The sequence below is a fragment of the Myzus persicae genome, unplaced genomic scaffold (genome assembly GCF_001856785.1).
Source record: "Myzus persicae strain clone G006 unplaced genomic scaffold, MPER_G0061.0, whole genome shotgun sequence".
NCBI classification, from domain to species: Eukaryota; Metazoa; Arthropoda; class Insecta; order Hemiptera; family Aphididae; genus Myzus; species Myzus persicae.
In genome coordinates, this window is record NW_019104111.1 from 387,670 (window position 1) to 459,758 (window position 72,089).

General features: G+C 30.7%; 2 protein-coding genes across 2 annotated transcripts; one reads left to right on the top strand and one right to left on the bottom strand.

Moving 5' to 3' along the window:
- Nucleotides 1–24,509: 24,509 nt before the first annotated feature.
- On the bottom strand, nt 24,510–44,377 carry LOC111038848 (peroxisome biogenesis factor 1). Its single transcript, XM_022322108.1, has 19 exons — nt 44,071–44,377; nt 43,776–44,006; nt 42,521–42,635; nt 41,846–42,453; nt 41,454–41,785; nt 40,673–40,782; nt 40,506–40,613; nt 40,282–40,438; nt 39,957–40,122; nt 39,711–39,870; nt 39,474–39,649; nt 39,275–39,409; nt 39,136–39,200; nt 38,308–38,367; nt 38,023–38,209; nt 37,575–37,737; nt 33,090–33,115; nt 24,827–24,933; nt 24,510–24,712 (listed from the first exon to the last, which is right to left on the bottom strand). Exons 1-19 carry the CDS (start codon nt 44,179–44,181, stop codon nt 24,619–24,621), a joined length of 3,111 nt encoding a protein of 1,036 aa, XP_022177800.1. The 5' UTR covers nt 44,182–44,377; the 3' UTR covers nt 24,510–24,618.
- A 7,289-nt stretch (nt 44,378–51,666) lies between these two features.
- Nucleotides 51,667–55,759, top strand: LOC111038856. Its single transcript, XM_022322116.1, has 2 exons — nt 51,667–52,513; nt 55,216–55,759. Exons 1-2 carry the CDS (start codon nt 52,391–52,393, stop codon nt 55,495–55,497), a joined length of 405 nt encoding a protein of 134 aa, XP_022177808.1. The 5' UTR covers nt 51,667–52,390; the 3' UTR covers nt 55,498–55,759.
- The last annotated feature ends 16,330 nt before the right edge of the window (nt 55,760–72,089 follow it).

Consider the following 72,089-nt stretch of genomic DNA (forward strand, 5'->3'; position numbering starts at 1 on the left):
TGTACTTACCACAATTTTTTTATATATGACAATGGATTCTTATACTAAAATGTTTTTTAATTATCTTGTGTTTCACTTGTTATTATACCCTCGTAAGACGTCTGGATACTACTTTAATCGCTGTCTAAAGAATTCTAGTGTTTTGAGCAAATTAAAAAAAAACATTTAAATGAGCGATTGTCTGTATAAAATTAAAATATGATAAAATAACTTCAAAATTTAAATAAAGTAAGAATTATACTAATAAATGTGAAGTGCATAAATACGAAGTGTTAAATACTTAAATATGATGGATGCGGCTTTTGTGTGTTGAATATCTACAGATTATATAAAAACTATAAAAAAAATTGTCGTTGAATAATTTGTTTATAAAAATATTTGTTTGTGTAAATAAATTGTTCATCATCAATGATAATTGATAACAATTAAACATTTCTTGGACTCTAAAAATGCTAACAAACGTACAATGATCGATCGACTCTTCGATAAAAAAGAAATCTGAACTCGCGATCATAGGTCGTTCATTTCAAACACCGTCGAAAAGCTATTGTATAGCTCATATATTATTATTATGTAAGTATACACTAAGATTGACTAATGACAACAAATTGCAGCCATTGTTATTATTTATTATAATAACGGTACTATATATAGTAGTACCAAGTACCAACAATTCAACAGACTTTAAATACTCATTTTATACAACGTCTCTACTTAATCTAACTTTTAGTAAAATTATCTTTATTTTTAATTACAATTTTTATTGATTTTAGTGAAGAAATTGTACTTGATAACAAATTGAAAACTGTGTAAATAATTAACTGAAATAGTTATGATAGATAAGTTTTAGATGTTTGTTGAAATTGATTTACAGGGTACTGAAATTCAGATGAAAATATTGTTTTCAAAACCGAATATGATGTTTGTATAAGTACAACGTGTTGAATGCATTATAGATCTTTCGGTGTACAAAAAACTTCTCGTTTTAAATTGACGTTTGACAAAACTTCCTCACAAAAGTTTGCCCCCATTCAAGTGTAGTCTACTCAAGTCAAATTTACAAAAAAATCAACTTTCCCCCTTGCACTTTCACGCTCAGAGTTTTGTTTCATGAAAAGAGGTTCTTGTAACAATAAAAAAAATAAACGACAGAATTTAAATAAGATTTATTTGAGACGTCGGTGAAGTGGTATATTGCAGTAATATTCTCCGAGCCCGCATGACAATACAGAATTATTCTGAATAGGTGCACATAAAAAGATTTGATCTTTATGCGAAATGGTACAAGTATACAATGTACACAACGAAACTAAAGATGTGAGCTGAGTTAAATATTAAGTGAAGCACTGACACACAATGTCGAATATGGTATCAATTTATGTATGATGTATTCAGGGGTGTCATTTCAGGTGTGGTTTTTTTTCGGGTGTGCATAGTTTCAAGCGGGCCATTTTTTAATTTCACCAGGCCGTATAAAAATAGATATACATATTATGTGCTGCATTTTATCCTGCTTTTAAATTACCCCATAGATCATCGCATAGACCGCATAAACATAAATAGCAGAAAGTAATTAAAACAGTGGCGTCAGTTTTTGTTGGGGTGGGGGCAACAACAGTTTTAAATGGTCCATAATAAAACTGAAAATCTACCCTCTTCGTTGAATACTCGGAGCCTATAATTTAATATACACACTGGACAACTTGTATTTTTTTTTATTCTTTTGTGTATTCTTCTACAACAATTGAACTATTTTTCTTAAATTTTAGACTGTATTATATTTCTTTACTTATTTATTTTTTACTGGCGCAGGTCAGGTTCGCCAATTTACTGTCGATGTTATTTAAATATGTGTTGATTATGCATTGATATACTTAATTTTGAAAATGTTTGATGCTGACTGCCGAGTTGTACTATCGTATGTAACAGAATATGGCCTCTCAATAATTGTCGAATACTTTATTTTATAAAATTTATTGCGCCACAATATCGCAAAACCTGTGTGATCGTTGTTAACCCAACTGGACTCCTCCGTCCTGAACTCGAGCTCACCGTGTAGATATATTTTTGCGCTCTAGGTATACATCATCGAATTGAAACAGGTACCGCGGTCACGGTTAGCGCAGTACCACGTGCGTCGTACGTATAAGTTAGTTAAGCGGTGACGGCGGTGGATAAAATAAAGCACGCTGTTCGGGCCGGGGCGGCCGTAGCAACGCCGTTGACAGGGTTGGCGGGTCGTGGAAGGAGGTAGGAAGACGATAGAAACATAAGAAGCAACGGTGAAATAATAATAATATAACCCCGCGACGGGTGTTGGAAGAGGACGGGCGGAGGGGTGCAAAATGGCGGAAATGAAAAAAAAGAAAAGAAAAAAGATAGCGTCGCGGTATGGTGGTGGGTTGGCTTATTATTATTATTATTATTATTATTATTATTATTATTATTACTATTATTATTATAACACCCTCCGCCGACGCTGTGCGTAATAGCGCGCCGGCGGTATAAAACCTTATACCACACCGCATCTTTATATACATGCGCTATTATATTGCGTACTGCTTCTTGTGTTTCTTATCTGTGCGTTTCCACACCCTTTTAAAAACCGTCGCCCCCTCCCCCTCCCTGGTCCACTCACGAATGCGGTGGCGACCGCGACGACGAGACGACCCTTCGCGTACACACTTCCTCCCAGCGCCGCGGAGGCTTTTGTGTGCGTGTGCGTGTGTGTGTGCGTGTGTGTGCGTTTGTGTGTGTGTGTGTGTGTGTGTGTGTGTGTGTGTGTACTGTATATATATATTATTATATCATATTATATAGTTTCTCGCGCGCGCGTAATGTACGCCACTTAACCTAAACTGCGTCTCCTCCTCCTCCTGCTTGCGAATCGTCGTAAGCTATTTTATTTTTAAAGCCACTGCAGGCAGACGCGTGTGCGCAGAGAATATTATTCATATATATATATATATTACAGTATAAACACACATAATATATATATATATATATAATAATACCACGCGACAGGCTCACACTCTCATTCTTTCCGCATTCTGCCCCCCCCCACCATCGCCTCTATGCGTGTATTATATCTATCCATCTGATTTATATGGCCCGCCCGACGACGAGTACAAATCGTGAATCGTCTTTATCTCGGCCGCCGTATTATTGTTCGCGCGCCACGCGAAACAAATGCGCCCCGGCGGCGGCTAATACTCCCCTAGACTTTTTCGTGTTCCCTTCCCCTCGTCCCTACCCTCGATCGACCCCCGTCGACCCCACCGTCTCTCGCCATTTTCCGCGGTACGGTGTTTTCTTCTCGTTTATAGCGATTGTTTTTATCGCCGGAGCACGCGACACCGCCCCCCCCCCCTCGCCCACTCCGAACGACCGAGCTATATAGGCCCATCGAAGGTTTTGTTATATCGTTATTACATTGTCTTCTCGTTTGCAATAATAATATAATGTATGACAATATATTATATTATTATGCTACGTTCCAGCCGTTCTTGCAGGTGATTTTTTTCATCGAATAACCCTCGTATTATTTCAAAAACCATTATCGTTTTTGGTAATATTTTTTAAAAACAATTGTATGTACCTAGTTACAAAACAATACATTTTCGTTAACAATTTTAAAGATTTCCGTTAATTTTTAACTGTGGAGTTTGAGCTATTTGAATTTCATATTCCGAAGTAAAATATTATTCGTAGTATGTCGATACCTATATATGAATTAAATGTTGGACGAATATTTATAATAATAGTAAAAAGTATTTTAAGTTATAACTCATAAAATTGGTACCCGTTCAAAATTCCATTTTTGTCTATCAAAGTACTCCGAATAATATTTTGTCTAGGAAAATGAAATAAAAAATTTTTGTCTTCAAACTTGATAACGAAGAAAAACAGTAAAAAATATCTTATGATTTTCAAAAATCTTGCTTAAACAAATGTTTTCAAAAACATAAACGTTAATAGTATTTGAAATAATGAGTGTTCTTCGATAAAATAATCACTCTGTATGCACTGCTGATATATAATATATATTATAACGGCTCCCTTCCAGCCATCAAGTTTATATGTCTTAGGATTGTATTTTAATTTATTTATGATATAATGTATTACTAAGAATCGCTATTGATACCACTTCGTTTAATTGGGTATACTTTATAGAGTCTTAAAATTAATTAATTCAATTTATAATGAAAATATGTTGCTATCATACGCGCTTTGGAGGTAGTGTCGGCTGGGACATTTGGCCTTCCCTTAGCTTTTCTGGTTTTTTTTTAAATTGGATGTTTTGAATAGAAGCCACCATTATAAAAACATTATATTAGATTATTTTCAGTTGATTGATCAATTTATTTTTAGATCAGGCTCAAATCCTAACATTGCCCAATGATATTCTTAAAATGTTGGTTGGATGTGTTATCTGTATTGTCCCGACGACTCTGCAAAGCACTTTTTAATACCATTACATCTGTAGAGCTTTCGACAAATCGTGTTGTCTACTTTGTAAAGCAACACTTAGTTGTAATGTATAAGCAAGGCAAACCACCGCAACTCCAACAGATACAAGAAATTGAATTGGAATATAACAATGCTTTCTTTGACGTTTCACCGTTCATATCAAGTTAAAGTTCTTCAAGTGCATTTACTATAAATATATATAACTCTTTAACTTAACCATTGGTTAACGACCCTTTAGATGAATCTTTCGAGTTTCTATACATTGGATATAGGTACCTTCGATTATTCAGCAGGTCGTCCAGCAGAATACTGTATTTTTTTCTTTAGAATTAGGCACGCCGAGTATAGAATGTAAAAGTTGAAAAGTAAATGTACTTAAATGTTGATTTCTGAAGTAGGTACCGAAATATTATTATTATTATTATAATAAGTTACGTAATAGTAAGTACATAATATAGTAGGTAATTACTAGGTATACATAATGAAAATAAATTTGATACACGTATACGGTATACCTGACAAATAATAATGTATCGAAATTTGAGACATTTCAATAGTATAACACTCTATTTTCATGACGTATTATTGATGATTAGTTTATAAAATAGTGTACTCTATTAGTTTCGCATATACCTATAGAATTATATTAAATACAAATATAATATATATAATATAATCATTAATCGTGCAAATCGCGCTTCAATTAATTGTTTAAAATGTTATTAAAAAAAATGAATATTGATAATATTGTACCTAGTATTGCATGCAATTAATAATATATTATAAACATAAATAATATATAATATTATATATATCGTCATGTGCAATGTGCATTTGAAACTATTAAATCATAAATATTTATTTTGTTTACATATATAATTTACTGTCATCCGTATCCGTGGTAACGGCGTTCTCCTCATACATATACCAACTTGCTGTACCGTGATATATTTTCCATCAAGGACAATAATCAACACAATTTCATACATAATAATACGGTTACATACTTTGTAATCGAATATTTATACGCCTCAGCTATATTATAAACATGTATATATTGTAAGTGTTCAAATTGGATTTGGAACAGAAGTAGAAAATCGTTTTCGCTATTATCGCGACTGTTTTTGTGTGTGTTTAATTCGTCACGGTTCGCCGGTTAGGTCACGGTGGTTTAAACGCACGTGCGGACGCGTAACAAGAGTATATCGAGGGGTCGGCAAATCACTGCAGGATATATAGTTTAATTCAAAGTTGAAGGGTGTAGAAATCAAGTGAAATTTCCTAGGAATTATCAAATATAACTATAGGAGTACTGTAATGATGTTTTGTCGGAAGAACAATAAGTGAACAGATCGACTGGCGTTACAACAAAAGACCATTATCGGGGAGACCAAAACCACATTGTCTGTATGGTCGGCCAGTCTCGTACACGGTACTGGTGTGGATAACTTACAGATTGCACGATGTGTAAAAAAGGTGGAAAATGATCAAATGTAAATATATATAAATTGATAAATGTTCGAAAGTAAATGGTTAAGAGGAAAAGTTATTTTGATCATACTTCGGTGCCTCGGAATACTACAAGAATGAGATAAAGGGGACGTCATATTATAAGTGTAATCAGAGGTAGGGATACTGTAGAGCCCCCCTGCGTCCCACCACTTTAATTCCCCAGTACTAACCTAAAAATATATGGGATTTACGCTTATTTCCCTTATATTAAGTCACAAATATGTAAACCAAAAGCAAAACCATTTTTATACAAGCGTCTTCAATATAACACTCAGAGTTGGGACGCTTCTGCAAATACTGACATAATACTGCAGTCATCCTTGTGAAACATTAAGTACCTACTAATAAAATATGCAATACATAAAAGATAAAAGAAATAATATTTACAGTCTACTGCTGTATTTAATTTCGGATCAACGATCATAAATCATAAAATTATCTTATTGATGTTCATAATATTATAAATGTCATAGAAATAGTGTTGTGAGTGTATGACTTTTATTTCGGATCAATGAATGCATCATTGCATAATGTACCTAAATAGCCTACACACAACGCCGTGTAATTATATACAATCAAATATTGATGATTAAATGCATTGAAAATAAAACTTAAAAGGCTACTGTCGTAAATTTTAGCTCAAAAGACCTTTAGTTTTGACAAAATTTAAGTTAATTTACATTGGCCGGTTTTTATTCTGAAAAAATTGGAACTCTGCAGAAAATTGTCTATATATCGTAAGGAACATTTATAGTAAAAATTAAATCTCATGTTATTGTAAACTGTAATTGAAAACTTTAAAATATGAACTTTTGTGTTGTGTGGAGGCTATTTAGGTACACTGCGCTATTTAATTACCTATATCATTACATTTAATATATACGCATTATCAATGTGTATAAATGAATAATGTGGATATTTTTGCTATCTATTATTAAAAGCAATTAATATTTCTAGAAAAAATTGTTCTGAACAACAAACTAATGAATTGTTGTACTTGAAAACATTGCACGGAACTCTCAAAATAAAATATGAATCACTGTGTCTCTTGTAAAGTTGTGCCACTTTAACCCTTGGACTATAGTACTCATATCATTTTCCACTTTTTTAACACCTCGTGCAATCTGCAAGTTATCACACCAATACCGTGTACGAGAGTGTCCGACCGAGCAGACTGCATCGGCAGACTGCATCGAATTTCACTCACACTAATAATCATTTCCAACCAGGACCTATGATTTTATTTCATAATTATAAATATATATTATATTATTAAAAAAAATAGGTATGCAAATTATTATTTTTCTTATGTATTGTGATTTGATGGAGATTTCTCCAAAGCTTATTTTTGGATATTCTCTCAAATCTATTTTTCTACGAACAATTACTTGGATACAAGATAACGACAGCCTGCAGCCAGGTTAGGTTAATATGTTTATTTTACTTTATACTTTACTTTATACATATTTGATTATTGTTCTGAAACATATAATAGTTATTAATATTTAACGTTGAACGTGCGTCGAATTACTATATATTGCGTCCTTCAGTCCGATCTATTTTATCAAAAAAAAAAAAAAAAATACTAAATAAGTTTCTAATAATTCAGAAACATAAAAAAAACTTCGGAAGGATATAAACTTCCAAAATAATGATTTCTGTTATATTTTTGTACCATCGATCATAACTCATTTAAAACATGTATCAAAACAAATCTGGAAATCTGGAATAACTAAATTTGTTTCTTTATGTAAAATACAAGTTATTATTTAATTTAAATATTGTTATTTTATAGAACACATGTGCCAACGACCATACCACGTTGAATACACCAGTTCTCGTCCGATCACTGAAGTTAAGCAACGTCGGGCGTAGTTAGTACTTGGATGGGTGACCGCTTGGGAACACTACGTGCCGTTGGCAATATATATTGCTTTTTTTGATAAAACATTTTTATAATTTTATATAGGTATTTATAATTTTTATTTTCAACACCGGAGATCCACCCATAAGTCATAAAGGCTAATTTTTTTTAATTTTTTTAACTATCATTATTCTTGTTAAGACGATCCAGTAATAAAAAAAACATTTTAAATTCAAAAAATATAAACTTTTTTTGACATTAATGATAATTTTTTTATAGATATTTGTTAAAATATTTTTTTAATAAATGCATTAAAAAATAAACAATATGTATTGTTAATATGAGTTTTTCAAAAAAAATGTTGACATTTTAAAAAATAAACCACTTAACTAAATGTTTTTACAGTTGAAGTTTTCTAAAAGTCAGAATTACAAATTTGGTATTTTGTAATTTTGAAATAAAATTTAAATAAAATTTTTTATTTTGTATATTCAATAATAAAAAAGTTATACCTTATGTGTAACGCAAGAGTATGTTAATGATATAAACAAATATTGATTAGAACAAAAGTTAGTTTATTTGTCTGATCTCCCTGTTACACCAATTCTTTTATAAGTTTTCATTATTTACAACCACACAAATAAACCTACAAAAAAAAAATGACGTTTTTCTTTATTGGGTAAGCTGTCTTCCAATTTAATAATGATATACATATAGGATTTATTTCCACAAATTGTTAGTCATTCCACTTTTGGCTCCTATCACGGGCGCCCATTGGAGGGGAGGGGGAAGACGAGGCACTCCCCCCCGGAAAAATAATAATTCGAACTTGTAATTATAAATGTAGTGACCTTGTAATTGTTGAGCCCGTGGTTCCTATATACTCTAATGGTAATCACGTACATTTTTTAAGAAAAATGAAAAATGTAAATATCGTGGACGGATCACCTCGGACGGAACAGTGTTTTTCCAAATCATAATAACTTAACATTTTCAATTAGTGTTTTTATAAGTCCACCGTGTTTATATTTTTCATATTAATGTGTGTAAATGAACAATATTGTGTACTGCAGCACTTGAGCCACAACGGGCGTTTAAAATTTGAATGCACGAACAACCAAATAAACGGTTTACAGTGTAATATATGCATATAACTGACGGACGATATAGCTATATTCACACGGAGATCAATCCCGCGGGGACTCTCCGCAGAGACGCCTCCCTCGATTTACACATCTTATATAGACTTGTGCTATACGGCTGATAATAATACGGACATCTCCGGGCCGTTTAAACCGCGTAAGAGCGTGGACTGCCCCGCGGGGAGGTTCTATACGTGTATGCGGCACGCGGCGGGCACATAGCACCGCAATAATAATAATAATAATAATAATAATAATAATAATAATATACGCGACGCGATGCGCATAAACTCACGAGATACTACACCCCGTAATGCGCGTGAAAAAATATTATATTCGTGCTCGGACGGATGCGTAATATATAATAATAATAATGTATACTTACTTATATATACAGAAAAGCGCGCCAGGGGCTGATCGGTGAATTTATCGTACGGCACTGACCACGATCCGTTGCCCGGGCCGAAGATTAAACGGGGGGGGGGGGGNCGCTCCGCAGTCTCCGCAGAGACGGTCCGTCCTGCTATACGTGGCCATATCCTACGACGATAATTCACTCGCAGATACCGAATGCACCTATATATATATATACGTAGGTTATATAGCACATAATCTATATATTATAATAACGTTATTATATATACACACATATATATATATATATAATGCCGCGGTCACTAAAGGCGAATATTTACAACGCGAGCGTGAATATTCGTAATATTTATGTATATCGTACGGTGTATATGATATACATATATAATATATATGCGCGACGCGACTTATCTGAGATTTCTTTTCTGCGTTCAATATATATACATATATATATATATATATATATTATCGCCTTTGACGGGAATAAGGGGAAAATATAAAACTTTTTACGCGCGTCACCTCCGCGCCCCGCTATCGCTATTTATTGCTGTCGATAATATATTATATGATGTAATAATATTATTACTATATACGGTACGCATATAACGCCCCGCCATCGCGTTTGCGTGTCGCGTGTTACACGTTATTATTATTATTATTATTATTATTATTATTATTATTACTTATATATATATATTATATTTTTTCTTCGTTCGGTGCGTATGCACAAACCGGACGGTGTGGCCGATAGAAATCGTAATTTCCTTTTTTTGACCAACGCCCACCGACGCCGTTTATCCATAATATACTCTTTCCTCTTTTCTTCCGCTATACATATACATATATATATATACTTACATACCGCCGCTGCGTGCGATATATTTTACACGCGGCTCTATTTATTATCTCGTTGTTATCAACAGCGCGAATGTGTATAAGAGTGACCTTTTTACACGTAATATATTATATAATACCTTAACCCTCATGTCGATACAATATCAGTAGGTATGCGTATCATAAATAGAGATAGATGTACTTACTACTTATACGGACCGTATGTATATATTTATGGTGTGTATCATTTACGCGCCCTCGGTGAGGAGGGGGGGGGGCTTCGTCCGTATTATCGTATACGCGTCACAATCGCGGCCCACACACCGATTCCATGTTATATCGGGTCCGAATGCGCATCCCAATATATACACATGTATAAATATTATGTGTGAGTGTTGGTATTTAATATATATATATATATATACATGAAGGTATATGGCAGTATGGGTGTACATCGAAAACATCTTAAAACGACATAATATTACTGGTTTACGTGTGCGCACAGATAATGTAATAATGATAGTAAGAATATATTATTTGTCACTGAGACGTGATTTTTAAAAAAGGCTATCAAAACTATGTATAATGTACTGAGAGCCAAACTTAAATCTGTAGGTCTAAAACTCTTCCAAATACTAGGTATGCTTATAAATACATCATGCCCACATATAAATTTGGTATACGCAAAAAAGTATCATGCCAGCTAGTGTGTGAATAATATCAAAAATAATATTTTATAAGAAACTATTTTGTGTATCTAACAACTAATGTTGGTAAGCTATTATTAATCTTATTGTTTTCATACATTGAATAAACTAAAAACGTTATGAAGATGTGTCACAATGCTGGATAGATTAATTGACAGAAAGCTAAATTCACCTAAGTACTAAAAAACGCCATTCAGGAAAAACTAGCTCTTCGTATCGACACAATACAAAATACCGACATTAATAATTGAGAATCGTAAATAGTGCCTTTTTCTCGAGTAGATTTATATCCGGTGCTACCTATAAAGTTCCAAGTTGCATCAGCTGCAAGCATGCATGAAGTGTATGCAGTTCAGCAGTTGTGAGGTAAGTTTAGTACCTCAATTCACAAACTATTTTTGTATAAAAATTTTGATGAAAAAAATATGTAAAATTTTCTATTTTCTAATTAAATGTTTTAAAAAAACTAAAATATGGCCATACTTAGTATTGTATAGGCTTATCAGCCACGATTTTTCGTGTTATGCGCTTAAACTTATGAGTTGAGACCGTACAATATAACACAATATATGTAGACATTAACAATATATTACGTAAGCAGGTCACTGCAGTGGATGCAGTCGATGGTGGATTCTTTATCATATGCTCAATGTATACAAATAATATTTATAAGGCTGATTTTGAGCTGTATGCAGTTATAGCGATATCTTATGTACATTTTTAGACAAGAGAGCGAACAAGCCATCGGGAAATGTGCGTATATTTAAAAAAAAATATCTAATATTATCGATAAACCCAAATAATGTTTGACAAGGAAACGAGTAAATTAACTTTTATCAAAGCATGTGATATATTTTCAGGATCGTGTAGGTTATTTATGAATATTCGTGAATCGTGTAAATTACGGATGGATTTGGAAACGTCGATAGCATAATATTTACACTATGTGAATTATTAAAAAAAAAATGTATCTCGATGGATAATTTCTTAAGGAACGGGTGACGACTATTGTTGTTTTCATTGTTTTTGTCACGTTATTATATTATCTATATTATGATGTGATGTCAGTATTAAAGCATATGCCTAAAAATATTTTGTACGTAGAATTTTCAGCACCGCGTTCCAAATCTGACCATATACGTACCACCCTCGCTCATCATCTGCAAATTGATGTATTAATAAAACAATTCGTGTAGGTACATCCTCATTTTTTTCTTTAGGTAGGTATAAGGTTTGTATAGTAAAGTCTATAAAATAGTCAAAAACGAAATATTGTTATGCGAATCAAGTACAAGTAGTTTGTACTTAAAATCATTTTTACGCCACACCTGCATCTTACTCATACTTCCCACCCATTTTCTCTCTACACATCACTCACTGTTATAAATTGTATTATTTATTAGGTGGGTACATACTGCAATATAGAATATACAGCGAATTATAAAAATGCTAAGCCATAAGGTGTCGGGTAGTTTGGTAGTTTGGTTTTTGGTTCTCAAAATATTTTTCGATTATCACCTTATATCTAGAGGGGCGCTAGTTGTGATAGAATCAGATACCTAGTACAGAAGAGTATACACCATCTGAAAATAATTGAAATCGTTGTGATGATTGAAGAATATTTCGCATACGCCACTGACCGCGGCGTAGTACCGTCCTACATTTAGTGAGCGTACGCTAAAAAGAATAAAATCTAGAAAAGTGCTAGTTTTCGCCTCGTTTTCCCCGGCACCAATGACTGCTCCTCATCTCTCCGCAGTGCACCCGCCGCTGATCTACCGCTCACCCATCGCCCGCAGCATGTGTTGGTACGCGCGGTCGTGTACGCACCCACCGACGATGCCGTCGGAAAACCCAAAGCGACAAAACTCTGGCAGCTCCAAAGGCCTCCGGTAATTAGTTGCAGCCGCATTACCGCTGGTGTTGATATCAAAACGGAACAGCGCGCAAATATCGTCGTCTCGTAATTGCCGAACTTTTGTTTTCGGTCCATGTTTCTTTTACCCTCCCGCCCGCCCGTCCGCCCGTCCGCTCAGCGGTGCGTTAATGTGTCGAGTTTTCAAACTCTTAACGCCACCGGGCCACATCCGAAGATTGAACGTTTCCGCAGCTCGGGCCCCGCAGCAGCAGACTACGGCACACTACGGCTATCGCGCTCTCCCGTTTCCTCCGTCGCATCGCAATAATAATAATGATAATAATAATAATGATAATAATAACAGTCACACAGTGATAATTGATAATAATAATAATAATAATAATAATAATAATAATAATATAATGTATAGTACACAGTGTCGTCGTCGTCGTCATAATAACTCGCGATTATCAGACTCGCGTTTATCCGGAGCCGAGATGTACTATTTTGCGATCATCGCGCCGAAGTCGGTTCCGCCGCTGCAGGTCTCCCCTCCCCTCATCACCAATCGATCGTCGAATATCCGCCACGGAAAAGTGGAAATGTCGTCGCCGTTATCTCATAATATATACCGGGGCTGCACGTGTACCGCACAAGACACCGCATATTATACTCATACGTGTACTGTTGTGTATATTGTAACAACGATATCGCATTTTCGAAATCAAAAGTTTTAATTAATAATATATTATTATTATGTCGTGTGTTCGACAACCGCGGCAGGAGCAGCTCGTGCATACCCACAAAATAATAATAATAATAACGTTGTACATTATGATTATCCTCGGTATCGGTGGTGCAGGATGTCACACGTTTATTATAATAATAATATATTGTATGATAACAGACAGTCTGGTGATTATGGCGGCGGATGTCATAATAATACGCGTATATTAGCTGTGTATAATCTCGTGTAAGACGCTAGCGGGACTTGTAGCGTTTGCAGCGTACAGTTGTACCCATAATATTAAAAGTATACACTTTTTGTTGTAATCTTGAAGAGAGGTTTGGCCGAAGAACTTCTTAGGCGCCCACTCAATTACTTTTTATGTTTCACTATATTACGTCTTATACGCAGTTTACCATTCCGCGACAAGTCTGTTTTACGACATCGAAGCGGATTTGTTGGCTAATTCACATCCATGTCCTTTGAATTGTTTACGCGCTTTTGAATCCTGTAAGTTAAATATGAATTATCAGATTAATTTGTGAAATAACCGAACAGTTAACGGAATTATTCCTATTACCAAAAATGAATCTCTTTCTGAAGTTGTAAATTCTACAACTAAAGTTTGAAGTGACGATGTCAAAGACGTAGACTATAATTATAGGGTTTTTAAACCTAACATCTACTAATAATCAACCTACTGATAAATTCGTTTTGTGCTTTCACGAAAAATCTATTAAAAGAAAATAGAATAGTGAATTTAGCAATAATTTAATATCTACCAACAATCCTATCTAACTAGTACTGCCTTCGTTTACTATAAATATAATATTTTTTAACAAAAGGGTCAACTCGTAGAAAGTAATTGTGGTTGGCTTAGTTAATATAGCTAAATAATATACATAAGAACATATTTGTATGCATTGTGGGCTAGTGAAAATGGTGTTCGTTTGAGAATAATTGAAAATAATTAAAAATATCATCTATTGAATAAGTTTAATGGGTGGTTTCATTATACAGGATTCGTTTATTAAGTGTCCTTAAAATGTAAATGGTAAAAAAATTTCAAAATATTGAAAATCATAAAAATATACTATCTGGGTAAGTTTAAAAATTAAACAAATAAAATGTCATACTTTGAATCACTGAAATATTTTTTAAAAAAGGATTGAGCATGGTTGTTGAATCACTCTCTATATATATTTTTAGATTTTTGAAGTAAAGCTTCCATTTCAATGATTATACATATTAGCCTATTCTTAATTTTGGTATATAGGTTAGCCGTAGGGTTACCGTACGTCCGGATTTCAAACATCTGTCCGGATTGGCGTCCGGATTTGAAAAATGTCCGGATTTTATAAAGGTAACCGTTTAACGTGGTTATATTGATACAAAAAGTTATGTTTGGTGACAGATTTCCGGGTTCACTCTGTATAAATTAATAATATCTAATTTCTATTTATTAGCATAAGTTAATTAATTATTATAACATGTTTAACCTAATAACTCTTATGTAGACGTTTTATTTATAGATTTAAATAAAATTGTATTAATGAAAGAACAATACTGTTTAACTTTAATTTTACTCCCCTCTCCCGGAAACGAAACTAATGTCCGGATTTGGTCTAAAAACATTATGGTAACCCTAAGGTTAGGTTAGGTTTGTGTTTAATCGTGTCGTCAATGACTTAATATTTAAAATGTGTTCTGCCTTTGCGATTGTTGATAGTATTATCAATAAGGCGTATAGGTACGACGGGGCAGCTATACTTGGAGCACTTCACAATGTTATGTGTTGCATCGTCGTTTAAGCGCTGCGGGTGACTCGCTTATTGCAGTTTTTTGGCGGTGGAGCTTGTGAGGCGTGCGTGTCTTGTTGGTAGTTGTATAATACGGCAAATATTGCCCGCAACCGCCAGGAGAGTCCTTCGGTGGTTTATAACGTTTATATAATAATATTTACAGACATAAACGAGTTAAGCCGGAAGTTTCGTTTTTCTCGATCGACGAATCGCGGTCACGGTGCGAATTGGTATACTCGGTCGAACAACCATCGGAATTCGTGCGGAGGCGCAGACAATAATACTGCTGCGCTTTATTCTCCCGCGAGGAAAATATATTATAATGAAACTTTTCCGCATTGGTCGCGAAAATTATGATAACGAAGTGCACTCGCGTTTACTCGAATCGAATTACAAAGATTCTCAGCCTCGGGTGCGCGTCTTGCGTGTGCGTAGTTATACAATGTGCCCTGTTATACATTATTATTATGCTCGATAAATAATAATATAAGCGCCGCGTATAGTACAGCCGGTGACTGCGGTGTCGTACCACCAGCACCTACATTTACCACATCACACGCATATACCTGCTCCGATAATTGGCCGCACTTATTCTCGTTATTTACATAATTTATTGTGCTAATATGTTTCTCTTATCGTTTATTTTCATTGTATATACGCCCGCTGTAATGTACTATTATTATTATTATTATTATTATTATTATTATTATGATAATAATGTTATGCACTATGACGGGGCGACTGCTGGCTGTGTACAAGTATGGGCGAAGTATATATTATTTATGTGTATAGTTGCGCGTGGGGAGGCGGTAGTGGTGGAAAAATTACGCATGCACGTACAGAAAATTACCCGACTCATTCAACGGTGCAGAGCCGCAGTGGGAGGGGGGGGCACGTCTTAAAAGCCACTGTCCGTACGGGATGGGTGCGCGGGGATCGAAGTGGAAAACCGGCGGTGAAAAACGAGAGACGGAGAGAGACGGAGAGAGAGAGAGAGAGAGAGAGAGAGAGAGAGAGAGAGGAAATACGGAAAAAAAGAAGACGAAAAATGCAAATTGACCCACGCGCGGGTAAAGAACTTATATACCGCCGCCGCGTCGCAATTGTTTGAGAAATGTTTTCGCGAATGGGAAGCGGCGCGGAGGCGGCTGTAGCGTTTGCCGTTCGCAATTAGAAGGGCTATTGTCGACCGTCCCCGCCCCGCCCCGGCTCGTACGCGGAAAAAAAGTATAAATGGAAAAAAATAAAACTCGGGCGCAAACGAAATGTAATTTGTTAACTAGTTTTCGTCGGGCTACCATACCCCGACCGAGACGACCGGCCGGGGAGGTTGTTTGAAAACATCCGAGGCGTCGTCGCCCGCTATAGTAATAATATGTATGTAATGCGCACAATAATAATATCATATAAAATATGCATAAAAGGTGCACAGACTGCGCGTATAGTATATTATTATTATGGTGATGTTGTACAATCGAGTTTGGTCAGGGCCGTGTGCATGTTGACTAATATATTAAAATAAATATCGATGATATATTTTATAAACGAGCATATGTACTGAGCCTGACTCGTTCCTTCGTCGTTGCTTAGCCGGGACCGCAGGAGCTATGACCATGGCATTTGGTCAATAGTTTCGTTTTATGACGTAAAGAGCCGTTAAGAAAATGATTTTCCAAAATTATTATTTGAAAGAGATGCTCAAATAAGGATTTGGAGATTAACGGTTCTTTGTTTAAAAATGGTTACAATATCAGTAGCCGGTAGTTACTCGGGCAGAACAGGTACAAGCATCCATCAAATCGTCGAGTTTACATTGCTTCGATTAAAGAAACTTTCCTACGAAGTAAAATATTTTGTCAACTTTTCTATTGAAATTTAACCAACAGTTAATCTTTAATTTTTGATAATAATCGTCTTAAAAAGTTAAAAACCATACCCAAAAATAATTACCTCTTAAGTTTAAAATTCTTGATTTTCCTGTTATATTCTACAGCTGTGTACAAATACGTTTTTTTTCGCGGTTGCTGTCTTTTATTGTCTTAAAGCTATGTTTTACTATTACCGATGACTGATGAAGACGAGGTGTAAGTTACTGTTCATGTGTAAGTATTCTTATGACTCATATAACTCATAAGTGACCTTTTCTACTGGAACATAGGTAATATTATATAGTAAAATAATAAAATACCTACCACAGTCCATACAACACTACCTAGTTTTAGAAATTCTATATGCCACTAGGTCTACATATTTTTGTAATTTATACACGTCTGCAGTTTAAACGCGATATTTTACATGCAGAGCACATGCAGACGCGTTGCAGTATAGTTTCTTGTTTAGGGGAATTTATACCACGCGGTTGGTTTTCAAAACGAAATAGACGTTTATATAACAGTGTAATATAGGTAGGTACTAGTTTTTGCGTACATTTACTAGAGCATAAAAATACTCCAATTGATAACATCGAAAACGGATTAGAATTTTTTATGAAGTCTTGTTTGAATATTGATCTACTCTCTAAAAAATAAATAGTTGTACTGAGCATATTATTATACATCTACTACTAAAGTTTCTGAAAACTGGTATGTAAGATTTATGTAAAAAAAAATGTAATTTTTCTATTCATAATGGTCAATTAGAATTAAAGTTATTACAACATCACCTTTGTGTATTAATATTAGCAGTTTAATTATAATCTTTGTCTGTCATTGACTAGCGACTACGTAAATTTCTTAAACTATTGTAGGCGATAATGATGTATATTAAATAATATTAAATGTATATTAAGTATTATGAATGTTTCTATGTAATTGTATAGGTATTACGTATTATAATATTCGATTAGATAGAGTCAGCAGATTGTCTCATTCCGCGGTGCGCACGTCTAAGTTTTTTAGTTTTATATAAATTCGTAAGGTACATATTTAGGAGATAACTATTAGGGAATCAGATGGGTTAGTAATGCACTCGTGCAGAGGTGAACTTACTGTGGTGGTTGTGGAGGGAAGGTCCAATACCACAAGACCACTCCCAGAAACTGATAAATATATTTTATACCTAATATATAATATACACTTTATCATACATTCTTATTTATATATCTATTTCATATAGGTATACTGAAATAGTAAAATTAAAAATTGAAAATTCGCCATTGTTCTTATAATTGTTTTTGTTACTGGTTCACAGGGATTCAAAAATGTAATGTGAGCAGGCACGCCCGGAGGGGGGGCCAGGTGGTGCAAATGCACCACCTGAGAATTTTAATAATTTGGATTTTTCAAATAAATAATAAAATATAAAAATTCCTTCTTTGTAAATTTTTAATTTATGCCCATGATTATTCCCAATATAGTAAATATTAAATACTTATTAGCTATTCTGGCATCTGGCTATTCTGAGATACCACCGTCTGCCGCATTTTAGTACTGTGTACAGTCACGTCTAACCACGCGTCTAGGTCACATTTATTTGGTCATTAATAATATTATTATGAATTTCGTTATCTGACATCTATTCTGTGGTACACTATTATTTATATATATATATATGTATGTGTGTGTTATACATCTAAAATTCTATCTAATTTTTATATTTTATAAGAAGTAATAAATAAAATGAGTTGTTTTAAATATATTTTGTTATACCCATTATTGATGATAAATAATATATGTCATGTAATAAGTGTTAGGGGGTGTGGGGGGCAAAGCCCCCCACATCATATATTGATATTAAAAATATTTTCCACCTAGTGAGCTACATCTCTGCGGGCGTGCCTGAATGTGAGGCTATTGGCTAATCAGTAATGAATTTGCTTGTCGTTCTGCTAGTTATTTAAAATATATGTTTCAAAATTCTGTACTTAATATTTTGCCATGTGGAAATAAATTTGAGTGATAATTAATGCATTTATAGATAATTGATATAATTCATAATGCCTAGTAAATATTCATATTTTATGATAATTTCCTATTTTTATTAGTAGGGCTCGGAATTTAAAAAGTACCTACTTAAGATACATGCACTTATGCTCTTAAAAGTACAAATATGATATTAAAAATTCCAATTTTTTACAAACTATTTTTGTCTACCTAGGTGTTCAAATATTACATTAAAAAATATTCTAATATTTTATAATTTTTACTAAATGTTTATTAATAAAAAAAATTGGAAATGGTAATAAGTCAACTAAGTGTTTAATAAACACAATACAATAATACCTAGTGAAAACTCTCAAAATACATGTATATTATATGTATTATATGATATGTTTATTAATTTTTCTTTTTTCAAAATGTGTAATAAACTTAACATTAATTATTAAAATATATATTTAAATATATGCTCTTAAAACTACAAAATCACTAAATATGCAAAAATGTGCAATATAAACTTTTTAAATTTTTTTTGGTTGAATCATGAAAAATGATTTCAAGCATGCTTAGTATAATAAACCGAATACCCCCCCAAAAAACATGCAAATGCTACAACTTTTACTGTTAGAGTTCATCAAAATGACTAGAAAATAATATCAATATCTACAAATTTCTATTCATTTTTAACAGTGCCTAAAATAATCATAATTGGCGGTGGTATTATTATACCTATATATATATATATATATATATAATATGTAGATACTATATATTAATCATTATTAAATCGAGTGATGTTAAGTATTTACATATTTTTTGCTGGAGGCTCGCTCAGTTTAACCGATACTGAAGTCAACGTGTTTCAGTGACTTCGTTATAAAGGTAGTTTTGTCTTTTGAGGAACGAACATGAAGTTTTTTGTTGTTATAATTGGCTCGGCAGACGCCTCCTCCGACGACTTGATTAAGTATACAAATGTTTATTGGTAAAATAAAAATGTAGACAAATTTGTATAGTTTATTAAAGAGACATCCAACTTATGGTGTCTCCGTCAGTAAAAATACAAAGTACAACACAGGAAATATTCGTTCAGCAGATAGAAATATTTTGTATTGTTTACTGCAATATTAGACTTAAATTGGCCAATTGTAAGACCTAAAGGTAAGAATTATCCTAAAAATATTTGTGTTTCATTTTTAAGCTAGTTATGAGCATTTTTAAATTATTAAATTTTACATAGGTCTTTACTCATAACTCGATAAACATTCAAATATTGTAAAAAACCCAAGTTGTGTGTTTAACCTATAAGTTTGATTTACTCTAATATTCAACTTAACAACATAGAATAGGTTTTGATAAACTCAAATTTGTCATGATATCATACGTTGGTTGTAAGACCGACACTTAAGCAACCGTGTGTGGCGTCCTCTTATGAACTTTATTTTTTAAATATGATTTATTTTTTAATTAATAAACTTAATATATTAAACAAATAGGACTGCCGATGCTATATTGGGAGTGGAAGAGAGAAATTACACTATATATTATATCCAGATTCCAGATAGTGGGGCAAAGTTATCTGTACAACTATTAACGCCGACGCACTGATTACAAACGGGAAATTATAAACCACAAACCAATTAATATTATATTATGATCGAACCACTGAGGTAGGTGGTAAATAGTTATAACGGTATTTGGTTAATAATACACGCAAATATTTCAATCGCGATAATAAGATATTAAGTTGCTTCCCGTTATGGAATTATGTATATATTTATATGTACAGCGAAGCAGTCATTGGAAAAAAGCTCACACAGGCAAACTACTGCAACAGCATTAGTGTATTCAGGGGTTAATGTGGGGGGGGGGGCGCAGGAGGACTCAGTCCTACCTATTAAAAAGCGTTCCCTTTAACAAATTAGGTTTTTATACATTATAGACATTATACATAAAATTATAGATGGAACGCTTAATGCACTTACACAACGTTGTGTTTCCTAAAAGAGCGGTGTACCTAATCTCAAAATAATTCCCATAAATATTTTATTGAAAATCTCGATATTACGACGCACTGAACCACTTTTTACGATGGTTTAAAAGATTAGTTTTGTACATAATTCGTTAATGTTAATTGTTAGGCCCCTATCTTGCTTGTTCTTGATAATTTCGTTTATCCAATCATTATAAAAGTGTATGAAAACATAACAGTATTCCATTCCAATGTTAACCAATTGCATACCATGCGTTGTGTGACTAAAAAATCCATACTGAAGTGAGTTACATATTAATGGACCTCTGTGGTTTTGTAAAAACTGAATATATAAATATATATATGAACATTACACTTACACAATATACTACCTAAAAGCGCTGTTTGATTTCAAAATAATTCCTGAAATATTTTCTTAAATATTGTATTAAAAATATCAAGAACACGATGCATCGAACCACGTTTTAACAGTGGCCTTGAAAGATTATTATAGTGTAGTTAAACATAATTTGTTCCTTTTACTGAATCTCAATTGTTATTCGGTAATAACTGAACAGCAGTGATGTGTTTTTTCAAGCAAGTCATTAAGGTAAACAAATATTTACCAAATCATTTAGTTATTTTTCATCGTAATAATAATAATAATTCCCAAATCGATCAACCAGCGTTAGTATTAAACTGTACGATTCTCTTAAACGGCACATTCCATTGCTGCACAAACAAGACCCTGACACAAACCCGCGAAACACATCGCAGACCGGCGTACTGGCTTCTAGTTTCAACTGCAACTGGTCGAAGGCTCACGAGAGGATGCAACAACCGCGGCGGGCGCCTCGACGGCTGCACGGGGACAACACGTCTTGTTTTCTTGATTTGCGAAAGTGGTCACTGTCGCTGACCGCCGCGGTTACCACCGCGGTCATATAGAAACCATCAACCTTGATCGGCCCGAACCCTTGTGAACCCAATACCGCACCGAATGCTCGACGGCGGGGGCAGAGGGAGCAAAGAGCTCTTCACGAGTCGGCGACGGCTGTCGAGCGTTAGGTTGGAGTTTTAAGGAGAAGAAAAAAAAGGTTAAAAAGGTCGTACGCCATTCGCCCCGCCATATACCGAATACCTATATAGCAATATTCGAATATATAATAATAATATTTAACCTACCATCACGCTGCAGCGTGTGTGGGGGGTGCTAATCTAGTTTGGCTTTCGCGCTGTTTGCTTTAAATACTTTTTAATAGTATATATATATATATACAGTGTATTTTTCACGGGACACCGGATCGCGATTGATAATGCGCCAAGCTCTCGGTGATTGTCGTTTCGAGTAGCAGGCGAAAACAGTGTATGCGCGCAAGCACACCCACACCCACTGTCCCGCTATATAGATTATTATTATTATTTATTATTATCGTTGCAGGGACGGGCAAAACGTTGTTATGTCGGAACGACGTGTGAAACGTTATTACGGGTGCGACGCCGCGGGTACTGTGTGTGAAACGAATTTCACGGCGTCCGTCGGACCGTGATCGGAGGCGGCGGCGGCGGCAAAATCGTATATTTTCGCAATAATTAATAGGCGGGACGCGAAAGGTCGCTATTGGTCTGAAAAAAAAAAAAATCATAATAAATAAATAAAACTACGTTAAAGACGGCGGCGGCGGTGACAACGACGGCGAGAGCGAGCCACATAGTAATAATAATAATAATAATACATAGCAATTTAAAAACGGCAAAATAGAATATGCCGAGCGGTGTTTTGTGCCCCGGCATTATGATACGATATTACGCCTCGTGCGCGCGGGGTGGCGGGATCGACGCGTCGGGTGGGGTGTAGTGGGTGGTTGTTTGCGGGGCGATTAGCGCAAAGTGGCGGAAAATTATTACGCGCGGGCGGGCGTCGGCTGTGCGCCCGCGGCTATAGTCGTCGACGAGTCTGCCGCCGCCGTTGACCCGAAAGGGCGGCGGGGAGGGGTGAAGCCTCCGAGTCGGCTAAACCGCTGCAGCGGCAACTTAATTGGACGTGAAATGCGCTGGTGATTGAACGGCTCTCTCGGTCGGCCGGTCTCCGCGGCGCGGCGAGGGGAGGCGACAAGTGGGTAGTGACGACACCTCCCGCGAAGATGCGTCGCGCCTGCTGTTTGGCGCGCACGCAGCAATACCTCCGACACTCGTAATATTATAATATCACACGCATTATATATTATAATAACGTAACCCCCCCTCCTCCCCATATTGACAGAATTAAAATTTTTTCACGCAATTAGCGTGTGCATTCGTACAACTGTTTTTGTAATTTGCTCGGTTTTAGATTACCTGTCCGTAAGACATGCGAGAGGCTGGTTCAAGTTTGAAAATCGTATTATTTTACTTTCGTGACGGGTGACTGTAGGGTGATGGGGAAATACGTGATCACGGAAAACTGATTAATAACACGAGCGGGGTATGAAGTGCACATTTTCGGATTGGTGCTAATTACTTGCTAATATACACGATATAAAAATCATTGTGTTTGTGGGACTGGAGTGTAACATTTCTCATTTTTTTTTTTCGTTTTTGGTCTAAAGGAGCCTTAAACTGCAGTCTTAGTATATATATTGTTAAAGTAAAAACCACCAAATTATTTTAATATTTTGAGATTTTAAGTCCAAAAATATTAAATATAACTCAATCTAAAGATTGTGCCCCATTGCCAAGTTTAATTTTCAAAACTAACTATTAAACTGATCACCAGTTATAAAAATCTAGAAAAACAATAAAAAATAATCATAAAAAGTTAGTTTATTTTTATTAATCGGTTAATACCAGTCGGTTCCAGTAATTTAATATTAATATTTTTATATATTATAATAAAATAAAAAATTTGAAGAAAACAATTTTTCATATTTTATATTACACAATGATTATGACAGTTGACACAAAAAAAGATTAAAACAACACAAATTTACATGGCACTGTGTAATTCAATTATATTACACGTCATAACATGTTGGGAAAGCACTAATAGAACAAACATTTCCCTACCATTAAAAAACCCATCACCCTAATTATTGAACCATACAAATATACAAACTTAGTGACATAAGCCCACTAACCAGAGTTTGTGGAAATCAATTAATGTTTCTAATACCCAACCAAGCTTCCAACATCCAATAACACAAAAGAGAGTACTTGTGTTTGATGATGCACCTCATTTTCCCATACTTGGTGTTGCTTGTAAACTGCTAACTAGTATAAAAGTTTAGCACGTCATAATCACGTTAGATTACCAGGAATATTCGAGGACTCGCTGAATTCGGATTATGAATAATGAGACTATGACAGTCTTCCAAGGGAAAATTTAACACCAATCGTCAGCGTATAAGTTAATGTTTTTTAATTTTTTTTTTTCTATAAAACAAGATCACCCCCAGGTAAGAAGATATAAAGATACATTTGATACAGTAAATAATTTAAGGACAATCAGGCGAATGTCGTTTTCTGTTGTCTTCTATTCTCGTTTTGGACTCCAGCAATACCTCCGCCATAAATTCTTTTCCCAGCAAATACTCTGTATCTGAAAATAGTTTAAAATAGATTTGTTTTTACTATAATATAAGAAAAAGAATAAACACGTATTCTTCAACTAAGGCAAATTCAAAAAATAAAATACATTTAAACAATTACTTACATCTCTGCGTAACGGTCGATATCGGATTGATGCAAAGACGGTTTAGTTGATTTTAGGGCTTCCTTAAAATTGTCGTTTGTGATCATTAGCTGACCACCGCCATAAGACTGTAAACAATTTGATAATACAATAAACCAAACGTTGAACTTATTATAGAGAACTTATTCTGCAGTCAAGTTAGAGCAGTCGTATGTATATATAATTATATTCCTCTAAAGGTAAACACTCATTTTTTAAATACAGTAGTATAAACATCATTGGAAATAATTAGGAATTTTATTTTTACCACATCGATTTCTATTTATCTCATTGAAACTGTAGACTTAAAATTTATAAGTATTTAAGACATGAAATAATTTTCAAAATATGTTGTTCGCAATATAGGGTGCAATAGATAGATATAACAAAAAATATATATACTAGTTACGCACGTTAAGCTAGTTAGTAATATGATAACAGAAATAGAATGACGAAAATTGTGAAAATCATATAAATAATAAATAATTAAAGAAATCTTCTTATGACAATAGAAATTCCCAAAATTATATTTTTTCAAAATTTATTACTCTTTGAATGAATTTACTGGCATTATTATTCTAAAAAATATTGATATTATCAACAATTCTAAAAATTGTATTTTCAGTTTCAAGAAAAAAAAATAAAAAACATATTGCTATAAATTGAGCACAAGACGTGTTACGTAGGTTACTTAATTTAAAACTATTTATAAGTATTTTTGAATTATTTTAGTTTTAAGTGTTGACATAAAATATTTAGGATTTTTTTTGGCATATCTATGGAATATAATTTCTAACTTATGTGAAAAAAATACTAAGTTATTTCACAAATCGATTTATCAAAAAAATATTATTCCTTTTTTTTAATGGGCGATTTTACTCTAAGATTAGTCAAAAACACAAACAAATTATATTGCGTGAATGCTTTTATGTGTGTATGTGATACGAGTGGGACACAGAAAAAACAATCAGTGCAATGACATATTTTGCTATACATTTTTTATTTTTGCACATTTTTATCATTTTTAAGGAATATTAGCATAATATTTCTACTTTTTTCGAACATAAAAAGTTGGATACTAACTCTTAATTTATTAATATTGCTATATTACACGATAAGTCACAGACAACAAGCATAATATAATATCTAACAGTAGGTACAATCGTAATTTGTGTTTGAATATCAGATACTCAGATGACAGATGCCACAAGCCCACAACATTGAACTGTACATAATTTGAATTAAAGAAATTAAAAAACATTCTACCTCCATGCCCCCTCCAAAAAATACACCCTTGTGGCCTTATTGTGCCATTGGGATGTAGGTACGAGTTGTAGTATGTGAAGTCATTGGTAGCACATAATACCTACAACAACGATGGTATAATTACTGAACATATTGTATTTACCCTTGCAAAAAGAGTACAGCAACTTTCTAAACAGAACGCATGGATTCTCGAAGTGATTAAAAAAAAAAAAAAAATAGAAAAAATCTTTCGGAAATGGCGACAATACAAGGCGTTTATATTGAAAAAAATTTCACCGATAAACATCGTGATAATTTGAACTCAAAAGTGATTGAATTTCGGTATTTTTAATCGATGTTTATCGAGCAAATATAAACAAAGTGGTGAAGCACACGTTGGTGACACAGCGTGGCGCTCGCGCACGCACGCACACACGCCCACACAGACGGACAAGAATAGAACGGGATTATTTAATTGCTGCGGGACATCGGAAAGCCATTGAATCGGCTTTCATCGCCGCACCACCATCGATCCTTTTGAGGATCGGCGTACCACACGGGGACAGGTTCGCGATAATGACTTCTTTACTTTCGTAAAGTATTGTTTGCGTTGGGTTTCGATTCTGAAAACACAACACAACACTACCCAACACTGCCGCCGCCGGTCGGGGCGACATAAAATATACATTTGTGTTTTTTTTTTTTTTATCATTATTATCGTTATTATTATTTATTTCTTTTTTCTTTTTATGTAAATAAAGAGGACTCCGTCGATACACTTAAAAAATAAACGGAAATAAACGGCGACGGCGGAGGATTAATAAATACGCGTTGTACTCAAAACGAAACAAACAACAATTCCAGTTCAGCGTCAAAAGCGGGAAAGCAAACCATGTATAATATAAAACCTAACACTCGATAACAGTAAATTGAAGTTTTTTTTTTAATCCACCCTGATCCGCGACCGCACGACTCGCGGACCACGGTATCCGCGCGAATACAAGTACAACTGTTTGAAAGGTAAATCTGAAAGAGAGTTTTTATATTTATACTTTGGCTGCCAATTCGAAAGCGTTATGCGTGATTTTGTATTGGTGACGGTAACTACCCATTCACCATCATTACTTCGTATGTTGGTCATTATTATTTTCGGAGATGGATTGAAGCAATGACGTACACGGATATTTTCAATGCGAGGGGTTACATAAAAAAATTATGTGTAATCAACACGTATATAACAAAAAAAATACTATGGGAGGGGGTGAGCCCCCAATCCCCCTCTTGAATACGCTACTACATTGAAGTTCGCTGCGTAAAATACCAAGCAGCTATACTCGGGGACGAACCACCCATATTCGTTATGAAAGAAAAATGTATTAACAAAAAGAAGGTTTTTTTAGTCTTCTAACTTACAATAATTTTCAAGAACACTTATTAATTATTGGAAAATAATATGAAAAATTAATAATAATATACGAGTAGGTACCGGAGTATACACACATTTTTTGTGACCGTGGCGACGATGCGATATTTATTTTTATTTATTTATGAATACATTGAAACATCCCTTAACCCCTTAACGGACACCTCTAAATGGTGGACAATAGCGGACGTTTTTGTGGTTACGTAGACATTTTCAACATTTTTATATAGGAAAATCCATAAATATCGGACACTTTTATGGTAATTTAATTTTGGTTTTGACAATTGTATATAATTGTATCTGAGGAGGCAGCAACAATAGCAGTGTTTTGGCGATGCAGTTTTGACTTTTTGAGCAGCCGGATTACCAGTTTAGCTAATTAAGTATTAGTCTGTTGATTTGATCGCTCAAAACTGCATCGCCAAAACACGCCTAATATTATGTACAATAATATTATGCCGCTAACTGCATGCTAAGGGTATTTTTTTCTTTTGTATGAGTGGGAAGCGGTGCTTAGTTTATATTATATTTGTCATTTGTGTAAAAGTGCCAAGTGGATTAAGGTTCCGTATTTCCGTATACCGTATATTATAAATGTATCTATATTAATTAAAATATTGTAACTATAAGGTTATTATTATTATTTTATTTGTTGTCATGGGTATAATAGAGTGTAAGTTCCGGAATTTTATCATCACCCATCACTCACCAGGCTACATTTTCGTTACCAGGCGTTTACAAGTTAACCTTTGCTTCAGTATTTAAAACTTGTGCCAGTTGCCCTCAACCAAATTACCCTCAGATGTATACATGACTACAATATTAACCCTTAAAATAGGCAATAGGGGAGATACGTATGTATATAATAAATAATGTGATATGCAAAAAAATACGCGCATTATAAAAATCGTATAAAATTATATAATATAAAACGTAGGTATTGTATTTAGTAATAATTACCAACAAAATAATATGAATAAAATAAAATAATAAATTTAATATTTATAAGCATTAATTAGATATAATAAACGGCATACAGTAGTTAATTCGTCAAAAATAATATAAAATTAAAGTAAAAAAAATAAACATATATAATTACAAATATCTATATTTTACTATAATTTTATATTTTTTTTGTGTGTAATAATTACACGGTAGGTGATTAAAATATTATATTAATTCTTTTATAATATGATTTTTTTTTATTTTCAATTATTTACATGTTTACATTCCCTATTGGCTATTTTACGAATAGGTATTATAAATTGTAATGGTGTGTATAATATGTGAGGGCAATGTTGGTACATTTGGTTGAGAGCAACTGATGCATTTTGCTCTAGTTTGGGGGAAATTGGTATAAAAAAAGTACTTTTGAGAGCAACTAGTACACGCTTTTTGTTACCACGATACTCGATATTGCCATTCAATTTATAATAATCTATAAAAAAACAAAAATTATACTACTTGGATACCTATATACATATTTTATTGGTACATCGATCGGATGGGCTTCAAATTTACCCAACAATAAAGTATGGATATTTTTGTATATTATATAATATATATTACCTATTTGTTTTGTATAATATTATTATAATACGCAGTCGGAAAGACTTTTGGGGAGAGATAATAGAGTTGTTATTAACCGTCAGCATACACATGCACGCCGCAAATGAATAATTCAAATAATAAAAATAATAATAAAAGAATATAAAGAAGACTCCCCCCTAGAGCACGCGCGTTCACACACACACACACACACACACACACACACACACACACCCACACACACACGTTGTGTTATCTTATTTTTATTTGCTTGCCGAATTCGAATTGGGGGAACGCTCACAAGGCGGCGGCGGCACATTTCTTTTATACACTGTTATTGTTTATTATACGCCATGTTCGCGGATAATACCCCACTTGATTGCCTCATTTGTTTACTTGGTTTTATAATATATATATATATATATATTGCACATGGTGTTATTTAAGCGACCCGCGTTCGACACCATTACGCCGATATCGCCGACTTATAATACGATTATGTGTATAATATAATAATATTATTATCTATCGAGTGGAACTGCTCCGGACCTGTTCCTATAAGCGAACACTGTGGGTGCGGGTGAAGTACTGGATAAATGCATAACCAGACCGGAAAAAAGCCCTACACACCGAAACTTGTGATGCAGCATCACAAAACGATTCTTTAGTGCGATAATTTAGTTTTTGTTCAAAACTGCTGCTGACGTAAATATAATGAAACAATAAGATAAAAAATAATTTTGGCATGTGCACCTTTATATTAATTATGTATTCGAAATGTAAAATATTAGGTATAACAAATGTGCAAGGTCTAATGGTAACACTGCAGAGGGTTATTCGAATGACTAAAAAAATTTTATAGTATAAATATATCAACTTTGAATATCAATAATTAAAAAAGCGAATAAGTGGATGTCGCTCTGCTGTACAGTATAGGTTATAAGTGAGTCAGTGTTACGGATGGTGTTAAATTTGAATTCAATGATATAAAATCATTATATACAAAAAACGGTTCTGAGCGAAAACGGTCTGTCAGCCGATAATATTACTTAGTATATTTGATAATATTACTGAGCTTGGAGTCATTTATTTTACTGTTAGGTTATAGTATGGATTAAATTCATTTTAGCCAAAAGAATGACATTTGAAAATGCATTATGTGTATAAAATATAAAAATATATACTCTAAAAGTTTCCAGCACTCACGAATAATATTTTTAAATTACAACAAAATAACTAAAATCATTATTCTTAGTTTAAATAACTATTGTGCAAATATATTGTTTTGATATTTTGGTTATAGAAGTAACTACTTACATACAACATTGTTTTAAACTGTCAATCTTTAGCTATAAAAGCTCAAATCAAAAAAATTAAAGCTACAAAATAATTTGTAAATTTTGAGTTGAATAAATGTAGTAAAAATTTGAACTTCCAAAAACGCTCATAAAAATTAAATTTGACTTTCCGGTAGGCATTTTTTTTTTTTTTTTTGATAAATAGTTATTATTACAGGAGAGTCGGTTTCATTAATTAATGATAAAAATAAAAATGTATTGATTTTTTTATGTGAAAAAAATTTATTATTCTTAAGTCAAGTTGAAAATATATACGTAGATGGTACAATTAAATATTTATCAAGGTTTTTTAATCAAATGTTCACTTTACATGGATGTAAAAAAGGACATTATATTCCGTTACTATATTTTGTTAATTCATAGATAAATAGCATCCTCTCCGTGGAACTCTCTAGATAATGCTAAATGGTTACAAGTAAGTGTTTCCCAAATTGTGTATTTTAGGAATGTGATAAAAAAGTGCTATAATATTTTTGGCCGAAAAGGGAGAGTAGTTTTAAAATATTTGGTGAAAAGCAACATGGACGAAGAGTCTCGCTAATGATTTTAGATCATTGATAATAATAATATTCGCCGAGTAGGTACCTAGTACCTATAATAATATAATACTGATTTCTAATAAACCATACCACGCAGGATATTTTGTATAAGTAGTATAAATTATAGAAGCACTTTTATGTAGGATGTAGTGTAAAAACTAAACATTGCATAGAAACTTTTAGTACATACTACTTACAGTTTATAAATATTACGTGTTGTAAGTTCAAAATATATTGCAATAGTATCTCATCCAAAGCTTTTGAGTTCAATAGCTTAATAGAAAAAGTTAACTTTTAAACATAACTGCGTATTTATTATTGACGGATAACGGTCTGTTAGAAATTGTCTTATATTTATAAATTTAGTATTATTTTCGAAAATTCATTAGGTATCTATTAGTATTATAAAATTAAAAATTGCTTAAACATGTAATACGTACTATTATATAATGATAAGAGAACGTTACATCAACATTTGTTGCTTCGGTCTCACAAGTAGGCAAGGAGCACAAAGGGTCAAGCTAAGTCTTGTGAAAACAGTTTAGTTCCAATATTTAGCAGTGCCAACATTAAATGAAGGGTGCGGAGCATGGGAATTTTACGACCAGCGATTCACGTTTTTAAAATAAAAAAGCGGGTAAGTGGATGTCGCTCTGCTGTACAGTGGGTTACAAGTGGGTCACTGTATAATGGATGGAATTAAATTTGAATTCAATGATACAATATCATTGTATAAGAAAAACGATTCTGAGAGGAGGCGGTATGTCAGTCTTGGTTTAAGACATATTAATACCAATATATCTGAGTTAAAATTCGAATTTTAAATGCTTATAAAAAAAATTGTGCCTATGTATTTTAAATATTTTACAATTGCAATTGTAAAAATAAATCAGGAGCCTTGTATTAAATTTTCAAGCTTTTTCGCCCAACAAATAAAATTTTATTAGTATTTATAGAAAAAAAAACTAAGAAAATTGAAAATTGACAATGTCCGTAAACATCTCAAAAAGAGTCAAATTATTTTCAAAATTTTATCGTGTTTAGAAAATGCTAATATCAACATTCAGTGAAATTTTCAAGTATCTACAGCCATTCGTTTTTTAATTACAACAAAAACAGAAAATCGTTACATGAGAAATCGAGTGAATATCAAATGTTGTAAAAATATGAATTTCAAACGCTCATAAAAATTTAATTTGACTTTCTTCTAAAAATTTTTTTTCTGATAAAGGTAGGCAAACTTATGAGGAATCTTGTATTAAATTTTAAAATCTTAGATTTCAAAACAAAATTTTTTATGAATTTCTAACTTAAATAATTTCCAAATTTTCGTCGTTTTTACGTATTTTGTCAATATTTGAACTTTAAATGCTTATAAAAAAAAACTGTGACCAAGGATTTTTAATTTTTTTCATCTGACTTTGAAACAATAGACTAGGAGCCTTGTATTAAATTTTCAAGTTTTTTAACCAACAAATAAAATTTTATTGATATTTATAGAAAAAAAAAATTAAAAAAATTGAAAACTGACAATGTCCGTAAACAGTTCAAAAAGAGTCAAATTATTTTCAAAATTTTACCGTGTATAGAAAATGCAAGTATAAACAACCTGTGAAAATTTCATATATCTACGGCCATTTGTTTTAGAATTACACCAAAAACTAAAATCGATTTTGCGTAAAAATTCCCGTTTTTCCTTAATTTTTCTTTTGTTTTTCACGTCGCTTTTGAAAACTACTGGGAAATTTTTACTTTTGACCCCCCAAAGTACCAACTAGATTCACTTTCCAATCAGAAAAGTTGCTGTTGAAGAAAATCGAAGCAGTTTAACTGTTCTAAAAGGTGATGACAGACACAAGAAAAAAACACACATCATTGTAAAATCAATACATTCATCGTTCCACTCAGAATCTAAAAATATCGCGGAAAACCAACGTACTAACACAGATATAAGTTAATAATCAAACGTTAAGTTGATTATAGGTAAATTCAAACTTATATTTCCACTAATAACACTAAACGTGAAATGCTGAACGTTAATTTGTTATACTATGGAGCACACTTGTAAGACAGTGAGAAAAAATTAAGATATGGCGTCCTTATCTTAATATACTCATATAATAGGTACTCACTTTCGAAGACGATGCACAGTATTGATCTGAAAAAAAAATGTTATATTGATGTCAATCGTCAATGGTTATACATTTTAAGTTATGAAATTACATATATATATTATATAGAAGTACCTGTAATGTATAAAGATTTTTTAGTAAATAATACTAATAACAATAATAAATAAAGGTTTCAAGAGGACGACAGTAAGGCACACCGGCGAGTTGTTTCTGTCTACGAATTCGCAACATAGCACATCACATTTTTTGTTCAACAGTACTAACTTAGGGCAATAAGGTTTAATATTAGAGTTAATTGATCTATTATCAAACTATAAGACCATTATTCGTATTTACATTATATTTGTATTATATGTACAATAAAAAGTTAATTAAATCAGGTCTGTTGGGGATAATAGAAATACACTAAACACGGTAATTTATGTATAACATTATAATTTATAACGAATAATAATGTACTTCGACAATAAGAAACGCGTATAGGTATTGTATATTAAGCACTTTAGATTGGAATTTGAGTATGAATGAAAAGTAACACAAACTTCTATTATTGGTCTCTATCCTCTGATAGTCCGATAAAATATCTCTGAATGTGTATTTCATGTAAATGTTTTTTTTTTTACTTGTGACAAGTCAAACATTTTCCTATTATTCGTGGAACACGAAGGATACCATTAAAATACTAAAGAAAATGACTCGTATCAGATTCCGGTGTCAAAAAAGTAAAATGACGTTTGTTAGAACCCTCTTTTATATAAAATAATAAGTTTACAAATAATATATTGAATGGAAGCTGATAAATAGTATTATGGAACTGATTTTACTGTCGTCTGTCAAACTGCATAAAGTTATAGCGATAGTAATAGTTTATTTTATTCAAATAGAATTATAAAGCATTTAATTGATTTTCTCGTAAAACTTAAACATAATAGTTCATGAGACTTACAAGTTACTATTATATGAAAGTATCAATCAGATTCAATTGAATCATAACAATGAAAACAATATTTTCTAAATAAATTATTATTATTTTGTTACTTAATTTTAAGTCCATATGGGTTGATTTGAAATATTTTTAACATAATAGTATTTTTATCTGCGTAATAATATTATAAAATAATAAATTGCTATAAATTATTACAAAGGTACTATATTTTACAATACCTACAACAATATTGATTTGGAGCTTAATTTCCTAAATGACGATCAGTTAACATAAAACCTCTCCCCAGTCCCCACAGATTGTGTGAGTATGTAATTTAATTAGATATGTTCTACGTACCAACTACTTATTTCGGATGAAAGTTATTTTTTAGTTTCATGCAGCGCTATCTGTAGAACAAAAATTGATCGACTTTTAAAAAGGATAATTTTTGGAATTTACAAAAATAAAAATACCTATCATATTAAGGTTAGAAAACAAGCTGTCTGTTTTAACGAAAATTAATTTATTATCTACTGAGAGTAAAGGAAGTTGGATATCGACCGTTTCCTATTATTTCCGGTATGGTAGAATACTAGAATGTACTATAAACGCAATTCCACCAAAAAAATACCAAAAAGTAATAATGTACCTTTGGTTTATGATAGAAAAATGTAATATCAGAACAACAATTTATACGAAACAAATCTTTAAAAATTAATTAAAATTGACTTTAATTTGTATAAAAAAAATACATACATTGCTTATTTTTGACATTTGAAATTTTATTTTTTCTTAATTTGATCATATTGTTTATTATTTATATTATAATAATACCTACTTTGGGCTACCTAGTTTGATATGATTATTATTGCTCGGAAATAGTGGGAGCTAAAATGAACGAAATATGCACAAGAAATGGAAATCTAAAATATGCAAACAACTAAAAAAATGATATTTAATTAAATATAGTTGAAAACTTGCATTATATATTTATTTTATTGCTCGACATATAATAAATGCAATAATAAAAAATAACTTGTTTACATACTTATATTTAAGTTTTCTATAGTTATTCTCTAACACTTAAAAGAGAAATAATACTTTGAAATAAGTTCGAGAGAGGTGTCCGTTTAGATCGCATGTTTCACTGTACTAAACTTTTATCTCTACGCATTTATTTTTTCCTCTACATAGCGTATAATGAAATACAAATGTATGTTCATGGCGATTGAGATAGTTTTACGCCTGGGGTTAAATCCATAGTATTCCCTTAGATCCAATCTAAATTCGAATCAATTAGTAGCCATTGATTAAATTTAAAGGTAATTTATCAAAACAATATACAAGTAAAAAAATATGGGCTTCAGCTAAAAATCATGGCTATTGATGGAAATTTGATGTGTATACAGCTGGAAAAAACTTGAGTGCACCCATGGTAAGTGGTTAACAATTTGTCTGCACCACTTCAAAATAAAAATTATTTTTTATATTTTGATAATTCTTTAACAAGCTATCTGCTTGTATAAAATTAAATGGTGAAACATACATGTAAAACTGTGAATATGAAAGGAAAGCATTTGCCAAGAAAAAAGATTATATATTGCTCAAGCGAAGAGAATTATGATTGATACATTGTTCAATTTCAACGCCAATTATCAAACACAAAGATAAGCTTATGGTAAACCTTTTATAAAATTCCCACTACTCAAAAGATACAGAAAATGTGCCAAGGCAAGATGAAGAAATAGTTTCAATTATATTATTTATAAGTTTTGAAAGGTTATTTTTTTTATGTGTGTCTGTCGTCATCTTTTGGTGCTCTTTAGATTGGTTTATGCATTTTCTTTCGATTCTCTCATTGATTTTAATTTATAATATAAGATATATATTTTATGAGTTTTGATAATTTTAAATTTAATAGTATATTTATATTATTACATTTTAAATAAAAAAAATAAAGAAAAAGATTTTCAAAATATCTGGACTAAACTTAGTACTTAGTACTTTCTAAACATTATACACACCTAATTAAGACTGAAATTCACAAATTCAATGTTTACTAAATGAAGTATCTTTACTCTATAGCGCAGCAGTTCCCGGCTCATGGGCTGCGGCCCACAAGTGGGCCGCTAGCAGCTTGGCACTGGGCCGTGAACCATATAATATTATTATACTTGCCGTATGTATATATATATGTTATAAAGTGGGCTTTAGGGATTTTTTTTAAAAAATTGGTGGTCCACACAACTAAAAGGTTGGGAACCGCTGCTATAGCATATACTCATAATACGTATACCAAATATTGAAAGAGAATAATTTTAAACACTTAATGTAACGAATGTCGATATTTTTTTTATACAAGGTTACTTGTAAAATATTTTGGTTAAGACATGTAAAACATTAAAGAACTCAAAAATGTGATGCTTGAGTTGATTGGATTTCAACATTAAAAAACAGATTTCGTTGTTGTGTCTCTTAGGTTTTATTAATGGCAATTTTCAATATTTAAACTATTGATAGAATTAAATAGCTCATAGTCAAATATCTATAATCCACACGGTTATATCGAGTATGGAAGTAAATTTTTCATTTATAAATATTTAAACAACAAATTTGTACATACAAAAATTGCCAATATGAAGTAAAACTTAGGAGTCAGAAAGACAATTTTAAATATGTTTTCAGAGTCACATTTAATTATGTGTATCCTACCAAAGCGCCATAGTTTATCGTAGTTTTTTGGCCTGTACAATATATCTATTAGATTAATATTGATTCATCGACATATAACTAGATTCAAAATTCTCAGAAATATTTGATGTACAAAATATTATCAAGTTATAAAATATTATACTAATATTGAACTGAAATATAAAAATTAAAAATTATAAATATACAATTTTGTATTACAAAAATATTCGTTTAAAATTTATATTGTTGTTGTTATTAATTACATTTCTTTGTTTTATTATTATCTGTACTTAGATTATATTATAATTTTATTTGTCATATACACTTAGATATATTATTATTTATTATCACTGATTTTATGGATAATGGTTGTATTAAATAGGACTAATTCCAAAACAAAAATACTTTAATTGTTTAAAAGAAAATTCTAAATTGAAAAAAGAATGTTTAATATTAATGTAGCAAACGCAATTTAAACAAAAAAGTAAATTTATTAAAATTTATAGAAGAAGATTCTATTATATATAATACTAGTAGATATTTTGATTTGGTGGAATCTATACTTTGTCCAAACAAGAACACACCGAAAGACTGACGAAAAACAATAAAACTCTTGTATGAATTCCCACCACAGGCAGTCTCTGTCACCGCCCATTCAGGCGGAAGTTTGATGGACAGTAACAACTTCAGCCACCTAACGGCTACCTATCACAGACGATTAGGCATAGAGGGTCCAAATGTTGTGGCGTGATTCATTTCAATACGTCAAGCGGTGAGTTCTTATATGGAATAGAGTAGAGACTTTTGTTATTGCTAATTTTTTTAGTTATGTTTTTATATAGTTATATCAATAAATATGTTATGTGTACCTTTCAGTAATTTTTTTTCAGCAATTGAAAGTGTTGTGTATAATAGTCCATTTAAATCTGCGCCAGTATAGTTGTTTGTTTCATTAGCAATAATATGTAGATCAACGTCTTCAGACAAAGGAACTTTTTCACTAAGTATTCGTAATATATCTTCTCTATCACTCTGGAAAAATTAATAGAAGCTTGTTCCGTAATAAACTCACTAATAGTTTAACTTAATATAAATAATAAAAATAACATATAATTATTAATTATTAGAGTTCATACAGAAACGCGTAAGGGCATAAGGGAGCTAACAAAAGTACATCTAGGAATGATCTGTTTCAATAACGCAGGTTTATATGTATGGTACATTGGTGCAACAACAATTTTCTATTGAAATAGAGAACTCTATAATATTATTGAACAGACCGTTTTGTATATAAACCGATTTACAAAATAATCTTACTATTGTTGGAATTGGACAATGTAATTTGACCCCAATTCGACCAGGTCTTAATAGTGCCTGATCAACAAGATCTGGGCGAGAAGTGGCTGCAATGACCCAAACACCTTCAAGTATATCAACACCATCTAACTGGGTTAAGAATTGGTTAACCACTCTGTCTGTTACTCCCGTTTGATCTGAACCTCGACTACGAATTCCATTGAATAATATTTGTAAAAAAAATAATTAATTAATTAATACATAAAATCATATATATTTTTAACAATAATAATTAACAAAACTGACTTGGGTGCAATACTTTCAAACTCATCAAAGAATATAATACATGGTTTTGCATTTTGAGCTCTGTTAACATAAATCAATATACAAAAATTATATTACATAAACACAATTAAACATAGGTAGTTAAATACCTAGATATACATTTTAATGTTTAGCCATAAATACATTTTTACCATTTAAGGGATGTTATTTAAAAAAAAAGACATTAATTGGATGAATTTAAGTTACACAGTAGAATTAATATATCTGGACATAAATAAATGTTAAAATATAGTACATATTGGTAAATATATATAATAATCATTATTATAATAATTATTTAACTTTTTAAATAACTTGTAATCGCAAATTAAATAATTCTTAAAATATATAAAATACTATATAACAAACTACAAACAAAAATCAACATTTTAATCTATCTTTAATTATTTATTTAATGTAAAATCAAATGTTTAAAATACATAAAAAAAAATACAAATTATGTTAGATTATGCAGATCAGTTACATGAATCATAATCAGTCTATTCTATGTTATATATATAAGAGTGACTAACATATACTTGGGAGCTTAACTTTATTATTTCAGCAACTACTTAGATTGCATTTTGCTAGAATTTAGGTAAAACGATTCCATAGCAAATCATTGGAAACAATAGCTAAAAACGATATACCGAGGAGTGTGGTCAGGACAAACCAGAAGAACTGACAATAGCTGCCAGAAATTACTATTATAAATTACAGAGTATAAATATATGGTACGGTGCTAACTTTTGAACTTTTAGTCCATAATTCATCATACATATCATTTTTAAAACTGTCTATATAATTTACCTTTGAAATACTTTTCTTACATTTTCTTCGCTTTCACCAACATATTTTGAAAGTAATTCAGGACCCTAAAATATAATCAATGACTTTTGTATTAATAATTAATAAACAAATAATAATCAGAAAATATTCGGAAAATTACATTGACAGAAATAAAATTTAAGTTACTCTCTCCCACAATTGCCCTTGCCAACAACGTTTTGCCTGTACCTGGTGCACCATATAATAAAACTCCTGACTGAAGTTTAAGTGGACATTTGCTAAAAATATCAGAATGCTAAAATGAAGAAAATAACCAAATTATTACAAAATTACAATAAGATAAAACAATTTGAACTTACTAAAGATGGCCAAATAATTGTTTCTATAATTGATTGTTTTGCTTCTTTTAGACCACCCACTAGTGAAAAATTGATTTTTTTTTCTTTAAATAATTTCACATTATGCAATGAAAGTGGAACAGTTTTTTCAAAAACATCAGTCAAGACAGTTTTATTCAATGTTGCATCAGATCCACCTATAAAAATAAAAATGTTTTAACAACCAAATTAGAAACTATTAATTACAATTATATTTACCCTTGAAGATTTCAAACAAAACTTTATCACAATAGTCAATAAGATCTTGGATTTCATAACTATCCATTTTTTCACATATACCCATTAAAAAGTCATCATCTACATCTTTATCAAATTTAACTTTTTTGAGGCGTTTTGAAATAATTAGTTTTCTGCTTTCCTGCCAATTTCATTAAAATATATTGTTGCATAGTTTAACAACATAGGTATCATACCATTATCATAATATAAAGGTTTATTTAATACCTTGTCAATTGATGGTAGATGTATCACAGTTTTGAACACATGTTTAAACTGTTTTGAAAATAAATTTTCATTTTCTTGATTTAATGGCTTAGCAGTACAAACAACCCTTATACAATACTGATTATTAGTGTAGTGTTCAATCATTCGCATTAACAAATGAAGAGGTCTAAAAAATAGATTTTGCATTAATATCATTGTATAACAACTTATTTCATAAAAACAAAAATAATTCAAAATCATATTAACCAAATTATTATAAATGATTGAGGTTTTCATTAAAATATCAAATATTTTAATTAAAAATATTAAAAAAATAATTGTATACCGTAGATAGATATTAGACATGTCAGCGTGCTCATTAGGTTCAGAATTTAAATGACATAAATCATCAAAATCGTCAATAACAATAATAGCAGGCTGATAATATAAACATTCTTGAAAATCGCTGTTTATGTTTTTTTGAACTGTTTCCCACAATTTACCTATATACATATTAAACAGTTTTCAATGACTTATAAATAAAAACATTGGTTTATATGTTATAAAAACCTGCTAAGAAGCGCCCATTAATCCAAATAATTTTTACAAAATACGGACACTTGGAAAGCTTATCACAAAATAATTTAGCTGCAGATGTTTTTCCAGATGCAACGGACCCTTGAATAAAAATTTGAAATTAAATTTTAGAGTCTAATAGTATTTTAATTTGTATTTACCAGTTATTAATAAGTTATCAAATGCAAAAAATGTTTGTGGTAAAGTAGTGTAACATTGTAAACCAGGTTTCAAGCATAAAGATCCAGCATGATTCATTTGTTTGAAACATCTGCAAACAAATTGTTAATATTTTATTAATTATTTACATTAAATAATAAAAACTAATAAGTATTATAAATTAACACAATACAAATTAAATCAAATTAAATTAAGTTAGGAAAGTTTACTTTGGTAGCGTGCAATATTTTAGGTTTCTAAACGTATTTCTAAATGTAATAATATAATAAATTATAATTCCATACACAATTTCTACAGCTAATAAATAAATACCTTAATATCAACAAACATAACTATATACTGGCAACTAACAGATGGACGAGTGGATACAATGGGGATGTAAGATATTTTAAACATATATACAATTATAAGATTAAATCCTCATAATTTCAAACAACAGAAAATGTTTACATAGTCTTAAAAATTGTATGTTATGGAAATTCTAAGAATTTTTAGTAAGGTTGATATTGAAATCCACAAGACATTATGTTTTTAATAAAAAACAACAAGTAACAGTTTGTATTTAATATTCTAATATAATAATAAAGAGTTGATATCAACATCTCATTATATAATTAGTTGCACAAAATTGTTTTTATTGAAATACTTTTAACTTATACTTAATTCAATAAATGTTTTTAATTGTTAGCAGTATAAAAATAGGTACTAAAATTAAAAGTAATAATATAATTAAAGTGAGTATATTTGATTTTTGAAACATACTTTAAATCATAATGTTCCGGCTTTGAAATGTTAGATAACAACCTTTCTGATATCAGCTTAGGATCAGTGTTTTTTATGGATTTCACATGATTATTGCGATAGTTTTTATCAGTTTTACTTGTAAATGAGATCATACCAAAATTAAATTCATTAAGTAACACAAAAGGAATATTTGATGGAGAAAATGTCACTAATACATCTATTGCTGATATTTTGTTGTATACCACTCGTAGTAAAGTTGAATTATTTAAAACCAAAACTTCTCGAAGTGTGATTTCATCTTTCAATCGCTTTATTGTACATTTGATAAGTGTTTCTTCCTCAACTATTTTCTAAAATCAAGAATAAAGAATAATTTTAAACTTTTTACTGTAGTAATAATCTGAACTTACCATATTGTTTGAAGGTGAAATATGAATATTCTGAACATCACAAATATCATTTTCAATTCGACTCAATGGCTCCAATATTACCTTCGAATTCATTTTTAAATCCAAAATCTTGCTTAAGACATTGGTAATATAAATAGTTGGCCAAGTAATAACTTCCATTTTTTCAATATTATTCATAAATGGGTCTAATGGACATAAACGTACAATTATAGATGGGTTTTTTATTTTTGACTCGGTTTGGGAGTTTTCTGATTTAATTCTACCAAATTCATGAACAAGTGATATTTTAACAAAACTATTCTTAGTAGAATAGGCATCATTGTTTTTATATATTATTGACATATGCGCTTTAGAAACAAGAACACAATAATCATATATATAATCAGATTCTAATAATGTTTTTTCAACCAAAATTGTGCGATAAATAAAACGATTGTGATATTTTGTAATAGGAATACAATAATTTTGATTTATTGCGTCTGTTTGAACACTATCTTCTACATTTTGGTTGATGTAAATATTTCTGTCTGAAGACATAACATTGGGTTTTACAACAATTTCAGTTGAATCTTTTAATGATCCAACTTGTAAACCATTTTCCAAATCATCTGAAAAAAGAATAGTGTCCAATATTATATAAAAACATTATGTTAATGAACTTTGAAATATTATTACCGATACAAATTTTTAAATGTACAAACTTCGAAACCCATATTGGAAAAATTAGATTTTTATGAACTATTTGGAGTTGTTGTAAAATTCTATCTTGAAGTGAAACATTATTTAGCATCTTAAAAATAAATAAAAATATTTTATTTTGACATTTCAATGTGTTATAAATATAATTTTCATATTTATATAATAAACAAAATAAATAAATAAATGTTTAAAAGGCATGTCTGAAATTAATATTCTGTAATATAACTCAAATACCTATGTGCATATTATGTTAAAATAGTCAACAAATTTAAAGATTTTTAAATTTTGAATTTCATTAATTTAATTTTGTTATAAATGGATATTAGATAATACATTTGTTCTATTTACTGATAAACGCAGTAGAATAATCGTTCCACAACGCTTAAAAAAATGGGAAATATTTTTCTTTTCATCATATAGTACACACTAAGTATTTCCTAATTTTGTTTTGAAAATTAAAAACACACATGAATTAAATTTTATGAACCTGTTGTCTACAATATGTTTTGTTGTAGCTCAAATGTGTGTGAATAATATGGTATAAATATAATGTTCATGTATACTATGAGCCTAAGAGTCGAAACTTAATATGATAAGATTCTAAAAATTTTAAATGTTTAAAAAAAACTGGATAGACTATTCTTATTTTACGAATACCATTAAAAAATGTACATTTATCCTATCAAATACTTGGCTTAAAAATTTTTTTCTAGGACCTAAATGTTGATATTATGCCATTGAATATATCAATTAAGATGATATTGTACCTGATTGTATTGTCTCCATCTTATTTACACATAACATATACAAATTTACACCAAGCAGTTCCAATTCTGTGTTGTTAGTATGCATATTAGACCTATCATCAAACTTAAAGATAACATTATCTGTGTTCCCTTATTGATTTTATTACAATATTAAAATGTTTATTGAATCATAGCACTTTTAAACATTAATATTTTACATAGGTTCTTATAACTCATTAAATAATTTAAATACGTCTATGTTATGAGTTAGTAAGACAGAAAACAGATATGGTTACAATGTCCTCACAATATCATTTTACAAAAAAAAAAAAATAATGCCAGATGGTTAAAAAATTAAACTTTGGTTTTAGTACACATAAAATTGTCATTAAAAATGCATAGGTAGGATTGGTGTATATTTACTCTTTAGGAATATCATCAGAAATATCATTATTAATCTAACACATTATCTGTTTATTACTTACTAATAGGTCCCAATCTGCGTTAGTGACCGGGGTAACAAAGACTCGTTCTAATGGATAAACTTGATCAATTAATGAAATCAACACATACTGTGATGCATTAAGTCCTATTGTTGTTGATAGTTCATAACTAATATTAAATGCATCAGGTCCGTTTGAATTGCATGGAGTTTGACAATATGATGCATAAAACTCTTGTTGCACACCATCGATGGCCGTAACTTTAAGACAAACCTATATTACAACAAAAATTTACAAAACTAGTTTCTAAGAGAAATGTGGTATATAAAAGATGTACTGTATGATTGGAGTGTCTCTGGATGTTGAGTTCACGAATCAGCTTTGAAGACAAATGAACAAAATTATCTTCTACTGGTATAATATTCACCTGCAGCATCCGTTCAATCATTTTACCAGTCGCTCAACGTTTAACAATGCATGTAAGTATAAAAAAGAATTTTGTTAATTTATGGTTTCAAGATTTAGATGCATCATGTTGAGCATGAAAAAGTAAACAATAAGCAATAAGCATTTTGAATTTCCAAACATACAATCTACTGATAACAATAAGTTGATAATGAGTGGAGGTAGATCGTAGATAATAATATTTATAATGAAGCCACGGAGGTGAATATCAACAGACAACATCGATGCACCTAATTAAAGATATTATCTTGGTATAATAACTTCATTATCTATCTACCTAGTCATGGGCGCCCATTGGGGGGGGGGGAAGACAGGGCACTTGTCACAGGGCACTTGTCAAAATTAGACAGGCCCCCCCCCCCCTGGAAAAAAATATTATGAACTTGTAGCTCAATAAATATTACCACAATATTACCTTATTACCGAAATTTTTTATTTTGACCTCCCCTAAAATGTTACTTATGGGCGCCCATGTACCTAGTACTACTTTGAAGTTTGAATATAAATATGTGGTTCCTTCTCTAGACTCTAAGTAAAAAAGAGTATAAGATTTTTTTTCTTAACCTTATCAGATAATATTCTAAAGTTCTTACAAGTAACAAATTTAATTCTAGACGAAACGACTAGACCAAAGGTCCAAAGAATACAAACGGTGTGTTATTCGAGGTGGTTCACGATTCCGCATTACACGATTCCGCATATACCTTTTCATTCACATGATTCCGCACAAAATTAATTTTCGAAGTTGCAGATTGTTTTAAAAAATTATTTTAGACATAAAAATGGTTGATATTGATTTATATAATAATATGTCATGTTATAACATTATTTTGGTTTTTCCATAAATGCTAGCTTATCCGAATAGTTTACAGTCTACGACAGTACGACGTATGTTTTATCTGGACTTATCAGTTGCCTGTTCGATACCGTTCCTACCCTATATGGTGATCGCATTATTGTGTTTTACTGTTGACTTACCTATACATTTTGTGTGAGTTTAAAATTTAAAATGAATAATTCCAAAATTCGTATTATTGTGTCAGAGAAAAATAAAAAACTAGTTGTTGTTAATGATTGAAATATTATTGAACAATTGAAATAGGTACATACTTTATTTTTAAATACTTGTTTTATTTAGTATTATTTTTTTTCCCCTTAACTGGCAACGTCGCAACAATTTTTTATGCGGAATCGTGTTAAATTCGGGTTAAATAAAAAAAAACTTTTATTACATGAAAATATGCGGAATCGGGCAGATAAAAATTTATATTGTGTGGAATCGTGTGATAGCCTTATTTTGGGCGGCACCATTTCCTGCAAAAATCGACTTTTTCGTTTAGGTTCCTCTAGTAAAGTAATATATATTTCCATTTACCACCACCACTTATTTCAGTTTTATATTTTGTCAACCCCTTTTTGTAATAATTTAAATATTATATTTAAGAAATGATTTAAAATAATTAAAGTTTAAATTAATATGTATAATAAAAAAAATACCTATGTATTATACTTAGTAAAAATACTAATTTGTGTAACTTAGTAGGGTACCTACCTAACTTCGTAGTTTAATTTAATTATATAGTCCTAATCGAATATTAAAGCTATTAACATTGAGTTTAGATAGTGTACTATACTATAGAGTATAGAGTATAGTGCACTATACTTAATGCTACCTATTACTTATTTGATTTATATAATGCATAAAATTTATTTGAATACATTTATATAAACTTCGTTATATAATTATATATATTTTATATACCTCATTTGTTTTACCTATATAATTTATATTTACTACTTGCTTACGTGATTTATTTTGATACTTAATAATAAATCATACAAGATCCTATGTATACAATAGAAGAGTATTTATTTAATTTATAAGAACCTATCACGCGAATGTGTTTAAAAAAAAAATTAATTTATAATCGATTACCTAGTTATTTTTTTTATTTCAAAAGTCATTGTCAACTATCAATAATTTCACATGTTTTCACAAATAGGTAAGGGTCCTATAGTAAAGAATCCTGAATTTTTTGGTAGTAGAGAAGGGAAATATATAATATTGTAAAGGTAGTGAACATAAAGCCATAAAGGTTGATCTTGGAGGAAGGATTACCCGTTATTTTAACCAAAATGTAGGTAGATACAAGATACTAGATACCAATCTTTGGTAGTTTGGTCAATCATACGAACGGGCCTATCAGTAGGTAGTGGCGTACACGTATTTTCAATGGGGGGGGGGGGGGATTTACATAAAAAATTATATTCACAATAATACCTATATACATCAAATAAACAAAATATTATGTTTTTTAACAGAGATTTATTTATTTTCACAGAGCAATTCAACAATATCTGATTTCTTGGGTTTTTGTCTCAACTAGTCAATGACCTCTTTAAGAGTTAAATTCCTAGAAATTTTGAAAAGTATAAATATTGCGATAGCCATATAAGATTATATCGGATAATACACAGTTCTATAAAATATATTCGTAGAGTCTGTGATTGAACACATTTTCAAATAATTTCACTAATTTATAATCAGTTATATGTCTACAATAAATTGTTATTTATAATATAATGGAAATAATTTCGAATATCTGATATCTAATATATATATTTTTAATTTTAATTTTTGTCTTTTTTTAAAATATTTTATGAAAAAAAAAATTATAAAAATGTTTCAAATTGTATTCATTTTTAGATATTACAAAATACTAATGTCTATGATACTGGGACCTACTAATGACATAAATAATTATAATTTTAAAAATTGGTTTGAATTAATTTATTGAGATCGATCAGGCCAGATTTTAAAATTTTAGTCCATAACTGCTATACGATTTTATGTTTAAAATTTTGAATGTTAAACTATTTGAAGTTATGGCATTTCAAATGTTGATAAATCGAAATTGAAATAAAAAATCTTAAAATGTGGTCTTACCGACCTATGGTTGTTGAAAGCAAACCACTTTAAGGGGTCGGATGAAGGCAATAATTTATATCTATCGTGATTGTTGAGTGATGTGTGACTTTGTGTGTAGTGACTGATCATTAGTAGCGTGGGTTCCCCGAACGCTTTATGTAATTAAATATAAACTACCAAGATTCTTGGAAAACACTACGTACGCGCAGTCACACTTCACTATAATATTTTGGGATCAAAAAAATTTCAAAAAGTTCCAAAAGGTAGAAGAAAAATCCACCCAATAGTGAAAACCCGATTTCAAGATTATTTATGAATGTATCATATATTATATCACATCGATATTATTAATAAAATACTTTCCACAATGATTGATTTTGATAAAAAAAGTGTTAATATTTCTCAATCTGTATGTGGCGGCAAGACTTCAATGATTAAAAGGAGTCCGCTATCGAGTTTAATAAATTATACTATGTATATCTGCTGTGATAGTAATACATAAAACAATGAATCTTGTATAGCCAATAGTGATAATTGTAGACATCAGTTAGTACTAATAAATTACCTATATATGTACTAGTTCTACACTAATTACTTAAGTAACTATTGGTTTTGAATATTATGTCATATCACATACGTCATATAGGTAGGGCCCACCCCATAAGAATATAAGGTAGATGAGGAGGTTTTGATATGCAACATTCAGTATATTATTTGTATAAACTCGCATGGCTAACGCCATAATTTGTATAGCGCTAGTAATTGAGTTATAAAAAAAAATTAAGTGGGTTGGCTGGTGGGATGTTAACCTCATCCACCCACTAATCAACGTATTGATAGTGGGGTTAGGTGGGGTAAAGCTCATACTGAGGGGCGGCCTGACGTATGTTTTCATATCATGAATACAAAGACTGTACATTTTTTTTTTTTTGAGATTGAATATCTTATAATAAAAATGTATTATATAATATATATAGATTTGTGTACCTGTGTATAGTGCGTGAATAATATAATATAATAATGGAAAATATTGATAATATTAACTATTGTTCTCAAACAAATTTCGATCCTTAATCATTAATTAATTAAAGTTATTTCAATTAAATTAAAAAATAAAAATAATATATCACCTTACATTCTTATTTTAACAATAACATAATATTACCTACACATTTATTCATTCAATTTGTTGAACATAATGGATGCAATTTAAAGCCAAATTAAATTACGTGATTATTAGGTTTATCATAACTCAACAAAAAATCTCCCTTAGTGAAATACTACACCAATAGCATAATATAATTATCTCTAACATGTCAATGATACAAGAATAATCTTATTAATAAAAACAAACGGGAATTCTCATAAAATATATTTAAGACAAACATACATTGAAAATTCAACAACCATTTTAGAGTTAATTAAAAAAAAGACATTTTACCTGAATATTTTCCCCCGATTTTAACAAGGTAAACTATTTTAAGAGGCTTGTAGCTAAGAGTTATTTTAAAGTCAAAAAATAATTGACTGACTGACAGTGAAATCATCGTAATTCAAAAATTTTTTTTTTGAACATCAACATAGGCAATATATACATTTTTTCGGTCTTTTATTTCATTCACGGTATGCTAATATTGATATAACTATTCAGATTTTGATCATTAATCGGCCATCTATATTTTAATTTCATAATCTTGAGTAAATAGTTGTTATACTTTTTTCTGTTTTTATTTTAATGTCAAGTTACATAAATCATTAATTAATTTAATCGTTCAATACAATATAACGTAGGTACCAATCATGACCACTATTATAGCTCACTATTCATTCATTTAATGTTTAAATGTAGTAGAAATATAGTATTTTTAATCATACACTTTAATATAAAAGTTCAACGTTCATTCACACGAGAGTGTAAAAAGTTCAAAGGTTCCACAGTTCCACCAATAACAATAAAAATGACAATTCTAAAACTATGTTTGTAGATTATAATACAATAACAAAAACTTTGCTTTAATCTCGAACTATTCTAAGTTAGAACAAAATTGAGAAATTGTAAACGTTGTTCGACACCGTAGAACAGATATTAAATGTTATTTATTTCAAAATGTCATTGTTTACTATCTTATACGAGTGTGCCACGAACAAAAGCTACTTAGGTATTTTGATTTTTGTTTCGTGTACAAATATATTTAATTATAAAAATGTTGTTCATTGTGAAGTCAATCTGTAGTTAAAATTACATTTTCGTACGTCACATCACGATGGTGAGACTTATTTCGTTTTACACCTACATAGTATAAATGAAAATCAAAAGTTTTAGATAAAAAATGAATGGCAAAAAAAAAAAATATTAAATAATGTAAAATTCTTTTTGTTAAATTAATTTACCGAAAACTTAGACATTAATGATTTATATCTACCAATTTAAGTGCAGGTTTTAATAGTATAATAATAATAATATTAACTATATGTTATAATTTATTGTTATGTATACACAGTGTTTTTAGAAAATAATCTGTAAATCATAATTGTCTTTATTGTTACGCGTATGAACACATGATTTCTATTTGTATTAACAAATAACAACGAAAAAAAAAACAACAAAAACTAATCGATCATTGTTTTTGAGAAACAGTAAAAGGTGTAGGTATATTATATATTGTAGGGAGGGAGTGAAAAATGTCAATACGCCACATATAGGTACTTATCGTAAGACGTGCGGCGCAATAAATATTCGTGCGTAATACGTCATGTAGGTACACGGGTCGGGACAACGTTTTCGGTTTGGGTTAAGCATTACGCTATCGTACGTGTATACGTTTGTAGGTAATATCGTGTATGTGTTTCGAGTTCAGACTTCGGAGGGATTTTCCGGGAAATTAAATCTATTAAAAGCGCGGGCTGAAGATCCGTCTGGATTTCTTCACGTTGGCATATGTGTGTACGCGGTGACGCCGGCATAATGCCGAAGCCCGAGGCTGTGATTGGCTGTCTATAACGGGCTGCCGGAGCGGTGGTGAAGATAATCAGCAAAAAAAGTGAAAATCCAATTCGGTAGTGGTCTATTTACCCTCCCCCTACCACTGACATACTCTCTCACACACATACGCGGTGACGCCGGCATAATGCCGAAGCCCGAGGCTGTGATTGGCTGTCTATAACGGGCTGCCGGAGCGGTGGTGAAGATAATCAGCAAAAAAAGTGAAAATCCAATTCGGTAGTGGTCTATTTACCCTCCCCCTACCACTGACATACTCTCTCACACACACACACACACACACACACACACACACACACACACACGCACATACACATTCACACATGGTGAATAGATAGTCTTAAGATTCATAATTATTATTATTTCATTCCGTGGGTAACTACCCACATTCATTATGAGGACGAGGGCAATTTAAAGAAATTAAAAAAAAATACATTCAATTACAATATAGGTGTTATTCGAAGATCCGCAGATCAACAACGTACTACTTATAAACCTATACTCTCGGAGGGTATAAATAAAAAAACAACCATTTTTCAACACGCATCTCATACAAGGCTTTTAGTACGTTAAATAGGTGATTAGTTAGATGGTGTATTTATATATATATATATAGATGGTGAAAGTTAATTTTTTTAATTCGCATTATAAGTATATGTACATGTATATTATATATATATTTAAAAATTCTTATAACATTTTGTTCAAACGAATGTATAAGAAGCCATCGATGTCTTTCATTTTCATGTATAATAGTATAAATATTCCCAATAATTTTTCTTGAATAAGTTTTAGCTGATTTACGTCAGCGCGTTAATTCACTGAAAATTGTGATACGTATGAACATTTTTGTTACAATTGCCCAATAATAAGGTTTCAATTGCACCCGTTAAAGTGAACAGGGTGCGGGCTCCAGGCGTAGTCGGCAGCTATTAATCATAAATCATAATAAAAATATGCTATGAACATGATTTTATGATTCAAATTTTGAATTTTTTTTCGATCCTGAACTATTTTTCTCAGTCATCCCCTATACTTGACCGATTATGAGGTTCCAAGTAATATTTAAGTATATATTATGTAAATACGCTTATAAGAATGTGCCATATCCACGGAAGTGCCCCTTTGTCTCCTTTTAGGCCAGAAGGCCCCCCCCACCGTCTTTAAAATGCACGTAAAAAGTCTGTAATTACGGATAAAAATAAAAATAAATTTTAATCGTACACTCCAATGCACGCACGATAGTTTCGTCAAGCGAATTTTGTCACCGTACTATACACACACACACACACACACACACACACACACACACACACACACACACACACACACACATACACACACGCGCGAACATAATATGCGCAGGATTCGCGGTGACGGTGGCGGCGCAGCGTACAACAAGCGCGCGGCGTCGGTCCAAGCTGGCCCCGCGACAAGGCCACCCGACCACCGCGGCGCAACGCGTCTATATAAACCATAGGCCGGGGCCGCCTTCGCGTACACGCGACCCGTCTCGCGCGACCGACGTAACGCTCCAGCGGCATTCGTCTGCCGAGCCCGTACGCCACTGTTGCGCGTTCTCATCTCTCTTCGAGCTTCGCACGCCGCTCCGCGCGTAATCAAAAACTTTTTATGATATAATATTCCGGCGCAACACACAATAATAATATAATACGATATTAATACCGTTAATCGCGTACCATTTTTATACCGGCGCAACCGTAGTTGTCCGACGGTCTGCCGTCCTATACGTGTAGATCCGCGGGGGAATGCCGTCGTTCGGACGCCGGAACCGCAGAGAGCGTACGCCAGCGGAACAACTGAGACACTTGTTGCAGCGCTTCCTGGACCTGTACAACCGCGCGTCGGCAGCGTATCACCGGATGCGAGCGGGGCCCGTACATCCGGAGCGGGACATCTTAGAGCGGCTGCATTACTCGTCTTGGCTGTCCCCGGTCACCCGGGAGAGGCGCATGAGAAATCGCCGGACGAAGGAATAGAAACGATCGGTCGGCCGATTCGGGCTGACCAGCGCCGCCGCCGAGAAGCAGGGGCAACGCGACAGTCGGACGCGTGACAAAACCGACGAGCGGCCGGAGACGACCACGACAGACGACAGCGAGGGCGACAGGACCGGCGACGAGACGAACGGAGCCAAAGAAAAGGACAAAAAGGACTACGACGCCGACAGCGATACCGACGACGACAGCGACGACGATAGCGACGATTACTGGGAGATACGAGTCTAAGACTACGGTCATCATGAAATTGACGTGTTTGTTGTGTCGCGTCCGCGAAATTTTAGTGGTCTACGTCAGAATTCCCAACACGTCGTTCAACTTGCTCGTCTCTATTATTCAAAGAGATCATGTTATATATGCGCTCGTGAGTATACCCACCACCAATAATAATAATGATAATAATAATAAATATTAATTACCATGATAATGATGACAATATTATTGTTATGATGTTGTGGTCTTGTGACGATCGTAATGCGCGTAAAGGCTCGGCTAAATCACAGCGAATCATATATTCTTCGAAAATATTGTTTTTCGTATTAAACCGAGAGAATTGTAGCAGTTGGAAAAAATGTAAAAAATGTAATCGTATGCCGAAGCTTGTACTTAAAAAAAATAAATTACTTTCGAGTATAACAAATTGTAATGCACGAACGCGAAAAATACGTGATCGAATAGTTTTAAAAATATTTGTAAAGAGTACCTAGGATTCTCATTTTTGATACAACTAACATAGGAATCAAAAATAAAATTTGTTCATGAAGTATAAGAACGAATAATTTTTATTTCTCATTTGACGATCAACATGATTTATAATATATAATTTTGAAATTTTAACAGTTTACTTCTAAATGTTGAAAAAATAATAATTGTTTTTTAAATAAATTAGTAATAACTATCCATGCCACGGATTTTATAGCAAAGTAAATTGTAACAAAAAATTGAAATAAATTTCAAAGAAAATATTAATTATTGAATTGAATAAAAAAATAAAATAAAATAATGTTAAGATTAGGCCTAGGATTTTTCCTTTCAAAACTTAATAAAATAACTTAACTATAATATGTTTGCCAAACCCTTTTGATGATGAAAAATGGAAAATTCACTTATTTCTATCGATAATATAGAAGGTAAATATTTCTATTACCTATAATACTAATAAAGATATAATCGTAACGTGAAGGTCTTTAAAAAAATATGCAAGTATAGTTAATGGAAAAAGTAAAAAAGCATAATCTTTATAGAGGCAATCAAAAAATAAAACAAAATTAAGTGTAAATGCCTACATCACGATCTGAATGATATGAAACGAATTTATTTAATAATATATAATTATTATCTTTTTAAAACATTCCACACTAAAAAAACATTTGTTAAAAATTCCGATCCACATTTATAAATACAATTTGTTTATCAATAATATATAATATATGATATGATATTAAATTAGTAAAATATAATTATATTTAGAATTGAATAGATTGTAGACTTGATATCAGTGTAGGAATCAAATTTCTATGATTTCTCTGAATTTTTAAAAAGAATATTTATTATAAGTAACTCGTCATTCTGAACACTTCTATATTAACTAATTATTTACACAATTATTATAGCTCGTCTGCAACACTATTTATTTGTAGGTATATGAACTTTGAACATTTGAACTGTCTAGCACTGAACAATTTTATGTACAATATATAATGATATCGTTAATTATGTTGTCAGAAAATAATAATAATTCAATTTCAATTTTTTTAGATCGATCGAAATTAAACTCTACAACTAAATTTTAATTCAGGCCATTCAGGGTTCGGAAAAATTGCCTAATGTAAAATAGAATATTACAATGTACTGCATTAAATTCTGTACTTCGTGTATTATTTTATAACTATAACTACAAAATCGGTACTGTGAAATTGAAAAAAAAATTGAAAATGAAATAATTGTCCGCAACATCGTTGCACAGTGTTTTAAAATCAAAAAAAGCGCTCTAAAAATCCCAGTCATATATTATATATATTTATATTTTTACTCAACAATGAGAAACAGCTAAGTTCCCTATTCCAACAACCCAATACGATCGGACCAAAAGCGTTAAAGAAAATAATGAATGAAATATTTAAATTTCAACGTGTAAATATTCAATATTTTATAAAATGTCTTTAAATTATGGGATTTGTAATAAAAAACCTTTTTATAACTCGTAATCATTACTTGATTGATATGATTTTTCAATTATAATTGTGATCTACAAGGTATTATATAATTATTAGACGTTCAAATAAAATAATAGTTTATATTAAGGGTTTTAAATACGTATCATCACAGAGATACTTACTTATCTAATCCTATCTATAAGATAGTGCAATGTAATAATTAGTTACCTACATTTATCCACACAAGACTCTCTTTCCATTTATATACCAAATTAAAATTCTCTCGAGTTGCACATATTAATTTAAAACTTTTAGTTTCTGATCTTGAATAATTTACTTACGAATCGTCAATTAATTAAGAATATATTTTTAAATTCATATACTTAGTTAATATTATATTAATCTAATTAATTTGTACAGTTGTACAATTATATTTCTAATAAAACTAGGCTTATTTAAGAAAACAATAACTACTTAATATTGTGGCTGGAGTGGCTCGGTATTTTGCTTCAGTTACTAACTTTTTATTTGTGCCAGCATCGGCCGGTGTCACTAGTTCCCGGATGGGTGACCACCTGGATTCTCAGTGACAAATCTAGCCACACGTATTTCGAACTAACCGTACCCTCCCCTACAGTAAAACCGGCCGATAACCATGTATAATAAACCAACCAGATTTCAAAAAAAAAAAAAAAAAAATATGATCTTGATATTGAACGAATGTTGGAACAAAAAATATATTTTAGTTTCGCCAGCTGTTTTTGATTTTTCTTGTCATTATTTCCTTCAGTCGTATTACGCCAGAAAGAATTCTATGGTTTAACAAGAAACAATGAGACAAATTGCTGTAAAATTCTACTATATTACTTGACAACTTGAGTAAACTGATGGTTTTGTGTAATTTTTTCAGTCACATAGCGTTTTGCACCTTTTGATGCGTCAATTCAGCACTCGTGCAGCATGCCTCAGCCGTAGAAGCAGGAGGACGATCCCAAAAAATAAGACACTGCCACTTCGATTGATCCGCCGCAACCGCTTTATTAAAGTTAGTTATTTCATGGACTACCTGCGCTATAATATTGATGTATTATACAAACAAATGTTTGTGCGATATACGTACACCAAGTTGCGTTCACGTGGCCGGCTCGTTAAAAATCGTAAGCTATTTGCACTTTTCTACTTTTTCAAATAAAATACCACTGACGATGATCCGTTCTCAGGGGGTACTACCCCCTAGGAAATACAAAATATATTTAAACAAGAAAAAAAAAAAACTTTAATCATGTACCCCATATATACATTTTACATTTAATAATTATATAATCATATTTATATTATCATTGCTTTAATATCGTATTTCTGCTTTTAGTCATGCTTTGAGAATACTAAAGGTACTTAATACTTATAAATTATAACATAGGACATTAGTCAAAATTTAGATAGCTTCGCGTAGTTCGCATTTAAATTTCATTTGAGAAATTATCTAGATGGTTATAACTTATAAGCTATTTAAACCTTATCAATTATATATTGGTATTATTATTATAATAATGTTTTAACTCTTAGATTTTTTAAATAACCATATTATATCTAGTATCTAGTACTATCTACTCGGTTTATTTTAGAGGGTATAGTTAGTATTTTCCTTAAAAAACAAATGTAGTTCTATTATTAAAATATCAAACAATTTTAAATACCTACAGACCTTATCTAAGAATATTATTGGACATTTTCAATACAATTTTAATTGTAATTATTAGATATATAATTATAAACTACCTTCAGTTCAAATTAATACATAAAATATTATATAAGATATATCTTACTATCAACGGACCAAACAAATGAATATAAATCTGATATTCTTAAATCTAAAAAGTAAAAGTAAAAACTGTGTTTTAATCAACTTTAAAATTGCTCATTCCTAAATATTCGGTGTAAGTGAACGTCCATTTTACATTTTACATACGCTCAATTGGTTAATGTTTATACACGTATTTATATCAAAAGAATGTACAAACTTGGCAAACTATTTATCATTCAGTGCCTAAATAAGTAAACTAGTCGATTCTTTTAAAGGTAAAACTCTCATTTTATTAAAAAACATATTACCGTTTTTGGATTATTTTTTTAACAACATTTAAAACCACGACAGCAACATTTTTGAAAAAAAAAAATGTTATTTTTACTATTTTGAATCGTTTTAATTTTTACTTTTTTAATGCCTGCGTAGATTTTAAATATAATATTCCAAATCAAAATTCTTTTTGAAAATTTAAAAATATACAAATTTGATTAAAAAAAAAAAATAGTAGTAATTAATTATTCTTTAAAGTTTTGATTAGCAGAGTAGTGAATCAATATTTTGTGGTATATCTCTGCGTCACGCGTCACTTCCGAACCACGTGATAATATATTTTTTAAAACTTAAATATTTTACTTAAAAATGAGTGTTTACTTTTAAAAGAACTTAAGAACAATATTTGTATATAATATCTCAGACCCATTATAATTTCAAAATTTGTGTGAAATAATATTTATATAATAAGATTTATGTTGATGTTGTTGTATTGTATAGTATTGATATGTTGTCTAAATAAACTTATCTATTTAACACAATATAAATGTGTAATCAACAGTTTTCAAACGTGATTTGTCTATAACACCTATGGCATTTTAATCTGCGTAAATATCTTATGGTTTTGGCAAAAGGCAAGTGTATCAGTTTATAAAGATGGATTGATGTATATTATGTTTATATTTTTGTTGTCTGCCATCACCTTTTGGAGTAGTAAAATTTAACTTCAAGGATGATTTTTAGAAGAAAATTGGATCTAGTATTAATACTTGGGGGAATGGGGATAAAATAAAAAAAATTACTGGTATTTTTAAAATAATTGGGAAATCTAAAAAAAAAAATTATGGATAAACTGGAATGTTTATGTCAACCCAGTTTTCGACAAAATTTATAATGTTTTTTTTTGTTGAAATTGAAAAAAATAACTGGAGACTCCAGAGGACCCCACATTTGCATACTATGTTTTTAGTTTTATAAGTTGTTCTTTCAAAAATATGTTTAATCAGCTTTCTTATTAAATTCTAATAAAAAAATATATTCTTTATAATTTCTAACCTAGCTTTATAAATGTATATAATTAAACAATATATTTAGAAATATAGGCTGATAGACGATCTTTGCTTAGAATCGTTTTTCATCGTGATTTATCATTGAATTATTTTTTAATGTGCATATTACATCAAACTACTCCCCGAGTGTACCTACTATAGAGATAGCAGAGCAACTTCCCAGGATTATTTTTTTAATGAAACGAAGAAATTGTTTTAGTTTTTTATATATCTATAGGCTATATAATACATTTAGGCATAGGGAAAATGATTTGTCTATTGCTCAGTGCATTACACGTGTACCTACCTACAACAGTCACCTCCCTGACCTGTTGGTCGAATAGGTCTGGTCCTCCAGGCTGTAGGTTAGGATATACTCCACAATGTATCTCATAAAGAAAGTTATGTAGTAAACGAGAGGAAACCACTGCGTTATCGTTCTTAACAAGCAACTATTATACACTATTTTAGTAATTAACAGAGCAAAGAGAAGGAAAACACAGAGACAAGACAATGTTCTTAGATTTAAAAAAAGAATAGATGTTTAATAAATAGCACAAAAAAAGCAATAGTATTTTTTTAAATGATAAAAGTACAAAAAAATCAAATCGATTTAGTTGAATACTGGGTTTGCGTAAACATTTTCGTTTTTCCTTCTTTATTTTGACCCTCTGAGAAAAAACTAAAATCAATTTTCTGTTAGAAATCATCCTCGATGTTGAAGATCGAAGCTTATTTTCTACACACTAAAAAAAGTATCCTCACAAAACACACTTTTGAAATCAATAATTTCATCACTACCTAAGTCGTTAAGTTACTAAGTTGTAATTCAATAATTGTTCATGGTAGAAACTTGAAAATTATCACCATTGGGTGCATGTATTTTCTTTACGGAATTAAATTTATAATTATAAATATTTAAACTCTTTTTAAGTTTTGTGTAATACGAAACTTTTCACACCGTTATAAGTTATACGGTATTTTATTATTAGTTAGAAGCAACGACATAAAATTATGACATAACGTCATGTAAAGTAATAATATAATATATGATACAATATATTTGAAAAAATTAGTTAAGTGCATTAATAGATAACCCTAACTGAAAAATAAAATTAGTTATAAAAATAAATTACGAAGAAGAAGCTGACAATCTATCTCCGCACAGAATCAGTTTACGTATTCAATAATTTATCATGACGACTCAGAGTCGAGGTATACTTTAAATCTACTGACTGCTATATAGCAGAGTAACTTCTCCGGTTTTGTTGTTATTTAAAATAAAATATGTAATTAAAAATAAAAATGATTACGTTTAAAAGGACTTATATACGTAGACGTCTTGGCACTTTGGAATAATGCTCAAGGTATTTAAAACTCAATTGAAATAACTATTCCTCGTAAATCTCACGAGCTTGATGTTATAATTAGGTGCATTACAAGAAATTCTGAAACACTCGTTTCGCTAACCTAATCATTTAATTTGATAATAACTAAAAATTAACAATAAATAGCCCAGAAAAATACCGTATTAGAACAATTTAAGATTTCTGTATTCAATATCTGTTTACAATTTGAATTTTTTTATTTACATGGTTCAATAAACACGAGAAGGGTGAAGATATTGTAGTGTGTGTTGTAACGAAACGTAATATTTTTATGTACGATATTCATATTTTATGATTACACATTTTATTACAGCAATATGGTTAAAAAAGAAAATTAAAAAAAAATGACTACTATACTTAATTGCGGTGTATTATCGACATCTTAAATAGTGCATCAGTCTTTACAATTTGTGTTCAATGCACCCTGTAGAAAATTATCCTCTAACTAACAAAAAAAAAGTAAATCAAATCTGAATATTCTGCGATGCGTGAGAGTTTTTCTTGTTGAGCGTGTTTTGTGCAAAAAATCATGCTTTTTATTTTGGTTGGCGATGCCGTTGATATGTGTAGGCGTGCAGCGTGTACGTAGATGGACCAGCACCCGCATACAGTCACACTCACACTAATTATCGTTGACGACTAACACTAATGCCATGGGCGGCCGCAACGAAATTGCATATTGCCTAAATACTGCCCCTCAATAAAGACGCACGAGCAGGCCCCCTTAAAAATTAGTAAAAACTATAACAACATTGTTCACCTAAAACAATTACGCAGTCGCTTCACATGGCCGGTCTTGCGGTTGAATGATATTATATGAATATATTATTATGATTATGGGTAGGTAGTGCCGAATAATAATAAATGAATTATTATTATCGTCGATTATGCACGACACACCAGATCAACGAAAAAGATAATATATTAATACGAGGAAAGGTTGTTCAGGACATAATTCGATTTAGAATTATTAACGTATTCAGCCTGACAAAATAACAACATCATGCGATGATAACATAAATGTTTCGACTGAAACTCTAAAAACGCTCTTAAATAGTTTAGAATCAGGTAACTTATTAGGTATATTATATATATAATATTAAATAGGATAAAAAGGAAATAGACAATTTTTATACAACCTTATAAGCCATACAAATATGTGATTGTATTATTAAAACATAACTTAATATACGCTGATTTTATGAAAAAATACTTTAAGTTAAAATAATAATGTATCACCCAACGGTTTCAAAATTCTCCCTGCTAATTATGGGGATTTTTAAACAAAAAAATCAGAAATAAGTAATAACACCAATTTGGGTACCTACAGTAAATATTTTTTGTTATTTATTTCAAAATCAACTTTCCTATAGTTATATTATGTAAATTCACTAAACTAGCTAGAAAAATATTTATCCAATTGTCCATACCACATAAAAACATTTGAAACTTGCAATCTCTAACAATAAAATCGTACCTGTACTTTCTTTCTTTTAATATAGACACACTAAAGGCTTAACTTTCAGGTATTCCTGTTTGTTGTTTAATGAAAACTAATGTTTATGTGTACAAATTACTATACAAATATTCTGTCAAAAGCCAACTTCTAACAATTCGTATGCACTATTATAAATAATACAAGATATAAAATAATTATCTTAAACTTCTTCACAGAATATTAAAAAATGCAAGTACCTGCAATTAAATGGTAACAATTTTTTTTTTTAAGTTGTACCCAAATTCTCGAGGCTTGAATGGGGATGATCCACATTGTGCATAGAACGTCAACATCAATTATCTATATTACACGCGAACAGTGTACAAAAGTAGTTTAATTTAAATGAACCAATACATCGTAGTTAAAGGTCAAAACTGTAGGACTCTATTACCTAGGTACATATTGTATTAAATATCGGCAAAAATACCATAGATGTTGTAGGTACATAATAATATGACATATACTAAATAAAATACTCAATTCGTAAGTATAAAGTATGCATGGTCTTTGCTCGTTAATGATCGTCCACACGTGGCACAGAGGTTGAAAGTCTTGGCGCCGGCACTGCGGGTGGCAGAAGAAAGTTACGAAGAGCGGACCCCCCCCCCCTCCACTACGTGGTCAATGGTCATCCAGCGACGAGCGGAGCACGGCAGTCATAGTAATATACATATTGTATGAATATTATTATAAAGAACACGTGGTTGAAACACGAAGATATATATCGTTATCGATTGCGGCGTTGGTGTTCTATACGGTATGACGAAATAAGTTTTATAAGTACTCATAGGGTATATAACAACCAACGTTGCATTCGATACATACCTGCATCACTTCCACCACGTCGCCGTCATCAAGATTCACGATTTCTGAGAGACGAATTCACAACACACATATAGGTTTTTACTGTGTAGGCGTAGTTGCAGGGCTAGATTGACAAAAATGCCACCAAGGCACACGCGAACTTGATCGAGTAGGTGCCAAGGACTCCTTATTCCACATATTATTACCTGTGCCTATCGTACAATTTTGGTAAAATATCATACACAATACAATTTTTAATTATTAACATTAATGTTTTCCAATAAAACAAACATTTTAAATTGTTTATTATGATTTTTAATTACTACTGTATGGTAATAATAAGTGTATTAGACTTACCGAAAACGTTTTTTTTTCTCTATAAGTTAAAATGTAGGACATTTAATGGTATTTTTGGTAAGTAGGTACATTTCAATTTGAATATATTGACAAGGGCAACAATTTATTTTAAGGGGGTTGGAGCAGCTACAATATTATATAATCACGTAAGACAGACCAAAAGCTAGACAAGATTCTGGACCTTGTGTTTGACGGATTCAAATATAATTTCTATATGAAATGCCTAAATATCACTCCTTAAACACGCCACGCTCCAGCCACCTTAATTTGGTTCAATGTGTAAGGCAACAATTATTAAAGTATAATAATTTTATAAGAATATGTACAAATGTGTACACCCTCCGTGTAGAAATAAGTTTTAGTGTTTTACACATAAATGTTTAAATTAAAACGCTTTTATATTTGTTAAAAGTGAGAAAAATATATTGACAAGTTAAACATAAAAAGTGGTTTTTGGTTCGTTATGTGTACTCTTGTCTATCATTGTATTCAGTAAAGCTAGAAAAGCACTTTTATTGCCATATTTGAGTTATAATTGTTATTATTAATTAGGTAAAAATACCACTATGTACAAAATGTATTACTTATAAATTAACAATCGTCAATAATTAAAATGTTGATGTTTTCATTATATTTATGTATTGTGTATTACTTTAAGGCAGCAATTCCCAAACTGTGCACCTCGGTGCGCTAAGGGCGCCGCAAACACTTTCCAAAGGCACCATGACTCATAAAAAATTATTCATAATTCATTGTAATTTTTGTTAGTTTCAAATTGAATCTTGTAAAAAAAATATGTATCGTGTAGTCCGATTCGGGTAGCTTAAATCGAAACTGATTATAAATGAGAATAAGTGTTTTTAAGTATATTTTTTGAGACATTTAAGGAAGGGAACCGTTTCTAAATTTAGTCCAAAAAAAAGGCACCACCGAATAAAAAGTTTGGGAACCGCTGCTTTAAGGTATTTGAAACAAAATTACTTTAAATGTTTATTGTCAATTAATTTGTGACATTATTTAATACATCGTTAAAAAAAGGATTATAACGTAGTACATTATTTCTTTTTAAAATTAAAAATATGGTATTAAAAAAATAAATTATTGTAGTATGTATGTTATGCGTTAAAACTTAAAATATGTACTAAAATGTATTTTACTAAAATTGTCTTTAATAATCACAGTTAAATTAACAAGAATAGAAGAATGCAGGATTTAGTTCTATCATGTTGGTTGTAGACTTAATTATATATTTCAAAAATTGTTTGATTTAGAACAACATTTTAATATTTCATTAAGTAATATTACAAATGTATTATACATTTAATCAACGGGTTTCATTCTAGTCATGATTTTGTAACAATCAGATACATTTTTTAAATATGCGATTTTTAATCTAAATTCTGTGTCGTTTATTATTTACAAAATAATAGTATTTGTAAAGATGATGTGGACGTATGAACGTGGAAGGCTGTTTGGATACAAGTGTAAAACAATTTTTCGTTAAAATAAGCAGTCAGAGTTCTTAATAAAACATTTAATTAAATACATAACAATAGGGTCTCGAAAGTTGACGAATAGACGGATATCTTTAGAAATGAATTCAACAAAAGAGTGATACGAAAGTGTTCTGTCGATGGATAGAGACAACGACAATCGTTTTTTATTATTTATATTTAATGGTAATTAAAATAAACTTTTAAAATTATTAAATTTCAACCATGACAACTTAAGAATCTTCAACTTGCCTGAAAATTGTATGGTATTGTTCAATTTCATCAAATTCTGATAAAAAAAAAAAATGTTCAATTATAATGCTAGTTAGTAGTTCTAATAACACAGAAACACACATTTTAAAATATTATTGAAAAGGAAATTTTTTTTTTTGCATGAACTTAGAACTGTAGTATGACGTGAACGATAAATAAGTTTAATATAAGGTACCAATATAATACAATTTATACCGAAAAACATAAAATTAACAAATAGACATAACGACTGAAAAAGAGAATCAGCCCTAATTATCTCGACTTAAACATTTTACACCACTTTTATAATTTGGTGTACCTTTACCTAAATTATTTTATTGATAATTTAACACCGATAAAAATTATACGAAATATACTTAAATAATATACACTATTGGTAAAAATAACAATGTTCATTAAACTCAAACAATTTAATAATACCCAAATCAACAAAACGTGATCGATTTTAATGGAATTTTTTAAAAAGTTGGGTATTTCAGTCGAGTTTATCAGCCTCTTTTCTAGGTTACTGTGGGAATCGATTTGAAATTTTAATTGTGTTGTAGACTAATTTTTATTTTTAAAATGTCGAGTATTGACGTCAGCTTATTTTTTTGAATAAAATAAAATAGTCGTTCAAAAATCTATTTTTACAATAACCGTGGAAAAAAATTACCGAGCTCAAAAACTTATTTCGCATAGTTGAAATACTATTATTTTAGGCGAGCATAATTTTGTCAGAGTTTCACTTGTTTTAAATTAGTTAAAAGAAACGAAATATCTAATTTTATCGGATACAATGACATTCACACGCGTGCCGAATATGTGGGCGGTGCTGTAGACACTCTTAAATTATCGTTTAGTTGTTTCTGTACTCACCCAACTGCAGCAGTGCACGCGAACTCGTAGGTTAAGCAAATCGGTTATCCGTGAATACTCCATAGAAAATGTACGCTGCTTTCAACCACCTCAATAAAATATATCACTATTGCAGATAAGTATAATATGTTACGTTTGATGATCGTGTTATGCACTTCAGGTCCAGGTCCTCAAAATCAAAAGTGTATATTATGTTGTAATAAAATGTACGCATATAGTCGTAGCTATTGCTCACTGTCCTATACGTTAACGTCAGCTACATAATACGCCAAAAATCTAAACGCGTTGTAAACAATTCATGTGTGTCGTGAGATTTGTTTACTTGCAGTCATTCATATTTTAAGAACTCAACTGACTAAAATGAATCCACGTAACAAACATAATGATGTAGTTTAATATAATATTAAATATTAATAATTGAAGTCAATAATATTTTAACTTAAAACAAAAAAACATTAATATTGTATTACAAAAATTTAAGATCATACAAAAGTATAGTTTACACGTAACGATCAATTGTTGGACACTCTCTCGCTGTCGATACACGCTTTGGCGCTGAATCAAAGTTCTACATTTCGGTATAGTTCGTTGTGTAGTGAATTTGCATGTCATGAAACTGAACAATTAGTGAATCGACGAAGCATCATAGTTGAGTTGTAAGTTGTAAGTTTTAACATTTAAGTTAGAAGGCTACCTAACTTAACCTAATGTTGCATGTAATGTGAATGTAGCACGGCGACTCGTATAGGCAAATGCGGCACATGTGCGTGTAGGAGAACATTATGACGTGATAATTTTTGATAATGCGATTTATTATTGACATAATAATATTTATAAATATTTTTCAATGATAAATAATGAAAATAAAATGGCATTGCATTTCTACTAACGCATTTTGTTCAAAACTACGTTGCCACTCTTATAAGTCGAAAAATAAATTTTGTTTCAAATGTTTGTACTATTTTCTTAATAAGAATAATATTCCTAATGTATTTGTTACAATATCATCGATTATTATTATTATTATGAGACCGCAACAGTAACTAAAATCGAACTATTTAAACTGTATTTCTTATGTTGTTTGTTTTGTGATGCGCCCAACAATACAAACACTATTTTTTCCTTTAGATATTATTGTAATGGGGTAAGCCCTATACTATTCAATCATAGACAGTGATTCGTATCTTATATTGTGTAGGTAGGTAAGTGCATTTTTTTCAATTTTTAATTGGAATGCCTGATATGAATATTCAAACGTGATTCAGACACGAGACCACCGCTTGCCAGATACAAATATTTAAAAAATAAAATAAAAAGCGTGTCAACAAATTACCACCAAGTCATCCGATTTCAATAATTTGTCTCGAAATTTCGGCAGAACAGGACACCTGAAATGAAACATAATATAATCATCGTTACTGTTGTGAGATCGTCATGGTTATTAGGGCAAAATATTTTTGGGGGACAGCGAGAACCGCCTCCACGTGGTGTCCCCCGGGTAACGCTAAATGGTTCTCTATTATGTCCAGTCGATTCGGTTTTGATGTGCTACACTTAACGACAAGTGTCCAGCAATTAAAGTAATACTTTTTAAATGGATCGCCTGGCACGTAATAATGTAAATATGTTGGCTTATAGTTTTATTTTGTAGTTTATAGATATTATATTGTACAACTATTATTGTGTTTGATTTAGATTTAAATACAGTTTATGCTTAAAACATTCAAAATTTGATCGTATAACATTTAAAATATGTAAATATTAAATCTTAAATATATCTTATTATATTTAAATCTTTGTATTTTAATGTGACTAAGTTTTGAGTTATTAATAAACTAACAACTATTAAAAATCGCAAAGGGACTCAAAACTTTTTCCTTTATGTACAACGATTATAATATTACTCTTAAATTATTTGAATAATATATGAATGTACGTTGCAATTAAACATGACATTTAGTATATAAAAAATTTACACTTGTATTTATTGTTAATTAATTATTATCTTAAGAACTATGATAGTTTCGTTTTTAATTATTTACTATTTAACCATAGGTTTAGTTTTAATATTTGAATATTATGTGACACTGTGAACACAAGTTGTTATTTTTTAAGCTTAAAAAGATTTTAAACATTTGCTTATTCAAGTACGTAATCATTAAAATATTTATTAGTCTTTAAAAGATAAAAATATCAATTAAAATGTATTATAACTTTAATTATTTACTGGCAAATGACCGGAAGGAGCGAAATTACGTCTGTTACAGATGTGTGGTGGCTTTTGAGTATTTAAAGTACACTAATATGTTACTTGTTTTCCGGTGGGTGACCACCCGATAATTTAAGCAGCTTGATGTGACATGTTTTATAATGATGATACGTTATTCAAAAGTAATATAAATGTAGATTATCGATGAAAAATGTTTAATCAATAAATATAAAGTGATTAATTACAAAATACATAAAGTTGTTGTTTCACTAATTAGTTATTGATATTAAAGTTTAATTTAAGATTCAATATATGTTACTATAACATATTATATGTAGAACCAACATAAACTTTTAAATAAAAAGCTTAATAATTGTTTCTCTTTTAAAAAATAAAAAATATATTTACCAAAATTAATTACTTAGATTAAGTCAATACTATTTTAAACATAATATTGATTATTTCCTATAAAATATTTTTAGCTTAACTCATTGTAATCATTATAATTTATTACGCAGAGGTATTATTATTGATAATAAAAATAATAAATAATATTCAAACGTAAACATAAATGTACCGGTTTATGTAGTCTAATATTTTATTGTATCTTGGCTTCGGCCAGCTACTTAATTAAAGTTTGTATAGTTGCTTATTTTTTTTAAACTTATTATTTATTTATTATGTAACTAAAACAATATATAGTCATCATAAATACACAATATAGTTTTTCATCAAAATGTAACCGTAAATAATTATTTATTGGTGTGGTACCTATGACATACCTAAGCTGTATACATTGTTTTCGGAATACAATTGATTCTGTTAAACTGTAACAGATTTGTTTATAAATAGATAATGCTTTGTCTAAAAAATATTAATGTTTACTTAAACTTTATAATTACCTGTAAAACAATATTTCATATTATTATGTACTATTATATTAATTATTGTTATCAACATTATTTTGAGAGCATAGAGTTTGAAATAAATGCACATAACACATTAACATAATTGTTTTGTTACAATATCTAATGAAACATCAACCTATTTCAAAGTTCCTGAAATCCTGAATTCCTAAATTAAAAGTTTTATCATTGGAATGACACTGTGTGAGTCGACGAAATCGGGCGACTATGGCGGCATAAACGTTTTCGTAACTCAGGTAAATCGACGTTTAAACCCAGGTCGGTGTGCTGATTTGTTTCCATAATTGTTGGTGGTTCAGACTTGAAATCACAGATAAACAAGAACCGGATTAGCTGCTCGATTGTCATTTCTATATTGTTTTGTGGTTTCATGGAGATACTCATTGGTTTCCAAATGATGATTCAACAAAGACATTTTGTTTTCTCTGAAAACGTCTTTGGTTGATCGTTTGACCGTTATGAAATCATATTATACTACTTGTCAAAAATATATTGTGAGAAATTCGATTAAGAGTATTATCATCAACTTAAAATTATTATTTTGTAATTAATAATCGTGAAAATTCTTTAGCAGGTAAGTTAATGACACATCATAATGTTATAACATATATTTTTAAATTAAAATTAGAATTGGTAATAGTTGGTCGTGTAAACGGTTGGATAAAATAAAATTAGGTAACTTTTCATTTTTTTCTGAGAAACAAAATTAATATATTTTGGGAGGTTTAAGACTAATCAAATTTCCAGGAAATTGTTTGGCGACGTAAAAAGTTGCCACGCGCTGCCTATACCGATTCTGTTGCTGGCACGTGCGGTCAATTTTTGTTGCACACGTGGCATTCAAACTTTATATTTTATGAATTATGCCAATCGTTCTATCATATTTTGAATAGCTTAGATGAATTATTCTTCCATACACTTACTTTATGTACTTTTTGCGTATGATAATATATTTTATTTAAATATATTGTTTAATTTTTCTTTCGATTATCGATTACTGTATAACATTAATTTGACATTGAATTATTCATATTTTTTGTGGAGAAGAACCCTGCAGTGTATAGTATACAACATTCAATTACCCGTCTATAGTAAAAAGACGAACAATTATATTTTTTTCTCTGCGCGTGGTTAAGGCAGGCACACATACAACATGTACAATTTGTGAAATAAAAAAATCAGAAGAATATCTCTTGTTACCGAAATTATGTTTTCATTAGGTAAAAAAATATAACTCTTAGTGTAATGAGTCCAGTGATCTCTAGTTGGACTTTACATTTATTATATTGTACATTATGTGGCCAGTGGTATCTATACAATATTAAAGGAATTCGATCTCGGCTGTGCTCTCTATAGGTTATACTAAAATATACTTATTTTATGTACAGGGTATCTTAGAGTAGTATAATACTTTTAGTACATGTTTTAAGTCGTCATGTAGTTTGCATGAAAACAATCTATCCATGTTTTTGAAATTGAACTCCAAAGCCCTCAAAATTGGATTTTTTAATTTTGAATATTAAGAATTTCTCAACATTGGACATAAAAAATTAATTAAAAAATGTAGGAAAGTCTATTTCAAGTGAACTGTTATCAGAAACCATATCGGATAAATAGATTAGTTGATATAATTAATTGGCAGACGATTACGTAATACATACGTCATAAAAAATAAAAGCAAATAAATTAATATTCGTGTCGCACGGTATTGTCTAATTGACACGAAAGTGCACTTGAGGGGAGCCCATGCTATTTCAATTACAAACAGATATACACACTAGTAATCACGCACATATTTATACGACACGCACGACGAACGTTTTTAGAAAATGTCCTATGTTGATCTCCTTAAAAAATAGCCATTCCTCTTAAGATACATAACAAAACCTAGACATGGTTACATTATCGTCGTTGTGTATATATGACATAAGAATTACGAAAAATGTCTTTAAAAAATGACCTAAAAAATTACAAATATTTGTTTTAAATTTACAAAAAAAACATTTTTTAAAATATTTTACTATATAATTCTACATACATTTATCAAAGCTTACAAATTACTCAAAATATGACATAAAAATGACAAATAATGTTTTTAAAAATGAAATAAAAAATATTTGTTCTATATATTTATCAAACCGTACAAATTACTCAAAAATCATTGCATTGTATTTGAGCTTGACATAAATCGTAATTAAAAGTAGTTTTTTTGACGACGTACCTAGTAAGAAAACTTTGACTTTGTTTTAAATGTTTGCGCTCTATTCCATTTTTATGTTTTATACGGGAAATGTGTTGTTCAATAGTGAATTTTTTTATGAGGCCACCTTTACCTCACATACTTTACGGTAAAGAACTGTGCCATCGGAAGAAAAAATATCGTCGCCGAATTCCGACACAAATGCACGCAGACGAGCACTAACCGACGTTTTAATTTTCGACATTTCGAAAATATTACGAAAAAATAATAAAATGTAGATATAATATTATTTACTATAACACAAAAACGACGCGACAAGATGTAATCGGCGAGATAAAATCGGATAGGTACTAATCTCAGTCCGTGGTAATTTCCAAGTTATAAGTTATCGGCATAGACAAGAAACGATAAGAAGTGAACTAGTGTGAAATCAATAAAAATGACTAAAAATGTCGAAAAATGACCTAAAAATGTCAAAAAATGACTTAAAAGGAAAAAAGCCAAAACATGCATAAAAATGCAAAATAAAATTTAGTTTTTCAGATTCACATACTAATGAAACACAATTGTGACCAGGAGAGCATCGTCTAAAAAGTTCCAAAAAAAAAAAAATGCAAAATGCCTCAACTTCCGAGCCCTTGTTATAACAGTTATAACATTTTAGTTAAATTATTATCTTAAAATTGTTTCGTTAAACTTAAAAGTATTCACTATTCACATATTATTCATAGTCTCAGCAATAAATTATTGTTGTGCTAGAACTGTTAATTATAAATGCATAGACAATTATATTGAGTATAGAGTTTAGTATACGATCAATGAATATATACTTACTCAATATCAGGATAATATTGTGAATAATATTTCTATAAAAATACTACACCCAAAAAATTGCAAGAGGGTAAACTGAATTGTGGGAGGCACGTCGTTATTGAAAATCTTGTAGCTTAATATCTTAATCAAATTGAAACATTATGTGGGTTTGGTTTTTAACATTGAATTAAAACTCATTTCACTCAAATATTTTGGAATATATAAATGTCAATAGTATTTCAAATTATAATTTATCCATAATTATCTCCTAAATATCTTTATTTAGTTAAAGTTACAATGTTTTGAAACTAAACCAAGCAAAATAGGTATTATTTTAATGTGTGAATAAAAATGTTCTGATTTAAATGTTTTCCGAATAATTTTTCATTCAGCATTCTGCATTCATAAAAAGGTAATAATAAAACAATATTTTACTATTTATTTTGTAAAGACATGAGAACGATTTAATATTATATATTATACTTCAATACTTTATACAACTTTTTGAACATTTTAAAAATATAATTATAAAATAAATGATAAACAATTATCTAGTGCAGCACAGTAGTCTTATGGATTATACACATATATAAATCGTAATTTGTTTCTAAATAGTATTTTATAATTTCTCAACTATCAGCAATTGTATAGACATTTCTAACGCTTTCTGTTGGTGTACAATGACGGTTTGAAGATCAAATGATTTAATTGTCTTAGATGGCCGACTTGTTACAAAGTGTAAACGATCCGGTGACGGGTATGATGGACTACATAATTATTTAAAACTATGACTTGGTATTTTCGATTATTTTAAATTTCAGTGAAAAAGCTTTTTGGGATACTTGTATACATTTTAAAGTTTGATATTAAAATTTAAAAATCTATACATTTTAAATTATAATAAAATAACTAAAATTTTTATTACACTGACGAATTGAAGCTTAAATGAGTATCAAAAAAATGTTAATTTTTAAAAGATTAAAAATATATTTAAATCCACCTTTCAATTTACTCAGATTAAAGTTTAGACGATTTAAAAAATATAAATAATTATTTATCATACATCTGTGCATAATAAAAGTATAGTCGTTGTATTTAGTTACTTTTCAGTAAAAAAATGAATACTACCTTAACAGGACGCTACCAATCCATTTGTTGTCTCCTTTTTACACAAGTACGACATAGAACATTTTCGTTCACTAGTTTCAATAGTGTGCTATTAGTTTTGATATCAGATCGAATTGGCCTATTATCAAAGTTTAAGGTAAAAACATTATCTATGCTTAAGATTTTTGGATATTTTAATTTTCAAGCGAGATACGAGCATTTTTTATTTGTGTTATTTGACATACTCGTATCTTGCTTAAAAATGAAAATATCAAAAAGCATAGATAATGTTTTTACTTAAAAGTTTGATAATGCTTAAATTTACTCTAATATTAAAACTAACGGCACACTATTCAAACTAGTGAACGACAATTTTGTACTTCGTAAGTTGGTAAGACGGAGACAACAAACGCGTGGGTAGCATCCTTTTAAGTACCTATAGTGTTATTTTCGTCTTTTGAATAACATTGTCATTTTGAAACGCGACAAACATATTATTATCATTGTTACATTGCAATTTGCAATATATATAATATAAAGTTAATACTAGGAATTAGAAAAAAAATTATCAATATTCAGAAGGCTCAGAGGCATGCAATCTAATCCCTGTAAAAGATATACTGTTAACAAAGCTCTGGATAAAAATAATTATTAGCTATTTAAGAAAAAGAAAAGCGGGAAAGTGGGCAACGCTCTGCTATACATTAGGTGTCTAGAGAAATCAATGTTATG

Coding starts and splice junctions, on each gene's coding strand:
- LOC111038848 (XM_022322108.1), bottom strand. CDS start 44,181: ATGATTGAACGGATGCTGCAGGTGAATATTATACCAGTAGAAGATAAT. Junction 44,007..44,070: donor AGAGACACTCCAATCATACA/GTACATCTTTTA, acceptor GTTGTAATATAG/GTTTGTCTTAAAGTTACGGC. Junction 39,871..39,956: donor ATCTACCATCAATTGACAAG/GTATTAAATAAA, acceptor TGAAATTGGCAG/GAAAGCAGAAAACTAATTAT.
- LOC111038856 (XM_022322116.1), top strand. CDS start 52,391: ATGAAATTGACGTGTTTGTTGTGTCGCGTCCGCGAAATTTTAGTGGTC. Junction 52,514..55,215: donor ATCATGTTATATATGCGCTC/GTGAGTATACCC, acceptor TAATTTTTTCAG/TCACATAGCGTTTTGCACCT.